This window comes from Phyllobates terribilis, unplaced genomic scaffold (assembly GCF_046119375.1).
Source record: "Phyllobates terribilis strain yellow unplaced genomic scaffold, ASM4611937v1 Scaffold_11__3_contigs__length_659146591, whole genome shotgun sequence".
Lineage (NCBI taxonomy): Eukaryota > Metazoa > Chordata > Amphibia > Anura > Dendrobatidae > Phyllobates > Phyllobates terribilis.
In genome coordinates this window covers 258,263,686-258,335,774 of record NW_027362771.1, presented here as the reverse complement: position 1 = coordinate 258,335,774, position 72,089 = coordinate 258,263,686, and the positions used below count along the sequence as shown (strand labels likewise).

The 72,089-nt window shown below is 41.5% G+C and overlaps 1 protein-coding gene across 1 annotated transcript; it reads right to left on the bottom strand.

Annotated features, from left to right (window-relative positions):
* Positions 1-22,799: 22,799 nt before the first annotated feature.
* On the bottom strand, positions 22,800-67,670 carry NAMPT (nicotinamide phosphoribosyltransferase). Its single transcript, XM_073652225.1, has 11 exons — positions 67,476-67,670; positions 49,798-49,954; positions 47,123-47,226; positions 45,258-45,386; positions 39,329-39,487; positions 36,702-36,838; positions 29,797-30,022; positions 29,109-29,228; positions 28,805-28,945; positions 28,552-28,686; positions 22,800-26,771 (listed from the first exon to the last, which is right to left on the bottom strand). The coding sequence occupies exons 1-11, from the start codon at positions 67,527-67,529 to the stop codon at positions 26,658-26,660; spliced, it is 1,476 nt and encodes a 491-aa protein (XP_073508326.1). The 5' UTR covers positions 67,530-67,670; the 3' UTR covers positions 22,800-26,657.
* Positions 67,671-72,089: the final 4,419 nt, after the last annotated feature.

Here is a 72,089-nt window from a genome sequence, read left to right as displayed (position 1 = left end):
GAAGCCATCAAGGCCAGGGTCCTCTCCCCTCTGTACCTGTCTGTCACTATTAGTTTGTTCATTGTAATTTCTATTTGTGCTTTGTATGTCACCCCTCCCCATATACAGTACCATGGAATCAATGATGCTCTAAAAATAAATAATAATAAATGGAGTGGTGGTCAATCATGCGCACTGCTACGCCATTCACATAGGGTCTTCAAATAACTCCTTTAAGAAAGTGTTAATGCGCATGGCCAAGTAAAGCAAAATTCAGGGGGTGTGGAGTGTTATAGCATGTCAGCTTGTGGAATTGTGTGTCAGGGCTGCTTTATTGTCCCAATCCGGCCCTGCCTGAGTGAAACTTTTAAAAAACCCTATTCTGAGTAGTTCTGCAATTAACAGTTCACTATTCGCTCTAATGTTTTCTAATGTTTGGAACAACAAGGTTATGCAGGGCTATAATTAGACATCCTTGCCAGGCTTGCTGCAGAAGTATGCTGACCTTTTCTATTACTGGAAAGGGCATTTTGCAGAATCAGTCTAGGGCACAACATATCATAACTTAGGTCATAACCTTTAGAGGTCAAATATATAAAATTAAATGGCAATGCTATCACAGCTTTGTTTCGTAATGTATCATGTACACTAGACTTGAATTGCGGAGTACTATCACTAAAGTGGCTAAATTGCTTTATACTTTATAAGAAAGTGACATCCATATTTTTGTGACACAGGAGAGGAGTTTGTTGTGGAGTCTGTTCAGCAGCCACTAAATGTAAATATAACTACTGACAATAAAGGAACCGAGAAAGAACACAAGTAAGATGCTTTAAAATGTACAATACGTGCTTGCCAAAATGCATACATTTCTTAAAGGGTGTGTCCATTACCTGGACAACCCCTTTTTAAATCAACTGGTCCTACTTGTAAAATAAAAATAATATTCTCACTGCACACATTGGTGCCATTCCATTAATGTCAGCGGCAGGTTTCCTGTGACATTTTTATGGCGTGTGAGTTCTGCAGCCAATTAGCAGCCGATTTTAGGCTGCTGTGCTCGTACTTCATTGGGACAGAAGTAGCCCCCCCCCCTTCATTTATATTTTACTACTTCAATTAAAAAGCGGTTGTCTAGGTAGTGCATAGCACCTTTAAAACCCCTGCACAACCATAGACTTATCCATACGTCCTCGTTGGGAAGGACTTCTCGTCCTAGAACGTATGGATACATCCTGGTGATTTTGGCACACAGGTTCTGTGCACTCTCTAACCTACCAATTCATGGAGGGGGTGGCTGTGGGGTGCGCTTATATAATGCTGGCTAGCCGGCCTGATCTAATAGTATGGGCGTCATCAATAGGCTGTAATCCAGGCACTGTGCATCACACGTATCTGTGTGACTGGCGTCCTATGCAAGCTCCATCTGTGTGCATCTATAATATTAAACAGCCACCCCCTCCATGAATTAGGTTAGTGAGTAGCTGTCGCATCAGTATTTTGCACATGTGCTGCCCCCACTTTTATCATGGAGGCTTGCCACATCCTGCTAGTGCATTGGTAATCTGACCTGGTGTTGGTAATCTGACCTGGTGTTGATAAGGCTTTATCTTTTTTTGTGATGTTTTTTGAAAGTTTGTCCCATGGTCACCATTTTTAAGTTTGTGTTAGGACTCGCAAATGTGAGGACCCTTGACGCGGGTTGCAAGCTTGAGTATTTTGGCCAAAATATTGACCAATACCTAATTGGTATGTTTATTTTATGCACTATTTTTCATCTTTTTTGCACATTTTTATGCTGGATGAGGTCAGACCCCTGAGTGTTGACTGGGTGAATTTTGGGCATCTGTTCTGTGGGGTGCTCTTATATAGTGCTGGCCAGCCCGCCTGATCTAATAGTATGGGCATCATCAATAGGCTGTAAGCCAGACACTGTATATCACACGTATCTGTGTGACTGGCGTCCTATGCAAGCTCCATCTGTGTGCGTGTATAATACTACACAGCCACCCCCTCCATGAATTGGTAGGTTAGTGAGTGGCTGTCGCATCAGTATTTTGCACATGTGCTGTCCCCGCCTTTATCATGGAAGCTTGCCGCATCCTGCTAGTGCATTGGTAATCTGACATAGTGTTGGTAAGGCCTTATATTTTTTCATGATGCTTTTTATCGGTGTACTCAGGTGAAATTTCACAACAAATTGTATGGTCCATTTTGCTCCTGTTACCCTTGTGAAAATGAAAAATGTGGGGCAAAACCAACATTTTTGTGGGAAAATTTTTTTTTTTTCATTTTCACAGTTCAACTTTATAAACGTCTGTGAAGCTCCTTGGGGTTTAAGGTGCTCACCACACTTCTAGATAAATTCCTTGAGGTGTCTAGTTTCCAAAATGGGGTCACTTGTTGGGGGTTTCCACTATTTAGGCACATCAGGAGCTCTCCAAACCCGACATGGCATCCACTAACGATTCCAGCCAATTTTGCATTCAAAAAGTCAAATGCCGCTAATTCCCAGTAGGAAAGACTACGTGCAACACGAAGGGAAGGGGGAAAAGGAGGCCCAGACTCTAGGGGAAGGGGGTAGTGGAGATCTCCTAGGCTGACCTATATCATCCTGTCTCCCCTAATGTCCCTATATTGGTCCCGCACCAATTGCCGCACAGGAACCTTGCCCTGTCTTTCCCAGGCTAGGGAAGGGAGGGGATGAGTGCTAGTCAATCCCCACTGACAACTAAAGACAACAAGGAACTTTCAATCTTATATTCTTGGTAGACAACCACACAAATTAATTCACATTCAGGTCCGGACCTGGAAAGCGTTTTCTGTTAGCCATACGTTTATATCTGTCTCCCATGATCTTTAAATGACTCAGAACACCCTGCCATACCGAGGAGAGCGATGAAGCAAATCGTTCCTCCTAAGGAACTCCCGAAGCTCCTCCCCCACTAAAGGTACCAAATTGTGGGTGGTAACTGTATGCACCGAAGAACGGTGACCTGCCAGTGGATTCTTGTCAATGATTATTAATGGCAAATTCTGCCAGCGGTAAGTAGGATGCCCAATCCTCCTAATTTTTGGAGACAAAACACCTGAGGTAGGTCTCCAAATTCTGATTGACACGCTCGGTCTGTCCATTTGACTGACGGTGGAAGGCCGAGGAAAAGGACAGCTGCACCCCCAGTGAAGAACAGAATGCCTCCCAGAATTTGGAAACAAATTGGGTCCCCCGATCTGATACCACATCGGAGGGAACCTCGTGAAGCTTCACAATCTCATTTATGAACACCTGAGCAAGTGTCTTGGCATTTGGAAGTGCAGGTAATGCGTCGAAGTGAACCATTTTACTGAACCTATCTACAACTACCAAAACCACAGTTTTGCCTGCAGAAACCGGTAGGTCAGTAATAAAATCCATGGACAAGTGTGTCCATGGCCTACTAGGGATAGGTAGTGGAAGAAGAGTACTAGACGGATGGGCATGTGAAACTTTAGAAGGCGCGCAAATACTACAAGCAGATACATGTTGAATCACATCCTTATGCAATTCTGGCCACCAAAAATGACGAGAGAGGAGGTCCGCGGATGACCAGCAAGAACAGAGTTATGATGTTCTTTAATAACTTACGGCGCAGATTGGATGGTACAAATAACCTTCCTGGAGGGCAGGAAGCAGGGGAATCCCCCTGAGCCTCCAACACCTCACCCTCCAGTTAAGGATATAATGCCAAAATGACTACCCCATTCTGTGATATCGGGGCAGGGTTCTCATGGTCACCGCCACCAGGGAAGCTTCGGGACAAAGCATCAGCCTTGACATTTTTGACCCCTGGACGAAAAGCAACAATAAAATTGAACCTAGTAAAAAGCAGGGACCATCTGCCTTGCTTAGGGTTGAGACATTTAGCAGACTGGAGATGTGACAGGTTCTTATGGTCAGTAATAACAGTAAAGTAATAGGATGGACAGCCCCCTCCAACCAATGTCGCCATTCTACGAGTGCCAATTTGATCGCCAAGCGTTCCCTATTACCCACGTCATCATTTCTCTCAGCCGAAGACAATCTTTCAGAAAAGAAGGCGCATGAACACCATTTACCATGGGACGGACCCCGAGACAACACAGCCCCAACCCCCACATCTGACAAATAAACTTCCACAATAAAGGGCTGGGAAACATCGGGTTGACTGAGTATAGGTGCAGTGGAAAAATAATTCTTTAAGGAAAAAAAAGCCTGGAGAGAGGCCTCCAACCATTTGGAAAAATTTTCAGTAATAATTAGCAAAGCCCAGAAAACGCTGTAGAGCCTTCAGTTTCTCGGGATGGTCCCAATCAAGGACTGCACGGATCTTCTCTGGATCCATACGAAAACCCGAAGATGACAAGTACCCCAAAAACTGCACCTCCTGAACAGCGAAAGCACATTTTTCCAGTTTGGCATAGAGTTTATTATCCCTTAATATCTGGAGCACCTGTTTAACATGCCCCTGATGTGTCTCAAAATCAGGTGAGTAAACCAAAATATCGTTGTGATAGACTACCACAAACCTCCCCACCAAATGATGGAAAATGTCATTAATGAAATGCTGGAATACCGCAGGTGCGTTGGTCAAACCAGAAGGCATAACCAGACTCTCAAAAAGCCCTTCAGGGGTATTGAACGCTGTTTTCCATTCGTCCCCTTCTCTGATTCTAACCAGATTGTAGGCTCCCCTTAAATGCAACTTGGAGAATACCTTAGCTCCTACAACCTGGCTGAACAAATCAGGAATCAGAGGAAGAGGGTATGGATCTCAGATGGTAATTTGACTTCAGTCACGGAAATCTAAACAGGGACCACCATCTTTTTTCTTCACAAAGAAGAACCCTGCCACAACAGGCGAAGATGAGGGCCTAATGTGTCCCTTCTCCAGACTTTCTGCAATGAAATCTTTCATGGTTTGTCTCTCAGGGCAAGAAAGATTATACAGTCTGGACTTCGGTAGTTTAGCTCCGGGGGTCAGGTTAATAGGACAGTCATATGCACGATGAGGAGGCAAATCCTGACACCCCCTCTCAGAAAAAACTACCTCAAAACCTGACAGAAAAGCAAGTAATATTTCCATAGAGACAGTAGCAAGGGAAATATCTAAACAGTTCTCATGACAGTAATCTCCCCATTCAATGATCTCCATGGCTTGCCAATCCACGAACGAATTATGTTTCACCAGCCAGGGAAGACCCAAAACGAATGGGGTGAGAAGACTGCCCAGGACATAGCAAGGGATTATTTCACAATGAATCAACCCCACCCTCAGTTTTACATTACGTACAATCTGAGTAAATGCTTCCTGTGCAAGTGGCGCCGAGTCAATGGCGAAGATGGAAATACGTTTAGCTAAAGTACAGCAAGACCATGAGTTTTCACAAACTCAGCATCAACCATGCTGACTTCGACTCCATAGTCAACAAACACAGAAATTTTCTCGGTTTTGCTCTCTAGCACCACCTCTGCTGTCAGGACAAACCGGGAACTGCAGGTTGGCAACAAATGCACCCCTTGCTTATCCAACTACAGACTACCAAGAGTTAATCGAGTTTCCTTTTGTTTAGGAATTGAAGGACAGGTCCCAACAAAATGTCCCTTTCTCCCCACAAAAAAACACCTTTTTTCTTGCCAATCTCCGGGGAAATGTATGTTGTAAAGACCGCCAGACCGCTCCCCCCGGCAGAGGTACATAACCCCGTCAAGAAAGCCCCAGAGAAGGTGATCTCACCCATCTATCCCGAAGGCGTCTATCAAGACGTATGGCCAATGACATGGCTGCCTCCAAGGACTGAGGGGTTTCATATACTGCCAAGGCATCTTTCAACCTTTCAGTAAGACCTTCACAAAATTGGCTTCTAAGAGCTGAGTCATTCCATTTAGAATCTGTTGCCCATCTACGGAATTCAGAAATTTATATCTCCACTGACCGATTCCCCTGCTGAAGGCGACGTAGCTAACCTAGACTCAGCCAAGGCGACTCGGTCAGGATCATTATAGATGAGGGCCAGAGCCCCGAAAAAATCCCTCCTCAGACTGGAGACAAACCAAATCCTGCGATAAAGAAAACGCCCGCGACTGAGGATCTCCCTGCAGTAGAGAGATCACAATTCCAACCCGTTGCTCCTCATTTCTTGAGGAGTAAGGACAAAGTTTAAAATACAGTTTGCACGCCTCCTTGAATACAAAAAACTTGTCCCTACCTCCTGAAAACCTGTCCGAGAGGGCAACCTTGGGTTCAGGCTGGACAGGCCTACCTGCAGAGACCCCCACATTAACGACCTGTAGCTGCTGATACTGTTGCTGAACCTCACAGCAGAAGTCATTCACCTCGAGAGACAGACTGCACAGCTGCTCTGAAAGCTCTGCAACTGAAACCATACCAAGAGAGAAAAGGAAAAAAAATCCATGCCCAAAAAAATACACACAAAAACCCCCCAAAGTGTCAGTTTTTTTTTTTCTCTTTTCAAAATGTGCACGGCTGGCGATAATGTCATGCAAGGTGTAGGAAAGACTAAGTGCAACATGAAAGAAAGGGGGAAAAGAGGGCCCAGACTCTAGGGAAAGTGGGTAGTGGCTGACCTATATCACCCTGTCTCCCCTAATGTCCCTATATTGGTTCCGCACAAATCGCCGCACAGGAACCTCGTCCTGTTGGCCCTGGCTAGGGAATGGAGGGGATGAGCGCTAGTCGATCCCCACTGACAACTAAAGACAACAAGGGGGAACAAACAAGGAAAGATAGCTTAGCTTTAGCCGACTTCAGAGAGATGAACACACGTCCTCTTAGCACCAGAAAGAATTACTGCACTAGCTCCAAGCCATCACAAGTGGTCATGTGAGTATCGCCAGCACCTCCCTCTAGCAAACAGCAGGTATTTATACACCCAGGCCAGGGTGTTAATTAGCAAGAGGAAGGTAGCCACTGGGTCCTAGAAAGACAGCTTCTAATAAGGTGTCTGTAATGCCAAATGAAGAGATCTCCTGCAACCAGCTGCAGGGCTACTGTCTGTCTATATATCTTTACATACAGTTAGGTCCATATATATTTGGACAGAGACAACATTTTTCTAATTTTGGTTCTAGACATTACCACAATGAATTTTAAACAAAACAATTCAGATGCAGTTGAAGTTAAGACTTTCAGCTTTCATTTGAGGGTATCCACATTAAAATTGGATGAAGGGTTTAGGAGTTTCAGCTCATTAACATGTGCCACCCTGTTTTTAAAGGGACCAAAAGTAATTACCAAAAGTAATTGGACAGATTAAATAATTGTAAATAAAATGTTCATTTCTAGTACTTGGTTGAAAACCCTTTGTTGGCAATGACTGCCTGAAGTCGTGAACTCATGGGCATCACCAGACGCTGTGTTTCCTCCTCTTTGATGCTCTGCCAGGCCTTAACTGCGGTGGTTTTCAGTTGCTGTTTGTTTGTGGGCCTTTCTGTCTGAAGTTTAGTCTTTAACAAGTGAAATGCATGCTCAATTGGGTTGAGATCAGGTGACTGACTTGGCCATTCAAGAATATTCCACTTCTTTGCTTTAATAAACTCCTGGGTTACTTTGGCTTTATGTTTTGGGTCATTGTCCATCTGTAGTATGAAATGACGACCAATCAGTTTGGCTGCATTTGGCTGGATCTGAGCACACAGTATGGCTCTGAATACATCAGAATTCATTCGGCTGCTTCTGTCCTGTGTCACATCATCAATAAACACTAGTGACCCAGTGCCACTGGCAGCCATGCATGCCCAAGCCATCACACTGCCTCCGCCATGTTTTACAGATGATGTGGTATGCTTTGGATCATGAGCTGTACCACGCCTTCGCCATACTTTTCTCTTTCCATCATTCTGGTAGAGGTTGATCTTGGTTTCATCTGTCCAAAGAATGTTCTTCCAGAACTGTGCTGGCTTTTTTAGATGTTTTTTAGCAAAATCCAGTCTAGCCTTTTTATTCTTGATGCTTATGAGTGGCTTGCACCGTGCAGTGAACCCTCTGTATTTACTTTCATGCAGTCTTCTCTTTATGGTAGATTTGGATATTAATACGCCTACCTCCTGGAGAGTGTTGTTCACTTGGTTGGCTGTTGTGAAGGAGTTTCTCTTCACCATGGAGATTATTCTACGATCATCCACCACTGTTGTCTTCCGTGGGCGCCCAGGTCTTTTTGCATTGATGAGTTCACCAGTGCTTTCTTTCTTTCTCAGGATGTACCAAACTGTAGATTTTGCCACTCCTAATATTGTAGCAATTTCTCGGATGTTTTTTTTTCTGTTTTTGCAGCTTAAGGATGGCTTGTTTCACCTGCATGGAGAGCTCCTTTGACGGCATGTTTACTTCACAGCAAAACCTTCCAAATGCAAGCACCACACCTCAAATCAACTCCAGGCCTTTTATCTGCTTAACTGAGAATGACATAACGAAGGGATTGCACACACCTGTCCATGAAATAGCCTTGGAGTCAATTGTCCAATTACTTTTGGTCCCTTTAAAAACAGGGTGGCACATGTTAAGGAGCTGAAACTCCTAAACCCTTCATCCGATTTTAATGTTGATACCCTCAAATGAAAGCTGAGAGTCTGAATTTCAACTGCATCTGAATTGTTTTGTTTAAAATTCATTGTGGTAATGTTAGGAACGAAAATTAGAAAAATGTTGTCTCTGTCCAAATATATATGGACCTAACTGTATAGCTATCTCTCTCACTCTATCTATCTATCTATCGTTCTATATCTATCTATCTATACAGTGCTGGCCAAAAGTATTGGCACCCCTGCAATTCTGTCAGATAATACTCAGTTTCTTCCTGAAAATGATTGCAATCACAAATTCTTTGGTAATATTCTCTTCATTTTATTTGCGTGCAAGGAAAAAACACAAAAGAGAATGAAGCAAAAATCAAATCATTGATTATTTCACACAAAACACCAAAAAAGGGCCGGACAAAAGTATTGGCACCCTCAGCCTAATACTTGGTTGCACAACCTTTAGCCAAAATAACTGCGAACAACCGCTTCCGGTAACCGTCAATTAGTTTCTTACAATGCTCTGCTGGAATTGTAGACCATTCTTCTTTGGCAAACTGCTCCAGGTCCCTGATATTTGAAGGGTGCCTTCTCCAAACTGCCATTTTGAGATCTCTCCACAGGTGTTCTATGGGATTCAGGTCTGGACTCATTGCTGGCCACCTTAGAAGTCTCCAGTGCTTTCTCTAAAACCATTTTATAGTGCTTTTGGAAGTGTGTTTTGGGTCATTGTCCTGCTGGAAGACCCATGACCTCTGAGGGAGACCCAGCTTTCTCACACTGGGCCCTACATTATGCTGCAAAATTTGTTGGTAGTCTTCAGACTTCATAATGCCATGCACACGGTCAAGCAGTCCAGTGCCAGAGGCAGCAAAGCAACCCCAAAACATCAGGGAACCTCCGCCATGTTTGACTGTAGGGACCGTGTTCTTTTCTTTGAATGCCTCTTTTTTTTTCCTGTACACTCTATGTTGATGCTTTTTCCCAAAAAGCTCTACTTTTGTCTCATCTGACCAGAGAACATTCTTCCAAAACGTTTTAAGCTTTCTCAGGTAAGTTTTGGCAAACTCCAGCCTGGCTTTTTTATGTCTCGGGGTAAGAAGTGGGGTCTTCCTGGGTATCCTACCATACAGTCCCTTTTCATTCAGACGTCGACGGATAGTACGGGTTGACACTGCTGTACCCTCGGACTGCAGGGCAGCTTGAACTTGTTTGGATGTTAGTCGAGGTTCTTTATCCACCATCCGCACAATCTTGCGTTGAAATCTCTCGTCAATTTTTCTTTTCCGTCCACATCTAGGGAGGTTAGCCACAGTGCCATGGGCTTTAAACTTCTTGATGACACTGCGCACGGAATACACAGGAACATTCAGGTCTTTGGAGATGGACTTGCAGCCTTGAGATTGCTCTTGCGTCCTCATAATTTGGTTTCTCAAGTCCTCAGACAGTTCTTTGGTCTTCTTTCTTTTCTCCATGCTCAATGTGGTACACACAAGGACACAGGACAGAGGTTGAGTTAACTTTAATCCATGTTAACTGGCTGCAAGTGTGATTTAGTTATTGGCCACAGGTAAGTTACAGGTGCTGTTAATTACATGAATTAGAGAAGCATCACATGATTTTTCAAAGGGTGCCAATACTTTTGTCCACCCCCTTTTTTTAGGTTTGGTGTGGAATTATATCCAATTTGGCTTTAGGACAATTCTTTTTGTGTTTTTTTCATTGAAGACAAATTAAATGAAGAGAATAAGACCAAAGAATTTGTGATTGCAATCATTTTCAGGAAGAAACTGAGTATTATCTGACAGAATTGCAGGGGTGCCAATACTTTTGGCCAGCACTGTATATATTATATATATCTATATAAATCTATATACACTTGCGTTTATTTTTTATTTAAGTGATGAAAACAACATTTTGAGATTCATAAAATAAAATAAAATAAAAATCTACAAATTTTGCATGGGCCGCCATTTTCCGAGACCCAAAACATTTTAGATTTTTGATAGATGGAGCTGTTTTTTATTGATACCATTTTGGTGTAGACATGACAAACTGCAATTCTGGTATTTCAATGTTTTTTTCTCATTATGACAATTACTGATTGGGTTAATTAATCCATTTTATATTTTGATACGCCATACTTTTATGGAAGCAGCAATGCCAAATATTTTTTATTTCTTTATTTTTTAATTTCTCCTCTCTGTTACATAGATATTAGCTTGTAAAGTTTAGATTATAATTTATGTTCTGTCCAAGGTGGCATTCCCAAATATTTTTTACTGGGGGAAGTTTACTTCCTCCCCTGCATGAGGTTGCCACAACCTCACAAAAGCGAAGAGCAGGTTTCTCAGTGTTAAACATGGAAAAACAGACAGCCTGATTTCCTCGCTGACCTCAATGCACAGCTGTGATTCCAAAAAGCAGAGATTACTCATACCCTCAGCTTTCATCTAACAGCATTCAGTGTGGAGGGAAGGGAGTACAGCTGAGCTGACATCACTGTGAGAAGAGGTGCAGCTGCAAACTTGTTTTTAATAAGACAAAGCTCAGCTCTGCTGTACTGTTCCTATTGCACACTGACTGCCATGAGATAAAAGCAAAAAGGTGTTTGCAATGACGCTCATCTTTGCTTTACTCCTACTTTGTAATCTCACACAGTTCTGCAGTGAGAAAAAATTGTCAGTCATTACATGTCTCACTCTGAGAAACCTGCTATAAGATATCGTGGGTATATGGACTTTTTCCCCCAAAATGTTGTTCCTGCTTATACATGCAGGAGAAGAAGCAACATCCCAGTGAAGAAACTCTGGTAAAACCCAGTTGGATTGATCATAAATCATAACCTAAATTTTGCAATTGAATATCTCCACAACAGAGGAGAAAGTAAAGAATAAAAAGACGTTTTACTCAGCTTTACAGACAATTTTCCATGATGTGGCCAATTTAACATGACATGCTCAAACTGATGAAAGGTCCCCTATAATGTGTGTATACTGTGACAGAGTCACTGGTGTTATATGTGAGGGGAGATATGTTTCACTACGCTTATTAGCCTTAGTGAACTGAAACCTACAATTTCCTTCAGCATGTTATGTGTCGGGGGTTAATTCATTATATTCAAAGGGTGTGGTTTTTGTGAGTAGGTGAGAGATGGGATGGACGCCTACACACCATTTCTCTGCCTCGAGGGTGTGGCTGGGAGCAGTTAATACTCAGCCACTGTTTTTTTTTCTCTGTGTTCTGGTCTGGAGAAGGAAGTCTTCAGGCTGAGTGGAGGCCAGAGAGCTCCACTGAAGGACTTTGCTGGACTGTTTGTGATACCGAGAACGGGCAAAACCCGCTCACCTATCAACTGTGCTTTATTTTTTCTTTTTCTTTCCTGTTATCCCGGAGAGGACTTGTTTATTTTTGTGGAACCCTGCTGGAGTTTATGCCGCATATTAATAAACCCGCAGGAAGTTAACCCGAGAAGTGTGTCCTGTGTTTGCCTCTGTGAGAGCCGAGCAAGTTGCCTTACCACAGTTGGTGTGAGAGTGCTGGCAAGATTCCAGGAACACGTGTACCTGCCATAGAGAACGGTGGATGTCCTGAGTGAAGGCTGTCAGCCAGCCAGAGATGTCCGGCAACATGGAGGAGCTTATTAAGCATTTCGTCCAGATCGAAGCGCAACAACACCAGCAGCACCTGCAGCAATTACAGCAGCATTGGGAGCTACAGCAGCATCAGCAAGCTCAACAGGAAACGACCAAACTGTTGCTACAACAGATCCAGTTTCAGCAGAAAGCGCAGCAGCAACACCAGCAGGAGCAGCAGCAACAAATACAGCTTCGGGCAGACGCCTTCAAGGGCAAAGCGACCGCCCCACCCCCAGGGCCGACGGATGACTCACACATCAGGAAGGCGGTAAGACGGGTCATGCAGAAGATGACCCCGGGGGATGATATAGAAGCCTTTCTGACAGTCTTTGAGAGGGTGACTGATCGGGAGATACTGCCACCAGAACAGTGGGCAGAGGTTCTAGCACCATATTTGTTGGGTGAACCTCAAAAGGCATATTATGACTTAGCACTGAAGATGCCAAGGAATATGCCAAACTAAAGACAGATCTTGGCACGACTAGGAGTGAATATGGCGGTGAGAGCCCCACGAGTCCACCACTGGGTGTATGCCAGCGACAAACCCCCTCACTCGCAGATGTTTGACCTACTGCATCTCGTTCAGAAGTGGTTGCAGCCAGAGTCCTCCACTCCTGCCCAGATGGTCGAGCGGGTGGTGATTGATAGATTCAAACACTCTTTTCCCAGGTAGGTACAGACTTGGGTTGCTCAAGGCGATCCCCAGAATGCAGATGATCTCGTCGGCCCACAACTTGGTGGCGTCCCACTTCCACTGAAGGTGCCGCAAGGACCGTTGTTAAGGATATGGTCTGTTGGCGGTGTCACAATCCGGGACACGTATGTCATATGTCAGCTGAGCCAATGGACTGCAGCATAGGCAGACAGTGTTCCTATTATGCTTAGCCAGCCTGCGGACTGTCAACCCGGCGAGGGGCCACTGGCGTGTGCCATGTCCATTAATGGAGTAAAGGTGCTTGAACTGTTAGACCCTGGGAGTCTGGTGACCATAATCAGAGCTACTCTTCCCCACCAGTTGGTCCCTGCCAAAACCGTGGACGTTCGGTGCATCCATGAGGACGCCAAGGACTACCCCGTGGCCACAGGGACAGTGGGAACAGACTGTGGTGCCAAGTCCCACGAGGTCGGGGTGGTCAAGGACCTGATACATCCCATTATATAGGACATGATTTTTCTTTGTTTTGGGACTTGTGGGGAAAGGGAACCAAGCTTAGTAGTATGGAAAAAAGACTGGTCACAAGTGGATGAGTTCCCACCATGTGTCCTTGCCGGCAATGAGGGCGAGACGGTGACCGAGGAGGCTGACCTTCCTGAGTTAGATGTGTCCAGAGGGAACTCTGGGACTGCTCAAGTTCGGGACCTGAACTTAAAGGGGGCGTTTGACCAGGTTACTGTATGTAATGGGGTCACTCAAGATGCCGGGGGCGACACCATGTTCCCACACGTTGTAGTTCAGGGGTTGTTGCTATATCAGGTGGCAAAACTAACGGGTGGTGAGATAGTGGAACAGCTGCTAGTGCCAGGGCCATACCGACGGAGAGTACTAGATATGGCCCATTCACATGTTCTGGGGGGACAACACCTAGGGGTCGAGAAAACGGAGGAGAGGATATTAAGAAGGGTTTATTGGCCCGAGAGTTACCGAAAAATTCTAAACTATTGTAGGTCCTGCCCCACCTGACAAATAACAGCTCCCTCTTCCCACTTCCGTAGTCCACTAATCCCACTACCGGTGATAGAGATCACCTTTGAGAGGATAGCTATGGACCTAGTGAGGCCCTTAGTCAAATCATCCCAGGGCCACCAATACATTCTGGAGGCCATGGACTATGCGACCCGGTATCCAGAAGCTGTACCGCTAAGGAACTAATTGAGTAAGTGCATAGCCAGGGAATTTGTCCATATATTTGCCAGGACCGCTTTGCCGAAGGAAATGTTAACTGATCAAGGGACCCCATTCATGAGCAAGGTAATGAAGTAGCTGTGTAAGGTCCTCCAGATTACCCAGCTGCGAACTTCCATTTACCATCAGCAGACAGATGGCCTACTAGAGCGCTTTAACAAAACCCTAAAAGCGATGCTCAAGAAAGTCATAGAGAAGGATGGACGTGACTGGGACTATCTGCTACCGTTCCTGCTCTTCTCGATAAGGGAGGTTCCGCAAGCATCTACTGGTTTTTCCCCGTTTGAGCTATTGTATGGACGATATCCACAAGGGCTCCTGGATATCGCTAAAGAAACCTGGGAAGCCGAGGTTACGCCACACCGGAGCATCATTGAACATGTCGCCCAGATGCAGGAAAGAATGGCGAAAGTGATGCCTATCGTGAAGGCGCATCTCCTCCAGGCGCAGGAGGCTCAGGCAAGGGTCTATAACCGATCGGCGAGGCTGAGGCAGTTGCAGCCTGGGGACCGTGTTTTGGTGCTAATCCCTACAGTCGAGAACAAGTTCCTGGCCAAATGGCAAGGCCCATACGAGGTGGTGGAGAAAATCAGCAAAGTTAATTATAAAGTCCACCAACCTGGCCGAAGAAAGTCGCACCAAGTGTACCATGTGAACCTGCTCAAGCTGTGGCGAGATCGGGAACATGTGGAAGCTCCTTGCCTGGGGGCCGCTCCTGAAGGCAAGGTGGAAGAGGTCACGATAGCAGAGACTCTATCGCAATCCCAGAAGCAACAGTGTCGAGAACTGCAACAGCAGAATTGTGACCTGTTCTTGGAGTTGCGGGGCGTACTCAGGAGGTAGAGCATGGCGCGCTAACAGAGCCGCATATATGAGTGAACCTGAAGCCATACAGGATTCCTGAAGCACACCGAGAGCTTATCTCAACCGAGGTGAAAAGGATGTTAGACCTCGATGTGATAGAGGATTCGAAGAGTGGATGGTCAAGTCCCATCGTCCTCGTGCCAAAATCCAACGGGGAGTAGAGGTTTTATAATGACTACCACCAGCTGAATGAGGTGTGCAAGTGTGACGCATACCCAATGCCCCGCGTCGACGAACTCATCGAGAGGATTGGACCTGCAAGGTATATCACGACCCTTGATCTGACGAAGGGCTACTGGCAGATACCCATGTCTCAGAGGGCCAAGGAGAAGATGGCTCTCTCAACACCTGATGGGTGTTTCCAATACCCCCGAATGCCTTTCGCATTGCAGGGGGCCCCAGCCACCTTCCAGAGGGCCATGGATCGGATCCTAGCCCCACATAAGAAGTATGCCGCAGCCTACCTTGACGACATTGTAGTCTTCAGCCCAGACTGGGCTAGCCACCTGCCGAAGATACAGGTGATTCTGGATGCTCTGAGGAAGGCGGGATTTACTGTAAATCCAAAGAAATGTGCCATTGGGAAGGAGGAGGCCAAGTATTTGGGCTATGTCGTCGGGAGAGGCGAAATTAAGCCGCAAGTCAACAAAGTCGAGGCAATCCAAAAATGGCCGCATCCACTCTCCAAGAAGCAGGGAAGAGCGTTTCTTGGAATTGTGGGATATTATCAGCGGTTTATCCCAAATTTTGCCATGATGGCTGCGCCACTTATGGATCTCCTCAAAGGCACCAGATCAACGATGGTGAAAGATGGCTGTAGCTGGCACTGTGCAAGCAGCCGGTCCTGGCCACACCAGACTTCAATAAAGAATTTGTGGTCCAGACAGACGCTTCAGAAGTTGGTTTAGAAGCCGTGTCTCTCAAGAGATAAATGGGGAGGAACATCCCATTCTCTTGAGTTGGAAGCTCTCTCCCTGCTAGAAAAACTAAGCTATAGTAGAAAAAAAAGTACTTAGCCATAAATTGGGCCGTAGATACTCTGAGATATTACCTACTAAGCCGGAAGTTTAAGCTCGTGTCAAACCATGCCGCTTTGAGGTGGTTGAGGGAAAAGAAGGGTAAGAATGCCCAGGTAACTAGGTGTTTTTTTAGGTCTCCAGGACTTTTTCACGTGGAGCATAGGCCTGGGAAGTTACACGGGAACGCTGATGCCCTCTCTAGAATTCCCTGTCTGCTGTCTGAAGGTGCCCTAACCCCCGACTTTGGGCAGAGGGGGGGGAATATGTGACAGTCACTGGTGTTATATGTGAGGGGAGATATGTTTCATTACGCTTATTAGCCTTAGTGAACTAAAACTTACAATTTCCTCCGGCATGTTATGAGTCGGGGGTTAATTCATTATATTCAAAGGGTGTGGTATTTGTGAGTAGGTGAGAGATGGGCGGGAAGACTACTCACCATATTTCCGCCTCGAGGGTGTGGCTGGGAGCAGTTAATACTCAGCCACTGTTTTTTTTTCTCTGTGTTCTGGTCTGGAGAAGGAAGTCTCCAGGCTGTGAGTGGAGGCCAAAGAGCTCCACTGAAGGACTTTGCTGAACTGTTTGTGATACCAAAAGCGGGCGAAACCTGCTCACCTATGAGCTGTGCTTTACTTTATTTTTCTGTTTTCCCGGAGAGGAATTGTTTATTTTTGTGGAACCCTACTTGAGTTTATGCCACATATTAATAAACCCGCAGGAAGTTAACCCGAGACGTGTGTCCTGTGTCTGCCTCTATGAGAGCTAAGCAAGTTGCCTTACCACAATACATACAGTGTGTGCATATACAGGTGCATCTCACTAAATTAGAATATCATCAAAAAGTTAATTTATTTCAGTTCTTCCAATACAAAAATTGAAACTCATGTTATATAGAGTCATTACAAACAGAGTAATCTATTTCAAGTGTTTATTTCTGTTAATGTTGATTATCGCTTTCAGCCAATGAAAACACAAAAATCATTATCTCAGTAAATTAGAATACTGTATAACAACAGCTTGAAAAATGTTTTTAAAATCAGAAATGTTGGCCAACTGAAATGTATGTTCAGTAAATGCACTCAATACTTGGTTGGGGCTCCCTTTGCATCAATTACTGCATCAATGCGGCGTGGCATGGAGGCAATCAGCCTGTGGCACTGCTGAGGTGTTATGGAAGCCCAGGCTGCTTTGATAGCAGCCTTCAGCTTGTCTGCATTGTTGGGTCTGGTGTCTTCTCTTCCTCTTGACAATACCCCATATATTCTCTATGGGGTTAGGGTCATGCGAGTTTGCCAGCCAATCAAGCACAGTGATACCAATACCTGGTTTAAAAACAACAGTACTTTTGGCAGTGTGGACAGGTGCCAAGTCCTGCTGGAGAATGAAATTTCTTATGACAGCTCACAGTGCCTTCACTGACCTGCCTCATATTTTAACTAGCCCCGCACTACTAGATACATTATGTAAAATAGGAGGCAGGTCAGTGAACGATCAGTGAGCTGTCATAAGAGCATACAGATGAATATGTAAGCAGAGCACCAGATAGAGCCCACCCCACAGGCCGCCCCGAAGCATGAGCATATCATTATCTCCAAACTGAAAGTAAAGATTACACAATTACCACAGGACGAATTTCATCAACTAAGGTATCATTTTAATCAGTGTAATGTCGCCCACCTGAGAGTGTATGTAGTTTACTGAGCACAATCCTGCTGACAGGTGCACTTTAAATATGTACTTATGAAGGTAACTTGTTTTTTAACATATTGGAGTGCTGCCGTTTTTGGATATTATCTATTGTGGGCCTGGGTGAGGTCTGATGGATTTTCACCCAATACTGTGACTCTGCTGCTTCTACTACAGATGCATCTCACTAAATTAGAATATCAAAAAGTTAATTATTTCGGTTCAATACAAAAAGTGAAACTCATATTATATAGAGACATTACAAACAGAGTGATCTATTTCAAGTGTTTATTTCTGTTAATGTTTTTTTTTTTTTTTTTTTAAAAAAACAAAAAAAACGACATGTACTGAATTGGATACATTTTGAAAAAGAACACATCAACTGGCCTAAAGAGAAATGGAGAAACATTTTGTGGACTGATGAAAGTAAAATTGTTTATGTTGGGTTCAAGGGCCGTAGACAGTTCGTCAGACGACCCACAAGCACTACATTCAAGCCACAGTACACTCTGTGAAACATGGTGGTGCAAGCATCATGATATGGGCATGTTTCTCTTACTATCGTGCCGCATCTATTTACCACATACCAGGGATCATACACCAGTTTGCATATGTTAAAATACTTGAAGAGGATATGCCCTTCAAATAGGTGTTTCAATAAGACAACGACCCTAAACACACCAGTAAACGAGCAAAATCTTGGTTCCAGTCCAACAAAATTGAGGTTATGGAGTAGCCAGCTCAATACCTGGACATTAATCCGATAAAACACTTGTGGGGTGACATCAAAAATGTCGTTTCTGAGGCAAAGCCAACAAATGCCAAGAAATTGTGGGATGTAATGAAAGCATCCTGGGCTGGAATAACAGTTGACAGGTGCCAGAAGTTGGTTGACTCTATGCAACATAGATGTGAAGCAGTTCTAAAAAACTGTGGGTATACAACTAAATATTAGGTTAGTGATTCACAGGAATGCTAAATCATCAAAAAAAGTACATATTGTGAGTTTGTAAAGATAAATGCAGTCACTGCTATTTTCTTTTTTGGAACAGTCCAATGTTTTTTGTCTTTCTGTAAAGTAGTTAAAAATTATATACATTTCTCTTCACGTTTTGAATGAGAAAACTGCGCAATGTTTCCAATGCATGAAAATAAAAACTAGTATAAAGATTTTGTGCTTAACTCATGTTTTTGAACACACTGCTACTATTTTGAACACTACTATACAAGCATGAATAAAGTATGGTAACTATATGGTGCAAAGTAATTTTCTGGCCTAATGTCAATGTGAGGGAGAGTTTTAGGCTACGGCCCCACTGTCAGTATTCGGTCAATATTTTTCCTCAGTATTTGTAAGCCAAAACAAGGAGTGGGTCAAAAATGTAAAAGTGGAGCATTTGTTTCTATTATACCTTTTCTCTGATTGTTCCTCACCTGGTTTTGGCTTACAAATACTGAGGAAAAATACTGACCAAATACTGATAGTGGGGCCGTAGCCATAAACTGAATGACTTATGTTGTATAGGCATTGCCTTGCCCTATTATCTCTTTGGGTGTCATAAAATGAATTGACAAAATTTGGCATTTAAAAGGGAACCTGCCATGTGGTACATACAGCCCAATCTGTGGACATTCTAGTATAGAGAAAGAGAAGCGGAGCTGAATTAGATATTTTTGTGGGAATTGATTCAGTATAAGGGCAGGTGCAGATGAGCGTATTTTTGGTTCAAGTGTGATCCGACAAAACATGAGATCGCACTCAAACTAAACTAATGTTGTTCTATGGGTCTGTGCATGTCAGATTTTTTCCGAGGGGGGGGGGAAATCGCTGCATGCCTTTGTGAGATCGGATATTCAGATCGCACTCGGACCTTGCTAGCCAATGAGTGTGTGGAAAATATTGGACTGCATTCAGATGACATCTGAGAATTCAAGTGGAATGGATATTTAGGTGATATAGCAAAGTATTTTTTTGTGGTGATTAAGTATTTGTTTTCATTCAGATCACAATACTTAAACTTTATTCTACCCATCAATTGCTTTTTAGACTTGTTTGACTAATAACTAGTATGTGCCCAGAGAATCTGGGCTCTTATCACTATTCAGTATAGTTACTATGATGCATTTTTCACATCACCAATTGCGCCAGTTTTGTATAAAAAGGTCCTTTACCTCCTTATGAAGTTGACAGAATTTATCACACGGGAGGGGGTTGCACCTCTGCTTGCTCATTTTTCATGTGTATGTATCTTGTTAGATGCCAGTGAGCCACCCTTGGCTCTGTATATTGGCACACTACTTGATTTTTTAAAGCACCACTCAAGCATTTTTTTTCCAACGCTGGAATTGTACTTCAAATTTAAGGTCTCTGCCTCGACACTCAAACTTTTGCGCAAGTGTCTTCACCTTTCATCTGTGCTACTTCAGTCCCGCAGCGCCATCTTTTGACCACAACTTCTGACTGGTCAGAAGTAACGGTCACATACTCTAAATCAGTGTTTCCCAAACCCCATCCTCACGGCCCCCCACAGGTCATGTTTTCAGGATCGCCTTAGTATTACACAGGTGATTGAAGTATCATCAAAGCATCAGGAATTCTCTCACCTGTGCAATACCAAGGAGATCCTGAAAACATGACTTGTGAGGGGCCGTGAGGATGGGTTTTGGGAAACACTGCTCTAAATGAAAGTCTATGGGAGCCAGAACAAAGCTCTGACTAGCATTGAAACGTGACCTCCAGCTCACTCCAGCAAATGGTCACAAACTGCTGAAGACGTTTGTGATAGGTAGGTAGGTGAAAACGGCGGAGGATAAGTATGATATTTGGTGCCGGGACCTTAGATAAGAAATCACCACTCCAGGATTGCAATAAAAAACAAAACACTGGAGTATATTGCCTCACCTTCTTAGGCAACAATACCCACACTATTCAACACTGCACTTTCATCTTTACAGTTTACTCAATCCCTTTGCATCTCATTTCACTTCTCCCTATGTCCTTCACATTTATTCGTTCATTCACCATTTGTGCATTCCGCATGTCACTCATCACTTTCACATATGCTTTGCAGGCATCACACAGTTATCTGAGTAAAACTCCTAAATAATCTTTGATGGCATATCTGAACAATTTTGTACATGCATTATATTTGCTACATATAAGTACATATTAATTCAATAATTTCTATCACAATTGTCAGGATTTTAAATTGAGGTTTTACTAAAAAAAATGTCTGATAGAAGCGTATGCTATAATTCTATTTTTCCAGCGATTTGATACATCATATTCAATTAAATGCTAAATGCTTACTATATATTTATTTTTCCTCATTGTTATATACAATCCTCAACATTGAAATTGAAACACCAAGAAGGAAAAATTGTGCAATAATGGGAATCACAGGATCAATAAACCTGTTAATGATATGCAAATGGTAAAAAAATGAAAACTACGTTTTCAAAACATCTCGATTTATTCAGTATGGTGTATGAGTGCCATACACATATGCCATCATCAATAAAGTTACTAATGGTTGAAGGAGGAATGTTCTGCCATGCTTAAAACACTTGTGCACACAAATCAGCAAGATCCGCTGCTGGCAGTTCCCTTTGTAATTACTAACTTGTGATAAACCAGATGGTAGGACAAGTGTGGAGATGCTGCAGGTTATGCAAGCAGCTCATAGTGGTGTAAATAACATGTGGAGAAATTACAAAATCAATGTAATGTAGAGCGATTAGTGTAAATGGAACGAAGGCTAGTGTCAAGACTCAAAACTAGTGACTCCTTTGCACCATGCAAAAGCTCTTCCCTTTGAGCTATTCAGCTCTCTGGACAGTTCCTTACTAGCTCAGATACCAGTACGTGTGTTGTCCCCGATTGCCTCAACCATGTGATTTCCTGATTAAACACCCTATTTAAACCAGGACTTACACTTCCTTCCTTGCAAGATTATTGAGCTCTCAGCCATCAGTCTAGCTCTCTCAGCAGCTGCTTCTGGCGATTCACTGACTATACTACCCGCTCATCCTCCATACCTTACACTTTCCTGTGTACCGAACCCTGGAAATCCACTGACCAAGCTACCTGCCTGTGCTTCCCCTAGTGGTTACAATAATAAAGACTCCAATCCAGACCAGGATCATAACAGCTAGAGGGGTCAGACTACCGTACATTATGTCACACCAAATCCCAAGAGAAGAACCAGGATGCCTTTCCCTAATAAACGCATCTTCATGGTGTTGCCTATGTGCTCTCTAGCTAAATCTCCGGCTATCATTGCACCCAAGACAAAGGCAGGACTCATCCACCAAAGAGGATAGAGCTCAATTTCAACTTTCATTGCAGTCTTGCTCTGCACCATGTTAGGTCTTTGAAGGCGGTGGCATGAGTTTAATTGAACACCTACAGCTGCATATCTGGCTCGTAGCCTAAAGTCATGCAAACACCTTCTGATGGTTTGTGTAGACACTATAGGATAGTTATGAGAAGTCTCATTTCACTTGAAGTACAGAATGGATCAAATGTGGTACAGCCATTTCTCCAAATTGTCCCTGTAGCCATTTAAACACAGCTCCAGGCTGCATGTTGCTCATGCTAATCTGAGTAGTCTGTATCGTCTGTTTTACTATGGCCTGCAGTTTCTCCAGACTTGCCTCCCATCAAGCTCATCACTGCTTGACAATTGCAAGGGGGGCTGCCCAAATGCATACAGCATGGCAGAATATTCTTCAGACAACCATTAAGAATATCATTAATATCATGCCAAGGCGTGTAAGGCATATTTCTGCTAGTTGCGCTCATACTCCATACTGAATAATTTGACATGCAATGCAGATAAAAAAAAAATGTAAACAATTTTCAAATAATTATCCTGTCCATCGACCCTGTAATTTCCATAAGTTTCCCTTCTTGGTTTTGCACCTTCATTATTGAGGAGTGTATATGATGAATGGCCAATTAAGTGATATGCAATTTTTTTTTCTAAATATTGATGAAGGTACTTGCTATAGGGTTTTCTGAAGTGCAAACCAGACAGTTAGATGTCAACATGCTCAACTTTCAATGATTAGAACAAGTAACGCTTTACAGTAAGTGTCAGTAAAGACTATGAAATCCCTTCTATATTTATAAAGAAGAAAATAAAAAGTGCATTCAGTTACAATGGGAAGGTAGAGTTTTATTGTCTTTCATATTCAATACAGGGCACTGTATAGCCTTATTACAATATAGTAAATTTGACAAAGGATAGAAATTTTAAAACCTCACATTCCACATAAGAGTTTTAGGAATGTAAAATCCGGCAATCATCTTGTAAAGAAATATCAGTGCACTTAGCTTTCCAATTCCTTGAGACACGGGTCTCTACAAAATACAATTACAGTGCAGAGAAGGAAATATATATACAGAAAATTTGAACACTACATCATGACCAAATAAATTATATGAACATACATAAACAGCTTGCAGTCCATTTTTATTTAGTGGAAATCTACTGCTAAAATGTATGAATGGTATATAGAATCAAAGGGGCAACCACATAAGCTTTCTGAAGATGAAGGCCTGCTTCTATATGGAAGAGATTAAACACTGTGCAAATAGCCTTCTCATTTCATACGACAGGGAAGAAACCTGTGGCAGAACTTCTTGGTAGCCTGAATGCACAGGTTGCCCAAGTCTTGCTTAAATGATAGACATTAATAAATATTCTTTGTATTGTTTACATTGCTAAGTGAAAGGAAAAAAAAATATTTATATATTTCCCGGGCGTGGTACTAAGATGGTAAGGTGCCATTGACTGGAAAATGAAATCAAAAATAAAAAAAGGAGGTGTTATGTAGATGGCCTTCAGTGCATGCCCATAGCTATGCCTATCAATCACCTAAAATATGATAAAATACAATAAAAGCAGCAGTTCTCACTCAATTTCTTTTCACTTACAAAAATAGCAAGAAGGGAACTTTAGATGTACTTATTAAAATAGTTTATTATTATTTTTACAGAATGACAAAAGCCACAATTAAAAAAAAAAAAAAATCAATCAACACAAGTAGCAAAACAACCTTAAAAGGAATGAAATGTATATTTAGGCATTTCATCTCAAGACCAAGAGGCCATGCCCTACAATTAACCAACACCGCATGGGATGAGAGCATACCGACACAAGGCTGCAGATCCTGTCTGCAGGAAAAAGGTATTACATGAGATTCAAATACATTTATCTAAACATAACCTATCCACTAAAGTGGCTATCCTCCTCTCTGAGAGGATATGCTGGCCACGGCTATGTGATGATAGTGCATACTTTAAGAATATATATATATATATATATATATATATATATTTTTTTAATATTTGCGGTGACTGCTGATGTATGTTCTGATGGCAATAATGGGACTGTACAATACTTGAATCACGCCTATGATTATACATAGACACGAGCAGCAAATATCACCCAACTGTAGCCACCTAGACAGAATCTCAATGCACACAAGGGACCCAATTCATTAAAGCCGTTTACACAAGAATTCTGGCTTAAAACATTAAGTCGTTGCAGATTTTGCTATAAAATATTGCAATTTGACATTTTCCAATCTCTGCTAGCTATGCCTATATGGACGTGGCTACGCCCACCCGACAAATTTTTAAAAGTTCTATCGTGTCAGAAACTGGAGGACACTTCTGGCGGGGCCGCACGACAATTACAAGGTGCGCCTAATTCACTAAGCCTCTTAATGATTTGGACACATTGGCATTGCGCACACCAGTCTCAATGAGCGGGCTCGATGGAGCAGTTTCAATGAATCGGCCTTAAAACGTTTTGCATCTTGATCAGACAATACACCTTGTCCTAAAAACTACTAAATTATTAGAAAATTATCCAGTGCAGAGTAATGTGCCAGTGTAAGTGGGCATGGTTAAAGTTATGGTAGAAAACTACTAGTCTGTCCATCAAGTTAGGGATCTCTCCTCCCAATGTGACTCTTGTGGCCTTTACGAAGTCAACACAACAACTCGTTTTTAGCAAATACAAAACCCAAAGAAGGCAAGCCAGGTGAAAATAAAAGTTAAAATAACGAAAATAGACTCTTCAATAGAAAAATACATCAAAATGCTACAGCATGTGGAAAATACATTAAAACATACAGAAGGAAGTCACTGCAGAAATTCGATAGGTCCATGGTAGACTAAAGAATGGTTTCTATAAAAATTAGTTTCCAGTACATGTCATTCTGCATAAACTCTCAATATCCTAGTGTTCACCTGTTCTTTTTAGAAAGGATTTCATTATTGCTGCAAACTTATTTATAATCTGATGTTCATTTTGGACAAAAAAAAAAAAGAAATCTGTTACCTGAAGCAAAGTGGGTTTGGTTCTGAGTGCAGACGATCTGCTGCTCCACACTGTCACTAGTACTTGATAGTAAAACAGACAGGTTTCTAATAAAGCCTGCTAATTTTAGGAACGCGTATATCATCCAAAATTAGGCCTTTATCAGAAGCTTGGAACTATTAACCCTGCGATATAGCAGCGACACCTAGGGAACCTTGGTCGTGTGGCCCGTGTCATGGCCAAAGTCACAGTGTAGCCCTAGCCTTGGTGTCCAAATTCCAACACAATTTTATTTTTGCCAATAAAAACAAAACAAAAAACACAGGACTGGCTCCAAACAGTCAGAAGAAAACAAAATGCGTAATGTGAGTTAATGGAGCATCCTGATGTGCTGTAAAAGTGTACTGGAGGGGCAGTCATTTCTATCCAACATTGCAATATGGTAACAATGGTAGATGGTACATAATTTATTACACATTTTGCACAACTTTATGAATTACTTACATCCTACCAAAAAAGAAACAGAATGTTAATTTCTGGAGATCGAGAAACTTTGCCCATGCTAGCCGTACTGCAGGCTCCACTACGTGGTTAAATGAAGACCACAATATACCAGACTGAACTGGTGCATTTTAAAACAAGGCATATACTCAAGCCTTAAGACCACCATAGGAAGTATTCAAAAAAAATGTCCAAAAATAGTCTTGGCATCTGTCGGGTGAATGGGGACCAATGGATAAATTTGACATATGTATCAGGAGCCTGGACGATGCATATGGCAAACAAAAGTCCACCGTAACTGGTAAATTGTGAGGTTATGCTTCATTAATCAATCTAGTTCCTGTGAGGTGCATGTAATTCTGCAGCCAGCAATAAAAACTGTCCAAACGTTGAGTGAAATATTGGATTACATTTTGGGAGATTTATTATGACTGGACATAACAACTGTATTGACAGTTAGTCTTTGGCTTTTCTGGTATGATCGCCTGTTATGTAGATGAGTGATTCTTGTAAAGCTTCATAAAGTCAATGATTATTAGGATACCAAGCTTCCAGAATCATGTTCCATGGATTAGTGTGCAGTATACACATTATATAAAGGGTACACTATACTAATACAGTATATATGACGCAGTGTGTTAGTACACACACCATCTACAGAATGTAATCACAGATGCCACACAAAGGCCGATGTTTTCTTTCTTAAGACACAAAGATTAGTGCTAGCTATATAAGGCAAATAAAAAAGTGATCTTGTAGCCGGGTACAATTTCATTACTTGAATGTATATAAAATATATCTAACTGAGATGATAGAAACCGATAATTTTCCACTGATTTAAGAGTCAAAATCTTTAACTAAAAACACAATATACTGGCTTTGTAAATTTGTGCTCGTAAAATAAAAAATGTACAAGCACAGACAGGGAACCACGTAAGATTAAATATATTTTACAGTTTTCTGCTGTACAAAATTAAAGGAGAAGGTTGTATTATCTGGAGGAAAGGGTTTCATTTCAGGTCCTCAGGAGATAGTGGCCAAGAGAGACAGTAATTCAGATAAAAGTATTGACAAACCGGCATATAAAATAAAAAATGGCAACACAAAAGGTAAATTGACACAGGTTTGTACAGTGAAAATTATCTAAGATTTACATATAAAATGATATACATAGGTCTGCATCTAATGAATCTCTTCTTCTAGTTCTCTGTTCTTCAGTCCTGCGTTGCTCCTTATGTCATCAAAAGAGTAACAGGCAATTATCTTGCCATTCTTAAACACTGTGCGGAGAAGATCCTAGAAAAAAAAAAAAAGAAGAGCAGCATAACAAGTCCATTATTTTATAAAAGCAAAATATCCCCATTTTATCTCTAATCTGACTTTTCCTTGACCGTGCGTGCACACCCCCCTGCCCCCCACCATCCATACAAACCATTCAAAAAAGAAATTCAAGTCTTAAATGTTGCTATCCAGAAAAAAAAATTATATCTATATAATTGGAAAATTACGACACAAACCAAATTTTTCTATCAATCAATCGAGCTGTGTGGGAGCTTTACGTGACAAAATTGGTTTTAGGCTATGTGCCCACGATGCAGAAATGCTGCATATTTTTTACGCTTCTCCCTGGCAGGAAAAACGCATGCGGTTTTTACATGCGTTTTTCCTGCCAGGTAGAAGCGTTTGTCGAGCGTTTTTGCATGCATTTCTGCATGCGGGTTGGGTTATCAAGTGATTTTAGCATCACTTGGAAAGTGTTTGACAACTTGTTCACACTATATAAATCCATGCAACCAGCATGGATTTATAGCAGTGTGACCAAGTTAGTTAAAAAAAAATAAATAAAATTATACTTGCCTTCCGATGTCCTCCCGGTGTTTTGTCCGGTTTCTTGCATTGCTCGCGGTGGTGTGAAGGACCTGCGGTGACGTCATTCAGTCATGTGTCAGGTCACATGACTCAATGACGTCATGGCAGGTCCTTCACAACAGCGCGAGCAGTGCAAGAAACCGGACAAAACACCGGGAGGACATCGGAAGGCAAGTATAATCTTTATTTTCTATTTTAAATTCTTTTTTTTTTTTTTTTTTTACAGTTTCTATGGTACCCAGGTCTGGTACCCAGGTCTGGATGAGAGTCTCCTCTTCTCCCGACCTGGGTACCATCCACACATTGAACAGTGTGATATATGCATGCAGTGATGCGGATGTCATGCGGTCCAATGCAAGTCAATGGCGGCGATTATGCTGCGTGTCCACAAAATTAGTGGACATGCTGCGGATTTTTGAGCGCAGCATGGGCATTGACATTGCGGCTTGTCATTGGGGACGGATTACCAAGCGTTTCCCAAGCATTTACGCTGCGTAAATTCCACAGCATAAACGCTTGGAAAATGCTTTGTGGGCACGCAGCCTTTATCACACAATTTTGTGGTACATAAAATGTAATTAATTAATCAAAACATAGTATTTTTTGCATTATTGCAGCAATCGCAAAAAAACCTGCAATCCAGATTGTTTTTCGTTTTAAAGCGTTTACTGATCATGCTAATTTTATTTTAGATCAGACTTTTCTGGATGCATCAAAACCAAATGTATAATTTTTTACATTTCTTTTATTGTTAAATGGGGAATTGAGGGGGGTGGGAATGGGTGGCTTGAATTTTTAGGAACCTTTTTTTCTCTGCTTTTTACGTTATTTGTTTGTCCCCTTAAAGGACTTAAACCCGCGATCACCGTTTTAATCACTTGAAAAAAAATAAAGTCTCCTATAAAACCCAGCCACAGGCTGGAAGTGACAGAAGAGATCACATAACAGGATGTCATAGCGGCATTTTAAGTGCCCCAATATGTTGCTGTCAGTGATTGACAACAGCATTTTGATTAACAGAAATGATTGGCGGGCACACCTTTCACTGTTAGAGGCAGAAGCCAGCAATGTAATATACCAAGCACCTGCCCTGCGTGAGGCTCTCTCTGCTTTTGAGCCCACTCCAACATGTATAGATCAGTCGTGAGGGGGTTAAGCAGCAATCTGTACATCCTGTATGGAGGATACAAATTATTGCTTCACTTACTGGTCCATATTCCTCCAGATCACCCTTGCCTTCTTCCAGGGTCACAAACTCATTTGAGGGGGTTCTGTGAAGAGACAGACGCCCTTTCTTTGATCTTTTATTTGGATCAGCCACAGGATCTTTAAACACATTTACCTGCAAAAAAAAAGGTATAGTATACATAGGTTTAGATTATTAAAAAATAAAATAAACACCACACAAAGCCTCCTAAACTGGATAATCTAATACGATTAACATAAATTTGTTTGCTTACCCCGAGGCCGTTGGTCACCACATAGCTGCATTTAAATGAGCAGTTTAATAGGTCTCTGGTGAGTTTCTGCAGAAGAGCCCCGCCAGATCCAAACGCAATATTCTCAATACTCCACTTATGTTTCTTCATTCCCTCTACAATCTGAAAACATTTAGCATTAAATAAAATATTCAGAACAGTTAGTAGATAAGTAATCAAAAAAATAAAACAAAAACTCCCCCTACAAAAAAAACCCCTTTATATAAATCCTAGCGATACAGCATTTTGTTAACGCATGGTCCAGAATCTGTAATATAGCCTTTACCTCTTGCAGGGTATTTATATCCACGCCATCACCCTGTATTACACGAATGTAAGGTGGTAAAACTTTGTAACCTCTTGAATTTTCTTGCAGAGGAAATTTCTTTCCTAAAATCTCTAGCACCTAGAAATCAAAAATACAGCTTTAAAAAACACAAAATAAAGTCATAAATATGGATAAAAAAAAATATATAAAGCCCCACAAAATTAAAAGGGAATCTGTCAGCAGGTTTTTGCTATGTAATCTGAGGACAGCCTGAGGTAGAGGTTAAAACACAGAATTTAACGATGTTTCACATACCAGGCTGTGTGTTGTTTACTTACACTGAAGGTTTTATCACCGGGACATTATCATTGTTGTGACTAGCTGGCGCACGGGCACTGGTCTGACTCCACCCCTTCTGTGATAAGCAGCTCACTGTCTACACACTGAATGTACATACAGATCCTAGTATGGGTGGGGTTAGATTTCTCAGCTCTGTTGCATATCTAAAAACGTGCGTCATAACTGCAGCAACCAGTAATCTAAGTGATACCCTGAATCCAACAATGTATCTTTCTCTATATCATGCTGTTCTCAGATGAAATAGCAAAACCCTGCTGAGAAGATTCCCTTTAAAAAGGTGAACAAAAATTATACATGAAAAAACATAGGCTATAGTGAAATATATTCTACTTCTGCTAAATCTTACCTTTAAGACTGTATCAAGGGGATTTCCGGAGTCTGGTCGAACTATCAAAGGAGCATCTGCACTCCTTGATTCTATTAAACTCCGTAAATCTTCTCCCCAAATTTGCTCGCAGGCATTGTAAATATCATAGCTATCGCTGACCACAGAGACTGGTACTGAAGAAAACTGTGTTACAATGTGTTCAAAAGCATCTTTCTCATGGTCTTTTCCCCAGGCGGTAATTGTACTGTAACATATGAATATAAGATAAATGTAAGAACATTTGGGCATTATCTTTAAAAGGGAAGCCATCATAAGAAATTACCTATTGCTTAAATTTGTGTTAAGTATATTTCAATTTTTAGGTTTTTTTTTCCTGATCACAATCAGAAAAAAAAAATAATAATATCTTGCAGTTTTCACACTGGGGCTAATTTTTATTTAACTAACCTTCATTAGCAGCAATGAATAGATTGACCTATGTTTTGTATTGGAGAATCTCATGAACGTTTAAAAAGAAAAAAAAAAAGAGGTCATTGTAAAAAGTTGGGATATAGGGTCAGCTGTGTCATTGCCTTTTGTGAAGGGGGTGGGGCCTTATCAACTGTTTTTGGAGGTGATACTGGTCATTGTGATAAGGCCTTCAAATCATAATACCACTGAAAGTGTAATTGTAATTATATATAACACATATCACGATTCATGATGCACAGATACGGCAGATAGATATATACATATACAGCTGTGACTAGCTGGCGCACGGGCACTTGTTTGACTCTGCCCTGTGATAAGCAGCTCACTGCCTATAGTGAATGTACATACAGAGCCTGGTATGGGTGAGCTTAGCTTTTTCAGCTCTGCTGCATATCTAAATCTAAAAACCTTGATCGTGTCACAACGGCTGCACTCAGTAAACACACTGAAAACTGTAAATATAATTTATTTTATATATAATATCTCTCTCTAGATTTTATTTTTATTTTTTTTTTAATTCATTCAAAAATTCAAAATTTTTTACTATCATATGAACACTGGCACATCGTTATAAGCAGCACTGATGACTGTGCGCCAGTCGGAGAGTTGAAATGATGGCAGCATACAGAGTTGTTCTATGCAACCGTCTGCACTACAGGGGGGCAGTCATTGCTTCTTCAGTTTTTGTGAGTATAAGCCAGGAGTTAGATATCGCTGCATAAACCAACATTGTGTGCCTGTATCATATGCACTCTGGCTGGCAGAGTCATTAGCGCTGCTTACAACATTCACTAGCCTGCTCGGCCCCAGTCTTCTGGCCGGCTATGAGAATTCAGGATGCGTGTACCTCCATCTGACTACTAAAGATAATACACCAAGACATAGTTAATATGTCATTAATCTAGATGGGTATTCACACTAGGGAGAAAGGGAATAACTGTGTTGTGTAATCTGATTTGTGTGTGATGCATCAGCACTAAATCGTCTAAATTGGTGAAGTGAGAAAAATTTATAGGCAAAAATTAAATTTATGGGATAAAATAAATAAAAATTGGCATGTGCATATGTATTCGCCCCTTTTGCTAGGAAGCCCCTAAAAAATTCTGGTGCAAGCAATTACCTGCATAAGGCACATGCTTAGTGAAAGGAAGTCCACTTGTGTGCAATGTAAGTGTCATGGTCTGTCAGTATATACACACCTTTTCTGAAAGGCCACAGAGGCTGCAACACCATTAAGCAAGAGGCACCACTAACCAAAAACCACCATGTAAACCAAGGAGATCTCCAAACAAGTCAGGGACAAAATTGTTGAGAAGTACAAGTCAGGGTTAGGTTTTTTTTAAAAAAAAAAAAAAAAAAACACACACACAAGAAAATCTCCCAGTCTCTGATGATCCCCTGAAGTACCATCAAATCCATGATCATCAAATGGAAAGAGCATGGTACCACAATAAACATGCCAAGAAAGGGCCGCCCACCAAACACGCTCAGCCTGAGCAAGGAGGGCATTAATCAGAGAGGCAGCACAAGGACCAAAGTTAGCCCTGAAGGAGCTGCAGAGATCCCAAGCAGAGACTGGAGTATCAGTCCATAAAACCACAATAAGTCAGTCATACACTCCAAAGAATGTAAAGCGCATTTTAAGTTTGCTAAAAGACATGTGGGAGACTCCCCAAACGTATGGAGGAAGGTGCTTTGGTCAAATGAGACCAACATTGAACTTTTTGGCCACCAAAGTAAACAACTCATCACCCCAAAAACACCATTCCCACAGTGAAACATGGTGGTGGCAGCATCATGCTGTGGGGATGTTTTTCGGCAGCAGGGACAGGTAAAATGATCCAAGTCGAGGATAAGATGGATGGTGCTAAATACAGGGATATTCTTGAGCAACACCTGTTTCAGTCTGTCGGGTGATTTGAGACTGGGACGGAGGTTCACCTTCCAACAAGACAATGACCCAAAGCATACTGTTAAAATAACACTCGAGTGGTTTAAGGGGAAACATGTACAGTTGAAACCAGAAGTTTACATACACTATAAAAAGACATTGTCAGATATTGAGAAAAACATGCATATCATTTTAGATAGTGTATGTAAACTTCTGGTTTCAACTGTAAATGTTTTGGAGTGGCCTATTGAGAATCTGTGGCCCAGACTTGAAGATTGGTGAACAGCAAAGGAAACCATCTGCCCTGAAGAATGGGCAAAAATCCCAGTGGCAAGATGTGGAAAGCTAATAGAGACTTATCCAAAGCAACTTGCAGCAGTAATTGCCGCAAAAGGAGGCTCTACAAAATACTGACTTTAGGGGGGTGAATAGTTAGGACAAAATAACTGAAAACTTCAGTGTGTTTCTATTTGTTGTCCATGGTATGTTTGTTGCTTGATGTATGCTGTGTATTCATTTTGGATTGCTCATTTATAATATTTCATTTTATACATTATTTTTTTATGTATATAAAATATAGCAGAAAAATGTATAGTCTATGGAGAACAACACTTATTTATACAATACCCTACCTGATAAGTTTGTCAACTTTTCTTTGCGTATTGCCCTCACAATTTTAATATATAATTTTATCTTCATGTACTAAATAAATGCATGTTTTTTTGCTGTATCCATTTCCTTTTGTGATTATTCACTTCCTTCCTCTGTGTGTAGAATACTACAGATGATATCTGAAGCCTGCTGGTGGACAAACTATGCGATTTTGGGCAAATTAGAAAACCAGTGTATCGGGTTGCCTGAAGTAGATTAAGGCTATGTGCCCACGATGCAGAAATGAAGCAGAAAATTTCTGCAGCATTTCTGCATCTCCCTGGCAGAAAAAACGCATGCAGATTGTGCATGCGTTTTTCCTGCAGAATACATGCGGATTCACATGCGTTAACACATGTGTTTCCGCATGCGGACTGACAAGCACTTTCCAGGCGATAGCATCACTTGGAAAGTGCTTGACAACTAGGTCACACTGTATAAATCCATGCAAACAGCATGGATTTATACAGTGTGACCGTAAAAATAAAAAAAATAAAGCTATACTCACCCCCGATGCCCCGGCGTGTGCTGCAGCACTCGCCCTGGCTTCTTCCGGGTTACCGACACATCGCGAGACAGCCTGCGGTCACATGACCGCGACGTCATCTCAGGTCCTGGAAGGAGAAGCGCTGCAGGGGCCGCCGGACAGGTGAATATAAACTTTCTTTATTATTTTATTCTTTTTTTCACAGGTACAATGGTACCCAGGTCTGGATGAGAGTCTTCTCTCCTCCAGAACTGGGTACCATCCGCACATTGAAACGCATATAATCCGCGTGTACAAATGTACAGACACGGATTATATGCGTCTCAATGCAAGTCAATGGCGGCGCTTCCGCAAAATTAATGAACATGCTGCGGATTTATGAGCGCTGCAGAAAAATCCGTAGCATGTGCATTGACATTGCGGAATGCTATTGGGGACCATGGGGTGCGGATTACCATGCGTTTTTGATGCGTTTCCGCTGCGGAAACGCATGAAAAACGCATCGTGTGCACGCAGCCTTAGGGTGTTATTTCTTTAGTTGAATTCTCTTTAACAAGTGTATCACTTTCCATGTTTTAGATAAGATCCTCCCCCCCCTCCCCCTCTTTTAAAAATTGTGGTAAAACCCCTTCAAAAGAGCAAAACAGATTTTATCCTGGCAATAACTGAAATACTTGTAACAGGTTATGAGAAGACCTATGATATTCCCTGAAATGTAACATTTCATAAATACTAAAATTTATTATAGCTCAACTGATGCTCATTGTATAAGAGGTTAGTGTATGACACTGGGATTCAAAAGCGCACCATCACCCTCTTCCCCAGGTACCGCACCAAGGGTTCATTCATATGTCAGTGTTTGCTCTGATTTGCAGACCCAAAACAGATGAAAGAGCACGTGTGTGCGCGCGTGTGTTTTTTGCAGACATGAAAAATCACTGACGTGCGAATAAGGCTTTAGGGTGTAACACAGTATGTCAGTTTTGCCTGCAGTATTTCTTTGATCTGACCATCTCGGTGCATAGAAGTTATTTATACATTTGGTGGAGGGTGAACAGATAAGCAAATTGTTAAATACATTTAGCTCATGCAATAAAACCTTTGATCAACCATCTCCTTTATTTAAAAAAAAAAAAAAAAAGTCAAATTGTATTCTTTTTACAACTTCTGATATCTTTCATTCTCTCAACTGTCTCTTTGCGTTATTCCATCATTAACAAACTGTCTAAATATCTCATCAATTAACACCAGTGCTACCACCAATCACTGACAGCAGCAGGGCTGTTAGCATACATGAAAAAAGACACTAGTATATAATAGCATATATCTACTTGGCTTTATGTCTCAACATGAAAAACCAGCCGCAACGTGTAAGCAAATAACCCTAATCTACCATCCCAATGAAACGCTGACTGTGGATAAATGTGCAAAATACAGCAATGAGTAATCACTAACCTGTACTGTTCTAACTATAGTGTGTCAAGGATTACTACTTGGTAGTTTCCTGGGTTCACTGTCCTTGGCAAACAGATCTCCCGATCCTGCTGAGAGGTCAATGTACTTCAACCACAAAAGGACAGAAGCCGGGAAACTACTATTCTAGCATAACTGACTGAAATATGAGGAAATCTAGAACACACTAAGAACAGTGCAGGTTAGTGATTACTCACTGCTAGAATTTACATATTTATGCAGAGTTTCATTCAGATTGTGAATTAGGGTTATTTGCCAACAATGTGGCTGGCTCTTCAGGTCAACATAGCACATATCTTCTACGCTTATGGCTATTAGAAACTGTGTAAATATAGTTGAATAAACTTACAGCAGGATCGAACAGATACAAATGTGTCCAGGGACATGACTAGAGGTGACAATAGGCCATCACTATAACAAGCCGCCTCTGAAGTTACTATAGTAACGAGTGACTTGCTTTGCCCATTGTTCACACACACACACACACACACACACACTTTAATCTAGATTTAAGAAAGGACATACCAGCCAATTTTTTTTTTTTTTTTTTTTTTTTTTTTTATGAAATTAAGCACAGACTACATGATTTTGCAATTTGGCTATTGAACACAATGTAATTTAAGATTTCAATGTGAATATTTAAATGGTTATTCCCAAGTTTATAAATGGATAATGTCAGATTAGGGTTATTAAAAACAAGCACATTTGTAATTTATTAAAGCACCACTCCAGCGTTTGTTTTTTCAGTGCTGGAATGGTGCCACTAATGCAAGTTGCCTGCCCCTGGTCTTATACTCACCCTCCAGAGTAGTCACCTTTTTCTGGAGCCATCTTGTGACCGCAACTACTGACTGGCTGGAAGTCAGAAATTATGTCACAAGCTCTCAATGCAAGTCTATGAGAGCCAGAACAGGGGCAGAACAAGGTGCTCACAGACTTGCATTGAAGAGTGACCTCAGGATCACTCCATAAAACACTGGAGCGATTCGGCAGGTCACAAACTACCAGAGACAGATGGGAGCGACAGCGATAGAAGGGGAAGACGGTAGCAGGTGAGTATAAGACTAAGTGCAGGGACCTTAGATTTAAAGCATCACTAAAGTGGTAAAATTAAAAAAGAAAACAAAACGCTGGGAGTGGTGCTTTAAAACACGCAGCCACTCGACACTTCTTTTATTTACAGCTTATTGATCAACCACTGCTGCCATCTAGTTTGTAAACTCTGTGCTTAAGATGGTTGGGATTAAGAGGTAACCGCATGCTCCAGTAATCCTGGCCAGCATCAAGACAGTGCTTACATGCTCGATAAACAAACAAACCACATTTAAGCACTATATGTTCTGTTTAGCAGCAGTGGCCAGTCTCCAACACAACAAGCTGTAAAACACAATATAAAAAGTGGTAATATGTAGAGAAAGGCTGAAAATTTTAATGGCCATTAAATTACAATATGGTTTGAATTTACAAGCACTATCCAACAATACCCCTTAATGGGAATAAAACTTTAACTGTGACTCCCCGGCACCTGCACACTAGACCACTGCAGGGAAAAATGGGGCCGGGAGCAAAAAAAAAAAAAAAAAAGCGCACCTGAAAGAGGCACTTTGCACATGCGCGGGATGTGAACAAGAGTGCACGCCACTGGGCCCTGTGACGTGCAGGGGAGGGGAGAAATATGGAAATTAAGCAGATAGGTGGGGATTTCTTGGCATCCCCCGGGCACCAAGCATATGAAAATGTATTTTATAAAAAGACATTTCTCTGCAATCAGACCTCTACTATAGGCCATACAGGTAGGTATAGATTTACATTTCTATAACCTGTATGCCCATATTAGGAGGTCTGATAACTCCCAGAGGGTGACATATTCCCTTTAAGTCTTTATGATATATGAAGTCATTTCATTTAAAATGGTACAACTTAAGCAGAACTGTCAATTGTAAAACCTACCTATGTTCCGCAGCTGGTACAGAAAATCCAGGTACTGGGTCTTTTGTTCCATAATATCTCTTTATCAAGCCAATCCCTGCTACAGTATCTGTTCCTTTGAAGTTCACAAGATGAGCTGATGCCCCAATTCCTGCAGTCTTAATGTGGAGGAAAACATTTAGTTCATAGATGTTGGTTAGAACAGCAACACAATGGGAATATTGATACAAACACTAATCTAGTATTTCATATCTTGTAAGACGTAAAAATCTTTTAAATTACTGGATCTGTAAAAGTTTTCCAATACATCTTAAATCAAATACATAAACCATAAACAGTCACCAGCTTTCAAACCCAGTCTTGGTCATGAAGCATGGTACAATAGAAAATTACATGGATACACTTGCAGCTTTCCAGAGTGGCTTACTGTTCTAAATCAAACTTTGTAGAAGCCAGGGAACATGCTCAGGTCAGTAATAGTTATTTCATTATGTTAAACACATTTCCATCTCCTGAAAAGTTATTACAATTCATTTAATCTTTTATATAGTGGATAACATTTTTGGGCATACACTTACAATCTTTTTTTCTGCACATGCTAATGTAAACTAGTGATTAATATGACCCATATGTGATTAAGCAAATAAAATGGATTACAACTGGACAATGGTTTACTTTTGTGATTTATTTTATAACACTAATACACAAAATAAAAAAAAGGTAGGTCACACAACTTTGCGTTAAAAGGGTTGTCTGGTATTTAAATTTAAAGGATGTAACTTTAAAGTTTATGATTTTGGGAATAACCGTTAAAAGAAAAAAAAAAAAAAAAAACACAAAACCACAATATATGTTCTCAGTTTTCTGTATGTAAAAACTAAACGTGTGTAAAGAATTTTTAAATCTGCACAGATTTGTAGCCATTACCCCCTAATGATCAGGGCATTACTGCCCTTCCAGCTCTATGGGGCCTGGTGAACAGCAGTAAAGAGCAGGGCCCCCCTCGCTTGTGCTTCTGCTCACCGGGCCCCGGGGTATCGCGAGCTGGCATGCCGCCTGTATGCTTCTCTGCGCAGGGAGCTTCTGCCTTGGAGCGCTCTCGGGCATGCAACTCCAAGGGTGTCCCTCCACCTCTTCTGTGAAGCGCTGTAGTCGGTGCGTACGCGATGACGTCATCGTGTACTCGCCGGCATCGAGCACCAGGATACCAATCTGGTAGTGGAGCTGCGCCTGCAGGGATCGTATTAAAAGGCAAGTTTGAAAAACTTTTTTTTTTTTTTTAATAGAATTAAGTGGTCTTGGGGGTGGGGAGAGCACATGATGAACTGGGATCTGGGGGTGGGGAGGGCAAATAATGAATTGAGGGTGGGGTAGCGCAAATCATGATGAATTGAGCGTGGGGGTGGGGAGAACAAATGATAATGAATTGAGGGTGGGGGGACAACAAATGATGCCTGTGAAACAGGCAATCCCTGCATGTGTCAGAGGTGTATGACAGATGCGACACATGCAGCCGCAGATACACCTTCATCGATGCCAAGCACGCCGCAAAATGCTTGGCGAGTACCAGAGTGTGCTCGTTTAAAGGGTTAAACGAGCACGCTCGCTCATCAGTAGTCACTATGCTACGGTAATATGTGGTCTGGTCATGGTGTGGTGGTATTCGTTCCTTGTACGTAGTATTATTCGGTCGATATGTGGTCTGGTTATGGTGTGATGGTATTCCTTGTATGTGGTATTATTCGGTCACTATGTGTTGGTAATGTGTGATCTGGCTATGGTGTGACGATATTTGTCTCTTGTATGTGATATTATTGGTCATTTAAAAAAAATGTATGTGACACATTCCCTTAACGAAAAATAAAAATATACCTAGAAAGAGTACTAGATATTAAACATTTCTTAAACTAGGTTAGAGTAGAGTAGGGCCCTACCAGAAGAGTCTGCCTTGTCGTGGTGGCAGCATAAAAAAATCTTTTGGCCAAAACAAAAGCTGATGGCCATGTATGTGATATGGTGTTCGATGGGAACTGTTAATGTGTGATTGGTGAGGACATGGTGCAGAAGTGGAGTTTTTCCAAGAGTGGGTGGTGTGACTTCGGAAGGTTCATGGAAAGTTTGTGGGATTGTGGCGGAGCTAGGATGGAGTCTCAAGGGGGCCCCGAAAATTTCGCCAGTATGGGTCCCTGAAATTTCTGGTGGCAGCCTTGCTAACGATACCCCAGTCCTCTCTCTATTCGATGGAATGGACCTCCAGTATTTCTAGTGCTGTTTGTTGAGCATATTCTGATGTAAAGAGATGTCAGATGCACGTATTGACCCGGTCTAACTTATTATCGATCAGGAAGTAAGAACAGGGGGAAGGGTCTGCAGCACTGATGAAAAGCAGTGTGCTGCTGGGAAATGTAGTTTTAGCACTATAAGAATAGGATTGCCCATTTACTATATTAAGCTAGATGCAAAGGGGGACAAGGAGATGAAAAAAGACAAAGTAATGAGGAAAAAAAAAAGTAATGTAGGGCTTGTACTGATTATTAACAATAGTTATATTGTAAAAAATATTGCCATTGGGGAAATAACCCTTTAAAAGTTTTCTGTATACACTTAAGGGTCAAATAACTAAACATAACTGTACAGTAACATCTTACCTCTTGTGAAGAAACCCCTCTGTAGCCAAAGTCATGTAATTTATACTCCAGACCTGTTAAACTACCAGATGTTTCCAATAAATATTTGGCAAGAATCTTCTTCTGCTCTCTGGAGTTTGTTGCAACTGTGATCGGGTACCATGTTTGTACAAGGATGGTCTACATAAAAAAATAAAATAAAATAAAAAATGAAAAAAAACAAACCAAACAAGTAAGGACAGGTAGAGTTGAAATTGGAAATTAAAGTACCTGAAAACAAAGAAACGGAATATACTAAGCTGCCAGTAGAAATAAAACAGATGGGGTCAAAATACTGGAATTATGGCATGTTTTCATTCTTAAAAAGGGATCTGTCAAGATCAACCCTCCTAAGCCATCTATATACGCACATAGGTCACAGGAAGATGAACAAAATGATATCTGCGATCCAATATCTTATTCCAGAGAAGAGTTTTACTTATGTGTAAAAAAGCTGTTCCAGACTATGGGCCGGACACTGATCTACACAAGAATCTGCCTCTAGAGTTTATTTTATTTTTTTTTTTTTACATGAAAAAGGTGGGAGTTACCAGGATGAGACATTAAACTAACACAGGACAATAGGACTGAACTTTGTCTCAAAACATACTTGCTGCAGCTAGGTAACAAGGTATCATTTTATTCTGCTTCCCATTACCTGCATGCCCATATAGACGGCTTAGGAGGTTTAATCTTACTGACAGATTCCCTTTAAATTACGTTCCCTCACCATAACTTAAAGTGAACCTTCAACATGTTAGCATTCTTCCCTTTACCACTGGGAATTACTTTGTGGTCCTGACAAGATTCAAAGAGTTAAAAACTTTGGATATTTAGATGGTGTTTGCCAAGATTTTACTTTGTAGCAAAAGCACAATGGCTTAAAAGGGGCTGTCCTTCGAACAAAGTACATGTTAAAATCTTGGAATAATAATAGGTTCCATAGCTGGATGTGTTAAGAAAATGTTCCTGTGCGGAGATAATCTTATAAAAGAACCGCTGATCTGTACAGTGTAATGGCAGTGTCTGGCCGTACAGGGACATGATCTGATCTTTCCACATCTCCTGGGCAGGAGAGTAAAACAGAAAAGTATACAGCGGGAACAACATGGGATCGCAGCTGCTGCTTTTTGTGAGATAAAACATTTTCCTGGTTGTTTAAAAACATTCAGGGAGGTTAGACACACAACCTCCATCTATGGGAGAACTACAAGAAGGATAAATAATATAAATGGCTTGGAAAGAGGAGTCTATCATAAACGTAACTATTTGCAAATTCGAAAAGATATGGGAGTCCTTGGTTGGCTACTCCAGGGCTGCCCACAAATCTTCTAACTAGGGCTAGCACTAACTATTCTGTCACTTTTTTTTTTCCTCTCTTTTCTTCCACCTTCTAAGAATTTTTATACTCAGTCATTCTAGAACTGCCCTGAAAATGAAAAAATTGTCCTCTCTGGAGTGTTGGGATTTGGGGTTAGGGTGTGTTTGGGAATTGAATTTTAGATACTTTGCTTATGTTTTATACTTTAGAATTACTATGTCATTTGTTATTTGAAAGATGGAAAATTTGCATTTGGAGCTTTTCAATAAAAATTTCAGAAAAAAAAAAAAAAAAATTCCCTGAATATTTTTTTTTCATTGAGTTAAAAACACACACAACAGCTGCAATCCCATACTGTCCTATCTGTACACTCCAGCTCTGTATTGATGCACTGCGCGGAGCCAACTGCCAGTAAGCGCAGGGCGTGGTTGCAGTCGCTGCTCACCATTAGCTTAGCAGTGACTGCTGAAGCATGTCTATGACTGAAAATCGGAGGCTGCTAGGAGGAAAACTTTATTTCCCATGGCAGCCATGCTTGCAGTGTGGTGGAGGCACAGCTTTAGAATGAGATCAACTTGCAGATATGGGGTTAATCTGCAGGTGAACAGTATTTTTTTTTCCAACATGTTAAGTGTAAAATAAGTGTATAAAATCTTAGACTTCTGAAGCATACCACAAATAAGTTATATAGCTTATGGTTTTCCAGATTAAAAGGAGGAAAATAAAAAAAAATTGAATCAATGGGGAAAAAAATAATTCCAATTGCCATTTTGTTGGTCTTTCTTGGGCTTTTAAGACATGGACTTCACTAATGTAAAAATCCATACCATGCTAGTTCCAGTATTCTTGAGGAGAGGTTGATAGATCAGCTTTGCTGGACAGAGGCGTGTCATGGACCACATTTTTTAAACCGCTACCACAAATTTTCAATCAGAGAAATCTGGACCATTTGATAGACATGTCATTGAGTAGATGTCTTTCCTAAATAAAAGCTTTAAAAAGGAGTTATCCTATTAATTGGTTTTAAACCAAAAAGCTCTGAAATGCTGGTAAAAGGGGTTCTCCGACAATGCGATCAAAATGGGCACTGTCGCATTTAAAACTGTAACTGATACTAATAAATTGATGACTGAATAATGCATGTCCATCTACCCTCAGTTCAGTAACTGGACATATATATTGCTATACACTTAGAACACCAAGTGGTGCAATACAAAATTAAAGCAGCACTCCCGTAAATATGTTTCTTCATTAAATGTGTGTATGGTGCGTTGAATGAGCAATAATATACTCCCCTAACATCGATCTCTCCGGGTTCCAGCGCTGTTCTGCTCTGTTAATAAGTGACATCACCGCTCTGCCGACTCTTCAGGTCACACTATGCTCTGCGAGACCCAGAAGTGGCTTTTACATAGCAAGTCTATGAAGCATTAGAACAAGGCTCAATGGGCTTACATTGTAAAAGACTTCCAGCTGACAGAGTGAGCTGGCTAGTCTGAGTTGCGGTGACGTCACCAAGAAGTGGAGCAGAACGGCACTGGATCCCGGAGAAAGTGGTGGTAGTGGGAGTATATTAGTACACTCACATGACACATGCCATATTTATTTACTTATTGAAAAAAAATATACATTCATGGGAGTGCTTCTTAAAGAACAAGTTGTACAAGTTCAACCCCAACTTCAAAACAGTTGGAACACTGTAAAAAAAAATAGTAAAATAAATACACTGTTCAAAAAGAATAAAGGGAACACTCAAATAACACATCCTAGATCTGAATGAATGAAATTTTCTCATTGAATACTTTGTTCTGTATAAAGTTGAATGTGCTGACAACAAAACCACACAAAAATCAATGGAAATAAAATTTATTGACCAATGGAGGCCTAGATTTGGAGTCACCCCCAAAATTAAAGTGGAAAAACACACTACAGGCTGATCCAACTTTGATGTAATGTCCTTAAAACAAGTCCAAAAGAGGCGCAGTATTGTGTGTGGCCTCCACGTGCCTGTATGACCTCCCTACAACGCCTGGGCATGGTCCTGATGAGGCTGCAGATGGTCTCCTGTGGGATCTCCTCCCAGACCAGGACTAAAGCATCCACCAACTCCTGGATAGTCTGTGGTGCAACGTGACGTTGGTGGATGGAGCGAGACATGATGTCCCAGATGTGCTCAAATCGGATTCAGGTCTGGGGAACGGACGGGCCAGTCCATAGCTTCAATGCCTTCATCTTGCAGGAACTGCTGACACCCTCAATTAAAGGAGTGGTTTTGCAGGTGGGGACCACAGACCACATCTCAATACCAATGCTTTCTGGCTGATGTTTTGGTCACTTTTGAATGTTGGTTGTGCTTTCACACTCATGGTAGCATGAGAAGGACTCTACAACCCACAGAATTTGCTCAGGTAGTGCAGCTCATCCAGGATGGTGCATCAATGCAAGCTGTGGCAAGACAGCTTGCTGTGTCTGTCAGGGTAGTGTCCAGAGGCGGGAGGCGCTACCAGGAGACAGGCCAGTACACCAGGAGACATGGAAAGGGCCGTAGGAGGGCAACAACTCAGCAGCAGGACCGCTACCTCCACCTTTGTGCAAGGAGGAACAGGAGGAGCACTGCCAGAGCCCTGCAAAATGACCTCCAGCCGGTCTCAAATGTGTATGTGTCTGCACAAACGGTTAGAAACAGACTCCATGAGGGTGGTATGAGGGCCCGACATCCACAGATGGATGTTGTGCTCACAGCCCAACACTGTGCAGGACGCATGGCATTTGCCACTGAACACCAGGATTGGCAAAGTTGCTACTGGCGCCCTGTGCAGATGAAAGCAGGTTCACACTGAGCACATGTGACAGACTGAGAGTCTGGAGACGCCGTGTAGAGCGATCTGCTGCCTTCAACATGACCGGTTTGGCAGTGTATATATAATTAAAAACACAGAACTGCAATGATTTGGAAATCTAAGCAATTTTTTTTCACAACAGAACAAAGATGAAAAACTGGAAGTTTTTTCCAAATGAAAACTGTAATACATTTAGAAATTGATGCCAGCAACAAAGTTTGGGACAGGATTAACAAAAAGATAGAAAAGTAAGCGGCACAAATTAAACAGCTGAACGGTCAATTAACTACGTATAAAAAAAGAGCATGTTAGGGAGGCAGAGTCTCTCAGAAGCAAAGCTGGTCAGTGGTTCACTAAAATTATGAACAACTGTCTGAACATTTTTCTAAATTTGAGCCACAATTTCTAAAGTAAAACTGCAAAGACTTTGAAGTGTTTTTTTTTGAAGCTTTTGATGACATCATGTATTGTAGATATTGGGATATTCAAGCCGGCTTCAGAAAAACTTCAGCAAATGTCTCTGGCTATGTGTACACAAGAGTTTTTCAAGCAGGAACCTAGCGGAACCTCTTAATCCGCCTCAATCTCAAAATCCCTCAAAAATATTGAGTTTACACTAAAAAACTATGCAAAAAAAAGTGAAAAATGCATCGTTTTTAACGCCTCAAAAAAATCTCCATGTTCAATGGGGCCAAATTTGACTTCATGTAGCCAATCCAACAAAGCAAGGTCTAAGAACTTCCTTTTACCTATAGACCAATTTGTGTTTTTAGACTTGTGCCAGCATTTGTTTTAGAAATGAAAACTACAAAAGTCATGCTCTTATTTTCCTCATCGAGTAATTAAAAAAATGTTATTTTCTCTTGTTGATCTGCAAAAACATATGCTATTAAAATAATTGTCTTTCATGTGTTTCAGATGTTTTACAAAGCCAGAATGTTCAGAAGTTAAATAAACCACCATTGACTTGTGCCATATCTTATTTCTGTAGTGCTTATGAAGTAAAATAAATCTGAGTGAATATTCGGGACTTTTTTTCTCTCATGGGGCAAAGTACTTGTCGGCAACCACCTGCTTGCTCTGCCCTGCAACGATCTCTACCGGCTATGAGCGGCCACGGCTAACTGCGTAGAGCTAGCCATCAATCAACATGACATCAGCAGGGGCGCCTCGCTGACAAAAGCAGAGTGGAACTCTCTGTCTCTAAGAGGAAGATAGCCCTGTAGGGGGGGCGGGAGGGGGACAAAAAAAGTCGAGGATAAACCTTTATAAAAAAAAAAAAAAAAAAAAGTGTGGCAATTCCATAATTTTCGTGCCCGTCTAATGTGTCTGCCTCCCTGCGACTGCATGTTTTCCGAAGGTAGACAGACGCAACCACATGCGGGGATTGCCTGTTTGTTAGCCAATCCTCACATGTGTTGCATCTGTCTACCGCCGGAAAACATGCAGCCGCGGAGACTCAAACATATTAGACGAAGATACTCAGATAACACATTATCAGGGCACGTTCGCTCAACACTACTATTTCCGTGTTTTAAAGGGTCTGGGGAAACACTGAGACCATATAAACTCTTTGTAGATGTTGCGCATGGTTGGATTGAAAGTCAGGACCTGCTAGACACTGTTCGACAGTCTTATAAATCATAAGATGGTCAAAAGAAAAAAAAAGGGGGAAAGGAAACAAAACAACCATATAAACAATATAAACATTCAATAGAAAGGGTGTATTAACTACATCACTAAAACAAACCTCTATCCAGTTTGTAAGCCAGAAGCATTCAGGATCTGTATTTTCTACTGTGAACAGCACATTTCCTCGGGGAATGACACTACCTTCAGGCACAGCCTTAACTTCAATTGGCAGATGGCCATCATATTTCTATAAAGCATAAAAATATATATATATGGTTTACATCTGGAAAAAAGGTACAGATTCAATAATCTACACACAGCAATAGCCCAGGGAAATAAAACACAATCATCCATCTGTCCTTCACATTGTGTTCTTGCTCTAGAATGCTGAAAAATTCCAATCCCACAGATAGCCCTGGGTGCCAGAGTTTACATGCCAGTTTCCTAACAGTGATCAGACTTGCATGGTCCATATAGTAAGGATTCCTTTTTACACGCAGTGCTGCAGAACAGGTCCCAATGACATTTATTCTCCTAGCCAGGAAAATAATCTATCATCCACTTGTACTTGTTTTCCTACTAATTTATATCTATAACCCTTCATTATTGTCCTAGGATCTATAAATATTATATTAAAGATAATACACTAATAGCTCTTGGACTAGCTTACAAAATGAAAGAATTATAAATATTAAAAAAGGGACCCAGAATAACCAAACAACCTAAAGGGGTCATCCCACTTATTTTAAACAGCTGCCAACATTTCTAAAAAGCAGCAATACTCACCTAATCTTTTTTTCCCCAGTGATCTAGTGGTGATGCACCAAAAATGCTCCCAACTTTATGTGCAGTAGCAACATGAAAGCGGAGCACCCCTGGAGAGGCGCAACATGGAGAAGTCATTGCCAATCAGCAAGCATAATTGCTTCCTGATTGTCACATGCAGGGTCTTCCATCTCCCCTCCCACCCAAAAGAAAAAAAAAAAAAAAAAAAAAAAAAAAAGAAAAAAAAAGAAGAAGAAGTAGTATGGAGATACCTATATAATCATCTAATCACTTCTCTGTACAAGTCCTCTAATAGATTTGCAGTTACCATCTTACAATAAAGGTTTTTAGTCTCTCCAGTCAAACTTTCTGTGGGAGAGTTACTGTTTAAAAATAAACAAAAAAATAAAGACGGAGCTTTAAAAGGGGTATTCCCATCTCCAAGATCCTATCTTAATATGTAGTAAGAATAATATTTATTATTATTAATAACTCCAATTAGAAATGTAGTATACTTTTTCTGATTTGCTAGGTCTCTTTCCTCATGTGCGGGCATCGCAGGACCGTAGGTATCCATGGTTACGACCACTGATATAGTGACAGTTAGCTAGCAGCTAGCGAACGTAACCATGGATACCTAAGGTCTTGCAATGCCAGCACATGAGGAAAGAGACCTAGTGAATCAGAAAAACTATATTACATTTCTAATTGGAGGGATTTGCTAAAATGATCATCATTACACCTAGTACATGTTGGGATAGGATCTTGAAGATGGGAATACCCCTTTAACTACAAGTCTTTCCTAATGAAAATAAGGATTCCAGTGATTGTATAATCCCATGCTACCAGAAAATGGCAGTCAGGTACAAGGGAGGTATTCACATAAGATGGAGAGATCTAAATAGTTTGAGACCAAGTTTGGACCAAGAATGTCAGATATATAAAACTGGCCTGACTACGAACCGCAATGTCGTGACAGGTAGCTGGTCTCCTCAAAGGAAATCAGCCTTATCGGCATACTTGAGGCTGTTGAGTTTGGGTCTGCGGCCAGTGCCTGGACCGCTCATCACGTTCTGATCAGAAAATATTAGACGTAACAAAATCGGTATTATTTTGCAACTGGTTTATGGTAATTAAATCAAGTTGTCAGAGGAGTCCTGTGAAGCTAGCATCTCATAACTTTTCTAATTAAACTAGAAGGATATTACCATGTCTTACCTCAAGGATGTAATTCCACCCAGTCTCATTAAAAACATCATCCTGAAAGTGCTCTCTATATACCTCTTTGGCTTCCTGAATTTTTTCTTTGGTGACCACTTTTCCTGTTGCAAAGAGAAATGGAAATCTGGTAAGAAGAAAATTACAAGTAACTCTTCCAATATTAGGCTCACTTTTCTATCCATTTGATTGACTGTTTTTATGTATCGGTCTGAAAATAAAATAACTATTGTCTGTCAGAAGTAATTTTATGATGTAGTGAGATAGATAACCTATAGTAGGCGTACTACCACAAAAGTCAAAGAAATTATTCAATCGTTAGTCGTAAGAATGCATCTTCAAGGAGATATATATATATATATAAAATTTTCTTTTTCTTAATAAAGTATATAAAAATATAAAAGTATAAGGGGATCAATATAAAAGGGATATATTGTATTTCTATTTTTTGATAGTTATCAAACTCTCCACAATTGGTTCAGTGAAGCTGGAAATACAATGTACTAAAGAGAGTCATGTGGCCCCCCATACACATTAAAAGGGGTCCTCTGATGAAAGTAATGTGACCAGAAATAGACGATTTGCAAAGTTTCAGTCACATACTGACTAGACGTGCTCAGTCTCATTCAATTTACTGGTATTGAGCAAGGCCATACACAACTAGTTGGCACACAACTGCATTTATGGAAATTGCATACTGGTGATCACGTGACTGCCAGCTCTCACTGGTAACATCGGAGAATCCCAACAGCGTGGGTGCACATGCTATATTCGTTCAGAAGTCTGTAGTCACAGAATGACTGAGGACTTTCATCATAAGACTGGACAACCCCTTTAAATTATCAGCAGAGTCAGGTGGCTTTAATCTAAGGTGTATGGGGACCTTTAGCCTCAAAGCTGTCAAGCTGAAACCTAATATTTATCTGCATTTAGTCGCTGCTGTGTGTAGTAGGTATGGCCAGTATTCACATACTTTATAGAGAACTTCTTCCCATTCACTGAATCAGTAGCTCTATGATCGTAGCACTGAATCCTTGTCTTTCCATAATTTAGGAAAGTGAATATGCACTCCAGCTGATTGATTCACCAAGTAGGTGCAATATATCCCCCTCATCGCTTCCAGATGAGCAAAGTGTACATCTGTTTTTACAGTCTGCAATATCTGCTGCACTTCTCATACCAAGGTCTGTTTTGTAAGTATTGGCTAATATTCCCATACTATGGGTGTGGTAAGCCTTCTCTATTTCTTGGCAATGATGTTTTACTGTAGAAATAGATATTTGTTTAAATCAGTCATTTGTTTGTGAAGAATAGGAGGCCAATTACAATATTAAGCAATCCTGGCAGCACTTGTTAGGGCGGGTGTTTGTCCATATCTTAATTCCAGGCTGGCCATCATTTATTAAGCAACACTAGTCTTCAGTGGCACGTAGAAGTCTGGTCAAAATTACTGTTATTGTGAACAGTTAAGCAAGTTGAAAGTGAAATGATCTCTAAAAGGCCTATAGTTAAAGATGACACATTTCCTTTGTATTTTAGGCAAAAAATATATATTTTTACCTTTTACATTTTAAAAATTACAAAAAGGAAAACTTTTGCATGCCAATGTATAGCCTGTCCCAGGATGGTAAACGTAACAGCAAATGCATCCACTTAAGGGCAGAGTTCTTAATGCTTCAATATGTACAGTGAATGCAACAGGGCAAAGTGGAGTGAGTATGGATGAGATGGCTTCCTTCTCCCTCTCACCCCCTCCCCCCCACGCACTTGGTGCCTCGTCACAACAGCGCTTCTATGTGGGCGCCGAATGTGTAGCAGGAGACGCTCTGTTACACCGAGGAGTGGGTGGCGCAGCGTTATTCTTCATCAACCCTTCCACCCTTCCTGGCTGGTGAGTGTCAGCCAAAGAGTCCTCTACAGCAGACCTGGGAAGAGTCTGGCTATTCCAGTCCGGCTCGCAGACCAAGACAGACAAAGGGCTGAAACAGTGGCCCTCGGAACGCATGATACCCACCCACCCGCTGTCACCACTGCCTGACCCTGTCACCTTCTGCACTGTGCCGCTGACTGCATTGGTACGGGAGAGGCCTCTGGCCCTTCCTCCGCCAATCAGCGTGTGAAGCAGCTGACACGATGACGTAATTTCATCACGTCAGTGCACTGGAGACAGCCAGGAGCAGAGGCCCAGCGCCGGGGGAACGAGAGCGAGGTGAATCTGGTGTTTGTTTTTTCTCATGTGTATGGGATGTCTGGCTGGACATGGGGAGGCTGTGGGGCACTGTTGCTGGACATGGGGAGGCTGTGTCTTCATTGGCTGTAAGCCATAATCATTAACATTAACAGAAATAAACACTTGAAATAGATCACTCTGTTTGTAATGACTCTATATAATATACGAGTTTCACTTTTTGTATTGAAGAACTGAAATGAATTCACTTTTTGATGATATTCTAATTTAGTGAGATGCACTTGTACAAATGCCTTAGCGTGTCACGTGGTGGCAATATTCCGTTTACCAATAGATATAATATATATGCCTTAGTGTGTACTGTAAGACAATGAACAGACCACACACACACGTTAAAGACTTTAAATGATGCTTAGCGGAATTCTATGTTTCATAGCATTTAAAAAATAAAATGTTGCAGGATAAAATTTTTAATCAGCATCTGTACCTTTTAGATACTTCTTTAAAATGTACTGCAATCCGTAAAATACTGTTTCTTCATATTTCACCTTCCTAAACTTGGAGTTTTCGGTCTTCTTTTCGCGACACTCAAAGTATGAATATACCTTGCTCGTGTTTGGTGGATATTGTCTATAATGTGTAACCTTAAAAAATAATAAAATAATAAGTAAATGCAAAGAAACAATTTTAATAAAGATTATATTTTGCTCAGGATACTATTTTTATTTTTAGTCATTCTGTCGCTTTTTGCTTTGGACAGCACTTAGACTCATCGCATGTCCTATTCACATCCGTTTTGTAGTTTCCGACTTGGCCATTAAAGTCTATGGGGATCCAACGTAAAACGAACGACAATCTGAAGAACAAACTAGGTCTTCACAGTTCCATCTGAGTTTTAGCTGTTTTTAACTGATACTTTGTTAAGAATGAATGGTTAAGAAAAACAAAAACACCGAAGCAGGTAGACTGACACCTGAAGGAAGAGTGGGGCGGGGTGAGGGAAAGAGGTCCCTTACTCTTGTATGGTAACACTCACACAGATGTGTGAAGGCGAGCGAGTTATATGGATGTGCTGTCCGAGTACACACTAGTCTATGTAATGCAATAGGGCTGTTCAAAGTTATAATCTGTACACATACGGTATATTAGATCCTATATGGTATGGCATCCTATTTTTATCAATACATTGCCATTAAAACAAGAAATTTTTGATCATGATGTTTATGTATAAATACGGATGTCACACAAGCCTAAAATACTGACAGACTGATGACAATATGGATGAAAATCGCCAGAGTTTTCAAGCAATTTGCATTGCAATGATACAGAATGCTTGAAGAGGACCTGATAGCCCATACATGCTACTCACAGGTCTGGCAGCATGCATCAGGCACTGGCTGTACGATCTCAGCCTGGTAGTTGACTCTGGAACCAGGGCTGCGGAGTCTTGAGTCGGTGTAAAACGAACAGACTCAGACTCCTAAAATATAGAATACATTGGATACAGTAGTACAATGCAGTATATGCCGTAAAAGTTTTCAGAATAATTTGGCAAAGTTATGAAATGTCCTATAAATGTCTGTTCTATTCCTGATCTAAGGATCTTTGCTTTTAGTTGAGATGAATCTGTGCTGCACTTTATGTAGACGCTCAGTTGTGAGGCAGAGCTGTGGAGTCGGAAGTCAGGGAAATTGAGGAGTAGGAGGTTTGGCTTACTAACTCCACAGCCTTGTCTGAAATGCTGCTGCGTTTCAGAAATAAACATACAGACTGTCCCGTCCCCGGCAGCTTCTCGCCGCCTTGGATTGAGCCTATGTGCACGTATAGGCAGAGGCTTATCAGTCACCATCAGCAGGCAGGGAGAAGCTGCCGGGGACTCTTCTGTCTGACAAGACTCCATTGCGGTTCAGACCTTGGCGGCTGCAGCGTTTCAGAGTCGAACATGCCTGGCTGAGATCGTACAGCCATTGCCTGATACATATTGCCCGTGACTGAGAACTCCACCTCTAGGCCACAGGCGGTTTTAATTACAGCAGGATCTTACCTTTACATACACATGCAGAATTTAGTCTCAAGAGAATACACATTGGTAGGTTCCTGGTATCGAGAAACGCCTTACCGTGGCTACCAGGTACACATGAATTGGCCAATTTATGCGCTAAGATTTCTCAGTTATTTCTATTTTCTACAGCAGCAATGCAATTTAAAATTTCATCTCTTTCATGTTTGCATAATTGGCGTTGCAGAGTGCTACTTTGTTAGTTACATGGATTGGGCAGCGTGAATCAGCTGTCAGGTTCCTTTTAAAAGGGGCTTTCAATGAGCAAGTTTGTTTTCCCTGTCAGATGGAACTGAAGTCAATATCAATAAATGTCAGTAAATATTAGCGTGCAGCAGGCGTGCAAGTAGCCCAACTCCAGATCCTGAACTTGAGGCCATCACTACAGTCCAGCAGACTTACTTAGCAAGACTTGACAAAACATACTGCATTAACCAGTTAAATGGCAAATTAATAAGTAACAGATTGATATACTTCATTACATCCATCTTTATTCCACCATAAAGACTAACTATACACTAGGATACCAACTGTGCTTTGATATATCACAAGGATATGCAGTTACCATAAACAGCATTACACCAATGTATTACTGGTGGGTAGAAGCTGGCAGCTTTATCGGTTGTGGAATACTCTCAACACTACCCAGCTACAAAGCAGATCAACATTTACAACTAATGTACTGAAAAAACACACATGCACGTTCAGCCACTTCACGTAATGACTAGATAGAAGTTTCATTCATGCAAAACGTATGGAAGTTTAAGTCAGCAATTTCCAATAGTATGTTGGTTTAAAAGCTTAAGTTGTCAGAAAGTTCTCATGCCTACCCATTCATGAGCGAGGTGAAAAACATCCACAAGGGTGGAGCTGCAAAGGAAGTTTGGCCTTGTCCTGTCCTGTCTAATATATTAATCCCAAGGAAAAAAGCAATTCAAGAAGAATGTAAAATATGGATGTCCATCTCCTTCCAGACAGAATGCCAGTGACCGACCACCACTGTCACTTCATAAATCAACTGCATGATGGCCTGCAACGCAGTAACAAGCTTGTGAACAAGGGTGTACTAACCCGAAACGCCCACATGTTTGGTTGGGATGAAAGTCAAATTTTTACAAAAGGTAATGGATTTTACTTTAGTTTAGGATTTTGTGCAGGAACAAAAGGGGGCAAATACACATCTTTCAAAGGATAAATTGGGCAGCAAACGAACACTCAGTTCTTAAAGTGAATGTTGTTTGTAAGCAATGAATCTGCGTAAGCATTTGAGGGACTTTGACAAGTACCAAATTTTGATGGCTAGATGACCAAAATCAGAACATCTCTAAAATGGCAGGTCTTGTGGGGCGATCCCAGTATGCAGTGGTTAGTAGGCAAAATAAAACAAAAATTGGATATGGTCTTAGTCTCCCAAGGCTCACTGATGGAGTCAATGAACAAAGGATAGCAAGTTTGGTCTGATCCTACAGCAAAGTTACTGTGCTTAAAAAAACAAACAAACAAACAAAAAAACCCTGTTAAGGGTTTGTCCAGTGAAAACGAGTTATCGCCTATCCTGTCTCCAACCGCCCAGACCTGCACAACAGGGATCTTTTATCCCCATTAGAAAGGAGTGACAGTGCGCATGCTCAACCGCTGCTCATTCATTCTCTGACACTCACTGATCAGCAAGTTATCACCTATCCTAAAGATTGGTAATAACTTTAATTTGACAACCCCTTTAATATTTGCTGTATATGTGGCTGCACAGGTGCAGATAGATACTCTGATCAATATTGACCCTGTTCATTGCTGAAAGCGCCTACAATGCTTACTTGATCGTTAGAACTGGACGAAGACGCAATGGAAGAAGGTGGTCTGGTCTAATGAATCACATTTTCTTTGACTGGCAACATAGTTTTAAGGTTGAAGGAAGACTAAGTCCATCTAGTTCAACCCATAGCCTAACATGTTGATCCAGAGGAAGGCAAAAAAAAACCATGTGGCAAACACTAAGCTCCACATTGGGAAAAAAAATTCCTTCCCGACTCCATACGACAATCAGACTAGTTCCCTGGATCAACGCTCTATCAAGGAATTTAGTATTTATAACCTGTAATATTATACTTTTCAAGAAAGGCACCCATGCCCTTCTTCAATTGGTTGACGATCGGCTGCTGATCAGTCTATATTTCGAATTGAGATAGTTTTAGGATTGTCAACACAGATGAATAACCCATGAATTATCAAGTCTGGGGCACCTATTAAATAATTGACAACTGAGTGTTATCAGTTGGAGCTGTATCCATATGTACGTTGCCAGTATCAGACCGCTTAAAAGGGGAATGGTAACACCCAGCTGTCAATTCATTTATAAAAGGTTTAAAAAGGGAATCTCACCAGGTTTATGCCACCTAATCTGAGATCAACATGATGTAGAAACAGCGACCCAGATTCCAGTGATGTGTCACTTACTGGGCTACTTAGTGATAATCTCCTGCTATTGAAAGGGATTTTATTTAAACTACCCAATGGACTAGTAAGCCTGCTGCCATGTAGTCCTCCATTTTAAATTAATTCTGTACAACTACGCCCCCCACCACTGATTGGCAGCTTTCTATGTACACTGTAGCAGAAAGCTGTCTGATGTGGGCGGGGTTATACAGAACTCAACAGCCAGATAACTGCTAGATCTGCAGCAGAGAAAATGTCAAAATTAGTGTTGAGCGAGTATGTTTCATTAACTCTTTTGGCGAGCACGCTCGGGTGCTTGTTGAGTATTTTGGCGTGCTTGGCTTTTTTTTTTTTACTGTCGCCGCGGCTGGAAGGGTCACAGCTGTTAGACAGCTGTGACACGCAGAGTTAGCCTGTCGAAAAAGCAATCTCTGCATGTGTCACAGCTTCCTAACGGCCATGACACTTGCAGCCGCGGCGACAGTATAAAAAAAAAAAAAAAAAAAAAAGCCAAGCACACCAAAATACTAAAGAGTTAATGAAACATACGCGCTCAACACTAGTCAAAATGACAGCAAGCAGCTCAGCAAGTGACACATCGCTGTAATCAGGGTCTCTGCCCCTACATTATTCTGCTCTCATATGGGATAGCAAAAACCTGGTTAGAGATTCCCTTTAAGAGTAATTAAAAGGGTATTCCCATCTCCAAGATCCTATCCAAATATGTAGTAGGTGTAATAAATAATATTAGCAAATACCTCCAATTAGAAATATAGTATAGTTTCTGATTCGCTATGTCTCTTTGCTCATGTGCAGGCATTGCAGGACCTTAGGTATCCATGGTTACGACCACTAGCAACTAGCTAACTGTCACTATATCAATGGTCGTAACCATGGATAATTAAGGTCCTGCAATGCCTGCACATGATGAAAGACAAATGTATAGTTTTTTCTGATTCGCTAATTGTAAGCATTTGCTGCTAACAATAATAATATTATTATTATTATTATTAATTACTCCTACTACATATTGCGATTGGATATAGAAGATGGGAATACCCCTCTAAAGGAATGGCAAAATGTAGACTTGTAAGAACACGGGTCCCAAAATTGTTATTTTATTGGTAAGTGTTCACACCGAACAAAGTTTATTCCCAAAATGAATCCGTTTGCTAACTGATGCAAAGAGAAGCAGAAGAATGATTTATGGAGTCCTTACGGATTCCGTTACACATCAGTTTTTAGAACAGAATAAAAAGTGCAGCACACAGAAATTTTCCAAACAAAGACACCAAATGAAAACCAGACAGACCCAATCAATCAACGGGGCTCTCTATATCAATTTGCATCAGTACTAAATAGGTTTAGGCAAACAGAGTTTATGCCCAAAATGGTCCTAAGACAAACAGAGTATATGATCATATATTGATGTCTGAAGTCCATCTTCAAGATAACCCATCACGAGGTTTTCCCAATATAAACTACAATCAACACCTTTAATGCCTCTTTTACAGCAGTGTAGCAAGCTGTATATAGTTCCCACACGCCCTCCACATAGCCCCATAAAATACATTTTATTACCCCTCCCATACGGAACGGTCCGGTCCAATGGGTGTCGCTGTTCTTTCTCTCCTCGCAGTTGCTGTCCTCCAGCCCCATGTGGATGACACATCCTACGCCATTCACAGAGAGTCCCCATTCGTGCTCTTGTGCAGAGGGCAGAGCATGTCATGCACATGTACAGGAAGAGGCAAAAAAAGAGTGGGGAGGAACCCAAAGTAAAGTGGATGCATGCACATTACAGTACTTTGCTCTGCCCTTGGCAGGAGTGCAATTGGGTACACTTTGTAGATGACGTAGGACACATCAACATGAAGCAAGCAAGAGGATGGCGATTGCAAGAAAAGGTGCTGAAGTATGACCAGGAACACCAATCAGACCAGACAGTGCGGATAAGAGGTATTTTTTTGGGATATGCAAAGAGGGTGTGGAACTTATCTACATCTTGCTAGACTACTGTAAAAGTCATTAAAAAGGTGGTGGCAGTAGTTTATTGGTAAAATCTGGAGACAGGTTCTCCAATCATGGTCAAACAGGTCTAGACTTCAGGATTCACCATGGACTTCTTATCACAACTCTACAGCCGCATAGATCCCAGGATGCTGTGGAGTGCAGGTCTGGAAATCACAGTCCGTTCTCATAATCAAATACAGACTTCAATTTGGCCTGTCAAATCTTCTTTATATGTTTAGTTATTTAATATATTAAACAGTGATAGGGAAGAATAATAGTCAGTTTTCCAAGTTTGCAACCTTTTACAGAAAAGTTATCAGTCTGTGGAAACACGAAATTTGGTGCCAAATTAAAAAAAAAAAAAAAAAAAAAAAATTCTACTTGTCATTTCAGTTAATTTGCTGACAAATTTATTGATAATTTATTAAGAGTTTAAAGTACTGGTATATTTGTGGTTCCCATTTTACAGCCACTACAAATAGCAATTCTTTAAAGTGAGCAGTAGAGGTCACAAAAGGTCAAAAGCACTCACTAAAAAGTGTTCTGTAGAAAATGTTCTGCACACTGGAACATGTTATTTGGAAATGTGTTAAGGCACATAGCCATTGTCTGAGTTTTTCCCATGAGTCAGCAGAAAAACTACTATAAGCATTAAATCAGGTAGGAATGATCACTATGTGCAATGCTAAAAATGGAAACTGTTCTCAGGAATGAAGAAGTCTTGCACACGCCGTTCCCCGTTCTTCATGCACTTTCAGTTTCTGGTCTCTAAAATCACATGCTTTCACAGGAGACCTGTAAATCCCCCAGATCTGCAGCAGATTACAGGAAGGGTGCAGTATTGAGCCAATTATCACCAGGCTCTTGTGGTGGGTCTTATGAATATATATTTCATTTTCACTTTTTCATTGCATTCTGCCCATTTTCTGGAAAATCATTACAGTTTGAAGAGGTGCGGTCCAGTGTTCTGTACATACGTCATCAATACGAGATTGGAGGGGATCCAACACCCGACACCCCCAATTATCAGATGTTCTCCACTTTGGCAGCAGCCAAATCTAAGCGATGTAGAGGGAGGAACGGCACTTCTCCGAGCACGGTTTAGTGGCCGCTGCCACACACTGCCATTTATCTCCCATTGAAGTGAAGTGGAGAAAAAGCAGCCACTAATGTACAGAGCTTCAGCGTTTCCCTCCGTGCCTAGCTTCATTCTGACCACTGCCGGAGCAGATAATGGCCAGTCAGCGGGAGGTGCTGGGTGTTAGACCCCACTGATCTCATTAAAAGACCTATCCCGCAGATAGACCAGCAATATATCATTATTCCAGAGAACCCTTTAAGTCTAGTTTTAATTTCAATACATTAAAGATAATCACTGTTAGTGGTAGTCCTAGCCCCCTGAATTCAGCCGCTTTCACTCTGAAGTGGTCACGGAATAGAAACATCCTATCCCAAAATGTCACTTTTTAGCATTCATATGTATTGGTCTCACTTTTAATTGCACATTGATTAAAGAGGTTGGCGACTTTTTATTTTTTATTGATGACCTATGGGAGGTGCAATCACCCGACACCCCTGACAATCAGCTGTCAACAGAGCACAGTAGCGCCATCATTTCTATAGTGGCCGCAGCTGGATACTGTATGCAATTCCACCCCTTATTCAGCGAAGGAAAGAATCTGTAGTTGGCAGTCAGGACCACTACAGCCTTGACGGAGCTGCTGTGCTCCGGCAGCATCTGAGAACTTCCGGCTGCCGAATAGCAGAGGTGCAAGGTGTCGCACCCCCACGATCAGCCGATATTGATGGCCTGTCATAAAAGTCGGATCACATATGGGTGACCATCTGAATGGCACCCGTTTATTTTTTACAGATCCATTATAATCAGGAAAATTGTATTTGGCTTTTTATTCTTTATTAAAATTGTTGATTTAAAAAGACAAATGTCATGTAGATGCAAAAAGAAAAACAAACACACACAACAAAAGCCAGTCATACAGATAATGACGGACTATTTAGCATATGCTCAACTAAACGAGAGCTAGGGGAACCAGATCTCTTCATCTCTATGTCTGCTATACATTGGAATACATCTCTATGTTGGTCAGGAAAATGGTTATTTCTAATGTACACAAAACAGTTCATTCTAAAATTTAACAATACACTTTAAGGATATCTGAAGTTTAGGTATGCTTTTAAGTATCTTCCATTTCATTAGTTCAGGAGTCAGTGCCATTATTTTGACATAAATGGATAGCAATGATTCATAGGAAATGGTTATCAGATAGAACAAAAAATGTCCAAACCAGGGCTGTGGAGTCTGTAAGCCAAACCACCGACTCCTCAATTTCCCTGACTCCAACTCCACAGCTCTACCTCACTACTGAGCGTCTACATAAAGTGCAGCACAGATTCATCTCATCAAAAAGCCGAAATCCTTAGATCGGGAAGAGAACAGGCATTTATTAGGACATTTCATAACTTTCCCAAATCCTTATGACAAAATGTACAGCACATACTGCATTGTACTAATATTATATATATATATTTTTATTTCAGGACTCGGAGTCTGTCCATTTTATACCGACTCCACCGAAATGGACACCTGCTCTGACTCCACAGCCCTGGTCCAAACGAAGGTAAACTTGATAGCACCAATACAATTTTTGTGGTTAACCAGTAAAACATGACATTAAAAATCAGAAATAGTAAAAAGGAATAGTCGATTGATGCTGCCCAAACCAAGAGGTAGCAGGAATCAGAGCCTGGTTGTAGGATTGCAGCCAGGTAGTTATTTTTCTAAAACATTCAGGTTTTCACAGCTCCTCAAACTGTTTTTCTCTGATCACGGAGTCCAACTCAGATTTCGGCTGACCACGGTTTATGCACCATGAATCAGGTTCCCTTTAAGGCGACACTAAAGACAGGAACAGCAGAGAAAAAAGGGCAGCAATGAAAATGGGGTAATGATGTAAAAAGCAGAACCCAAAAAAAAAAAAAAAAAAAAAAAAAAAAAAAAGAGAAGGTGGTATCCGGGGCAGCCTGCCAATATGAATAGGATGCATATGTGGTAACAGTAATTTATTACACCAGGGCAACCCAAGAAAAACATGGGGGTGGTTTAGTAAGGTCAAGGTTGCAATTTTTAAGTAACTGTATATTTGTTTACTATGATGCTGGAGAGTTTATTAAAAACCCACCCATTCAAAGTTTGACTTCTTGTAGGTAGACTTGTATTCCTCCACCACCACACCCAAGAGTGGGCAATAGTTTAACAGTCCCAAGGCAGTCATGAAAGCTGCCTAAACCCCAGGGAAGGGAGGATAGCATTTTTTTTGTGGTTCTTGTACACAGCTGTTTTCCCATAGGCAAAGATCTGCACCAAAATCCCACAGCTAGCAATCACATCAGCTGGATCGTGCTTGACTCCTGCTTCCTTGATGAACCTCTGTGCACCCCAGACTTGATTATCTGGGAGAAATTGGCTGCTAAACTGAAATATCTAGGAATCTATTTTTTTTTTGTCAAACAGAAATATCTATATAATTAATGTTATAATGCAGGAGGCTTGTGTGCAGTGTCCTGCATCTTTCTCCGCACACGTCCTTTTCTTCCTACTATAAAGGATAAAAAGCAGAAAAGGAGACATGAGGGAATTGTTCATTAAGATGCCATATATGCATCACGGGCACGAACAGTGAAGAGAGGTATACTCTGCCCGGCTTAATACCTGGAAGTACACGGTGCATGCCCAGGAGAATTGGAGGAGACTGGTAGTGCGGAGCAGCCAGGGAGAAGTCAATGACACACAGAAGGGAGGGTCTGAAGAACAGACTCACCTTCAGCATTCACACAATGGCATCTTATTAACCCATTCCATTTGGTACAATGGCTTGGTGGTAATTTATGGTCATAAAATTTCTTTGTACTTTAATACAAGAACTACAATATTAGACTTTTTAACATCCCAATCATCCCCATTGCAAGCCAGCCAGCTACCAGCAATGCACCCAGTATGGCTCCAAACTGCTGGACAAATCTCTCCCTCCGACATTTTCCCATTAGCGGAGGATTAATAACACCTCTCCCAGGTAGAATGATATAAATGAGAGTAGGATCCAGCTCACCCATGAAGAAGCCAGCAAATCCTCGGCTCGGGTGAAAAAACAATATGAAAAGGTACAGTACCAGCAAAGTCTATGGGATTTCAAAAAATCTCATGCACACAGCTTGGTTTTTGTTTGATCAGCATTTTGTGCTTTGCATGGTTTTTTTCTCTTTCCAGAATATAGCATGTCACTTCTTTTAGCGTTTTCTCACCCACTGGAAGTAATGGGTGGTAAAAAAAAACGCCTAGTATGAACATAGCCATCAGGTTTTGCTGTGTTTTTAGTGGAGAAACAAAAAAAAAAAAAAAAAAAAAGGTAGCACAGAGTGTGAAACTCATTTATTTTTGTGACTTTACCATCTTGTCTTGGTCACCTGAGATAGTTTGGATTAGAACAGCGTAATTAAATTAGCAATGTGTGCAGTTTAAACATTGGCTGAGCCAGGTGTGAGATTGAACAATACCTGTGGCCCATATGGAGGTGTGAAATTGAACAATGCCTGAGCAATTCAATGGCAGACCATAGTGTGAAAATAAATAGTGTCCTACAAACTCAATGCACTGGCAGGGTCTTAGAAAAACTATTCCTGAACAATTCAACTCCCTCCACTGTTACATTTGAAATTCTGGTGAATATGGTTTCACATATGTCATGCATTAGTAACCTGTGTTCATGCTTCTGTGGTGGAAGCAAAGCTAAACTTTGGGATCCTGAAAAACGCACCAAAACCTGCGTTTTTGACACAGCTTCCCTGCAGAAAAAAAAAAACGCTAAAAAAAGCGCCTAGTGTGAACATAGCCTTACAGTGAGGTCTAATATAATAATTTCTCTTTCCTGAAATGTTGCCATTATGACTTAAAGGAAACCTGTAATCCGATTCATGCTGCCCAAGCATGAATCAGATCCTAGCTGTACGATTGCAGCCAGGTATATTTTTCCATAAACGGATATCATAGAAAATAAACTTTAAAAGATCGGTAGGGGAGAATCATGGCCAATAAACACGACCAGTTCAACTCCGGCTCTTCCCAGAGATGCTACAGGTTCTCCCTCTGTACACACGAGAGGAAGACCTGTCAGTCACCTGCAGCAGTGCTGGGAAGAGGTGACCGGGGCCAGCGCCCAATTAGTCTACCATCCAGGGTCACTGGATCCTTAAAGCATATTTTCTCTAGAACGCTGGAGCATTTCAGATAAAAATATATTTGGCTGTAATCGTGCAGCCGGGCTCTGATTCATGCTGCCCACAGTTTGTGCAGTAGGCAACAGATGACTAGATCCCTCTAATCTGCATTTACACCATCCAACTTAGTGCATTAACCCCTCAGTGACAGGCAATTTTTACAATTCTGACCACTGTTACTTTATGAAGTAATTAGTCTGGAACGCTTCAACAGATCCCACTGATTCGGAGAAAGTTTTTTCATTACATATTGTACGTCATGATAGTGGTAAAATTTGGTTGATATTTCCATAAATATCTGCAAATTATATAAAAAAAATTGACAAAAAAAAAAGTGAAAATTTTCAAGCTTAAAATATTTATGCCCTGAAATCAGATAGTTATATCACACAAAATAATAAATAGCATTTAACAAGTCTACTTTACATCTGCAGAATTTTTTAAACATTTTTTTTTTTCGTTAGGCAGTTTGAAGGGTTCAAAGTTGACCAGCGATTTCTCATTTTTCCAACAAAATTTGCAAAGCTTTTTTTTTCTAAATCACATTGACTGAGGGGCCCATGTGACAGAAAAAGCCCAAAAGTGACACCATTCTAAAAACTGCACCCCTCAAAACCACCTTCAAGAAGTTTATTAACCCTCCAGGTTCTTCACAGGAACCATCCACAACCTCATGAGGAGCATGCCCAGGCGTTGTAGGGAGGTCATACAGGCACGTGGAGGCCACAAACAATACTGAGCCTCATTTTGACTTGTTTTAAGGACATTACATCAAAGTTGGATCAGCCTGTAGTGTGTTTTTCCACTAATTTTGGGGATGACTAGAAATCCAGGCCTCCATTGGTTAATAAATTTGATTTCTATTGATGAATGTGCTGACAACAAAAGCACACAAAAATCAACTTTGTACAGAACAAAGTATTCAATGAGAATATTTCATTCATTCAGATCTAGGAGGTGTTATTTGAGTGTTCCCTTTATTTTTTTGAGCAGTGTACAAGCATGGCACAGTAACAACTAAGCACTTAGTAAGAGCTTGTGACACTTGTATCCAATAGCTTTGTGATTTGAAAGTGCTGCAGGTTTTATGAAGGGGGATTCCAATCTGAAAAGGAAATCTGTTAGCTGTGTAAACGGACAACAACTGATGTAAAGGCACAGAGCCAGCAATATAGCACTTACTGGGTGCAGTTTTGAGAAAATCCCCGTTTTTCGGTAGACGTAGCAGTGCCCAGAGTGCCGAGCTGTGCATTACCACACACACCACATTGGCAGCTTTCTGTGTACACTGTACATTGGCAGCAAGCTGCCAATCGGGGTAGGGTTACACAGATTAGCTGGACTGCTTGGCATGCAATACCTAGTCCTGCAGTGATAATCACCTGATGATAAAATACTGATTGTATTTAAGATTACAGCAAGCTGTTGAAAACGTGACATCACTGGAATCACACTCTCTGCCCTACATCATGCTGATCTCAGATTACATAGCAGAAACCAGCTGACAGATCCCTTTAGGACTGATGGGGTTCTATGAGCTACAGTACCAGAGAACAACTACTACACAGTGTATGGAGCTGCTGTGTCCTGGTTCTGTTCACAGTTTATATAGTTGGCGGCAGCAAGAGCTGATAACAGCTCATCGCTATGGGTTAAGGGTGTTGAACCCTCATCAATACGATGTTGATAAATATCTTAGTATTAGGTCTTTAATATAGTTGGCCTAGAAAACCCCTTGAAATGTTGTTCAGAAATGCTATGTACTTGAAGTACGCCCCTCAAAAATTTGATTGAAAACAGACTAGCTGAATACTTCAAAGCTCTATGTAGAAACAAGAAGTCTCTCCCTGCAGCAGTCATCATTAGAACTACAATTCTACTGTCTGCAAAGTCCCTGGCAGGGGGAGGTGCAGAGCAGCTGGGTCAGGAGTTGAAGAAGAAAAATGACTCAAATGGGGAAAAGTGACCTCCTGTTGCTATATGTAAGCTTAGAACAGGGTTCTCAAATATATGGCCCACAGGCCGCATGTGCCCCCTAAGGCTCCACTGTGCATCTCTTGTGCCCACCGAGCTGGAGACGCGCCGACATCAGCATTTCCTTTTCAACTGAATGTGCATCCTCAGACACACATTCAATTGAAATGTATTGTGGCGCAGAGACCAACTCTCCGAAACCGTAATACCAGCCACCGGCCAATCAGAGGCCAGCAGCTGACATCGGCGTCCTGGTGCGGCCGCGCATGAAGTCATTGCTTGGCGACCATGCTGTGGAAGAGGAGGAAAAAGGACGCTGTTCGACGAAGGAGTGAGGTCAGACGAAAATAATTTTTTTGTGTGTGCGCATGTAGAGAGCAACAGAATGGGGGGCATTGTTACAAGAAGGGGCATCACAGGACAGGGGACCCTGTTACAGGACAGGAATCATCATTACAGGATTTGGGACATTTTTACAGAATTATAGACATTGCGAGAGGATGAGGGTCAGAATTACTATGAGTGAGCTGAGGGAGGGGGTTGTAAAAAAAAAAAATTATATATATATATATATATATATATATATATATATATATATATATATATATATATATATATATATATATATATATATATATATATATATATATATATATATATATATATATATATAGAAAATAGAGAATGAAAAAAATAATGGAATAATATTTGGCCACTAAAAAGGCTGTTTATGTAAAAATTTAAGTGAAATACCTGTACCAGGTGAACACCATTACAAAAAAAAAATAAAAAAAATAAAAAATTGCTGCTCAAAGAGTCACATGGAAAAGTAATGGTATCACTGAAAAAGCTGTCTTCGCCCACAAAGAACGCAGCCCGTCATATTCAATTTTTTTTCTGTGCAGCCCATTTACCCTGGGTAGAAAGGCAAAGTGAGCAATTGTAAGTACACAGTGCTATATAATATGATGACTGCAATATATTAAGAGGATAAAAACTGATGGGAGGAGGAGTGCTTCTTTAACTCAGCTCAAATAGTATAGATTGGGGCACAAACCAAAAATCTATAGGATGAGTGCACCCTTGGAGCAGTCCTATATAGAGAAGTAAGCATGAGCTGATCAGAGGGGTCTGGCCACAGGAACCTGTGAGAATAGCAGACATGTCTTCCATACTTTCCCTGTGGCAGTAGCATTATGTGCTGCGCCATGTGCACGCTGCCTAGCCAACTCTAATGCAAAGTCACAGGGCCTTAATGTGCTGCCATACACTCGTGCCAGACCATAATACAGCTCTGGATGATTTGGAGGGTGTACAAAGCCATAGGTGAGGGAAAATGTGGTGTTAAAAAAAAAATAAAAATCATGTGTGCAATATACACAAACCAGAGCCAAGTCCAATAGATCACAATACAAGTGGCTGCATGCTGGCATCAGTGGCATACTCTGACCCAACTAACCCTCCCCCAGCTCAAATGAAAAATATACACATCAAGCGGGATCACATAAGGCAAACAGTCACCTGTTTATACAGCAGCGTACATGCCCAAGGACATGAAACTGTGAGAAAAAAAATCATTGTGACACTTCACAGGGAGGGGAGAAATACTATATTGGTACATAACACGGATGAGGGGACGGATTTAGCACATGAAGCATGTCCTGTGTGCAGGCAGCGCTGCTCCCTGGGAGCCATAACTGCTATTCTAACACTGACCTTGGGGAAGCACTTTGCCCTGTACTAGACTCCACAGACTACATGACATTGCACGGCTATAAACAGACAAGGGGAAAGCGGCTTCCTTGTGTATATGCTATTATTATACAGGGAAATATCCTCTGCAGCACTAGCTGCGGTGCTTCATCACACTGGGCACGGGATGGGGTTATGCCTTCTTACAAGAAGGCCACACTATAGACCATAATAGGCGGCTGGTGATAATTTTTCCTTCTCTTTTATAAATTGTAAGTATTTTAGAAACCAGGGCTGTGGAGTCGGTAAGCCAAACCTCCGACTCCTCAATTTCCATGACACCGACTTCACGACTCCACGACTCCCTCATACATGGCTCATGTTTAAGTGATAAATTTACTGTAGCACAGATTCATCTCAGCTAAAAGTCTAGACCCTTAGATCAGGAATAGGACATTTCATAACTTTACCAAATTCTTGTGAAAAAAATATTCCCTACAAACTACTGTACCCAATTTATTATATATTTTAGGAGTTGGAGTCGGTCTATTTTATACCGACTCCAACTCCACCAAAATGGACACCGACTCAAACTCCACAGCCCTGTTAGAAACCCACCCAATTCGGAAGGGCTATGGGACCCCATTAAGGGCCATTGTCTGCTCTCAGGATCAGTGAGCCATCCTCCTCCCATACCCACCACCTGAATACACCTATGACTACAGAGTGTGACACTGGATATTGTAACTGGACCCGTATGTTTCATAGTCCTGCATGGATGTGTTACACAGATCAGGCACTACACAACACAAAGTTTATTAGCCAGTCATCAACTAGCCCCCCAAAATGGTTCACTTACGTATCAGACTTGATTCTATGGTTCTGCAACGAAATTTGCATCAAATCCAGGTTACATGGTACAAAAAAAAAAAAAAAAAAAAAGGGTCTGACCCATTATAAGGCTGAATTTACACATGTATTATACAATCTATGCTTGGATCAGGATACTCATCCCAATCGCAGGGCTCCTGACTTACAGTACCATAGACATATATGATGCCATTAGTTCAAGTCCGATGACCCAGTGGTCAGGATGGGTATTGCGGTCTGTGCAGTCAGCATGATCAACACATCTGGCTAGTTTCACACTTCTGCAATTTACAATACATGTACAAACTGTTAATTCTGGATCAAACCCAAACTGAAAGCCTATCAGGCCACAGCAAATCTGGATATCACATGATGAGGACATGTAAAGATACCCTAAGAGCCCATTTATCCTGACCCATTGTGGCTGTTAAAGGGATATTCCCATCTCTAAGATCCCCTCCCACTATGCAGCAGGTGTAGTAATAATAATAATAATATTAGCAAATACCTCCAATTAGAAATGTAGTAGAGTTCTTCTGATTCGCGACATCACTCACCCCATGTGCAGGACACTGCAGTAGCTTAGGCATCCATGTTTACAAACACTGGCAACTAGCTAACTGTCACTATGAGTGGTAGTAATCATGGATACCTAAGCTACTGCAGTGTCCTGCATATGGAGTAAGTGATGTAGCGAATCAGAAGAACTATACTGCATTTCTAATTGGAGGCATTTGCTATTATTATTACTACTACACCTACTACATATTAGGATAGTATCTGGGAGATGGGAATACCCCTTTAAACGACCGCCCATTGGCAGTGGCTGAATGGTCCGTTTAGACTGGCCGATCACATTTCTGTGCACACAGTACAATGAATCAGTGCAGATAGAATATCATGTTCTCAGCAGCATGTTACGGTTTACACAGGATAATGTCCTGCAGAGAAAGATTATTTTTTTTAAAGTAAGCCTAAAATTAATTTCACCCAGCGAACAAGTGGTTTCCTTATTTTTGGGGTCATTAGGCTGATAACCAGGACCAAGCATTATAAGATGAACACTAGTTCCTGATTATTGGTCTCATTGGTCCCTACAGTCCAGCTCTAGTCCTTAGTCTCATATCTGGCTATCGGCTTCTTTTCCTCCACATCTCAGGCGTGAAGGTGAACAGGTAGAAGAAACAAGATTCCAGAAAGGGCCCCATAAATTTCTATGGGATCATTCCCGGCAGTTGTACGGGGCTGGTCCTGGAGTGAAAACAAAAAGCACAACGCCTGTCATCTGGTGTAAAAAAGAAGCCAGGACACAGGCAGGTGTGAACAGAACCTAAGGGCGTTCTGCAGGCAAGTGACAGCACTCATTGTATAAAGGGACAGCGGAATTTTACTGAGGACCTCACAATTGAGCGCCTGGGGCTTCCACCAAATGACTACTACTCCTACTGGGCAGGATCCGGACCACATGTAGTGGAGGCTGCAGACAGCCATCACAAGAGAAGCCCAGCAACTCCTGCATGATGGGCTGTTGTGCAATCTGCAGCCAGGGGCTTTACACAATGTCTGCCAGTCACTTCTAGGAGGGGAACTCCACCAGACACAGCAAGTGTCCACCACCCAGCCCTGCAGAACTACAAGTACCAGGGCACGGCCAGGGAGCACGCTGTGGCAGCCGAGCACTGCTGACCTTCACACCACATGCCCCTGCCTGCCACTGAGGAGCTGCACGCCGTCAGTACAGGATGCGAGGAGGCCATGAGCCCCCTGCACCCGCTACACTGGAGGTGAGTGCCCTGGCACGGCGCAGCATCCCCCCAGCCCACAGCTCTCACCTTATAGGAATCGGTGGCCAGCAGGATATTGAACTCCGGTTCCCCACACTCCATGGCCACACCGGTGACTGACAACGCGCTCCGCGACTGCTCGGTGAACAATACTGAACCGCGCCGCTCGCCGTTCTTCTATACCTTTCCCAGTGCCAGGCCAGGGGGCGTGGCCGGAGCAGTGACGTTACTGGGCGGGGCCGCCTCCCAAACCTTTTCACTCTCGGGGCAGCTCAGTGTGTGATGAACTACGACGTCATATCGGCAGCCGGGCTCTGCGCTCATTGGACAACTCTGGGCACCGGATCCGCCCCCAGCACGTGTGCCAGCCCCGCCCCCAGAGCGCTGCCTGCTGCTGTCAGTTTCGGTTTTGTGGAAAGGGCGAGTTATTCCGGCATGAGGAAGAGAAACCATAGTTAGATGCGCCCTTACCCACGTCCTGGTGTCTGAGGCACTGCGACCGGTTTCCTGGAAAGGGCGCTGGTTATAGGAATGTCTCCCAACCTATGCACTGACTCATAGAATCATAGAATGGTAGAGTTGGAAGGGACCTCCTGGGTCATCAGGTCCAACCCCCTGCTCAAAGCAGGATTCACTAGATCATCTCAGACAGATGTCTGTCCAGCCTCTGTTTGAAGACGTCCATTGAAGGGGAACTCACCACCTCTCGTGGCAGCCTGTTCCACTCATTAATCACCCTAACTGTCAAAAAGTTTTTTCTAATATCTAATCTGTGTCTCCTCCCATTTAGTTTCATCCCATTGCTTCTAGTCTTTCCTTGTGCAAATGAGAATAAAGATGATCCTTCTACAATGTGACAGCCCTTGACATATTTGTAGACAGCTATTAAGTCTCCTCTCAGTCTTCTTTTTTGCAAGCTAAACATTCCCAAATCCTGCAACCGTTCCTCATAGGAAATGGTTTGCAGACCAGTCACCATTCTGGTCGCTCTTCTCTGAACTTGCTCCAGTTTGTCTATGTCTTTTTTAAAATGTGGTGCCCAAAACTGTACACAGTATTCCAGATGAGGTCTGACCAAAGAGGAGTAAAGACCGATAATGACTTCACGTGATCTAGACTGTATGCTTCTGTTAATACATCCCAGAATTGTATTTGCCTTTTTTGCTGCTGCATCACACTGTTGACTCATGTTCAGTCTATGATCTATTAGTATACCTAAGTCTTTTTCACATGTACTGTTGCTTAGCTCTATTCCTCCCATTCTGTATATGCTTTTTTCATTTTTATTGCCCAGATGTAGTACTTTGCATTTTTCCCTGTTAAAAAAACATTCTGTTGGTTGCTGCCCACTGCTCCAGTTTATTTAGGTCTTTTTGAATCCTCTCTCTCTCTTCTCGACTCAGGGTAACTCCTGTCAGAATGGACTCTTCACCCATCATTCTGCTGTGTATAAGATGCAGGGTGAGGGCTGCTGCACAAATATGTGGTGTCACCTGTGGGAAAGCCTAGTATATAAGTGCCTGTAAGTATATAGCCGTGAGCCCCCTCTATCCGCATCCGCGCTCTCTCCGTACGCGCCCGCCTGCCCCCCTCCATACATGTGAGCGCCTGTCTGCCCCCCCCATACGCGTCCCCGCCCCCTCCGTACGCGTGAGCGCCCATACACGCGCCCTCCGTACGTGTCCGCACGCCCTCCGTACTCTTCTGCCCCCCCATGGATCTTGATGGTTTGCGTGCCCAAGTGCATTCAGTGTGGCAGAACATTCGTCAGACAATCATTAACCTCACTGATAACATGCCAAGATGTGTCAGTGCATGTATTTCTAGTGCTCATATCCAATACTGAATAAATCGAGAAAATTCTGTTTCCATTTTCTCATCATTTGCATATTTTTAACATGTTTATCAATCCTGTGTTATGGGAGCGTTTTGCATTGCCACATTCAGAGATTCTTTTTTTTTTTTTTGTCATTCGCATCATGCTGGTTTGTTTTTTTCCTGGAAGGAATTATATATTTTAATTTTGGCATTTTGGGGTTCGTGTAAGCTTTTTATTTGCTTTTCTCATCTTTAGAGGGGGGATAAATTGGGGGGAAAATATCACAGTTCCACCATTGTTTCTTAAGTTTTGAGAAGAATCAAACGTGAAGCGACCAGGAACCCATTATCCTCCAGTGCTGGCGTATTCCAGAACTGCAACCTCCCTGGAGTGCCCAGAAGTACAAGGTATTCAGTGCTCAAGGACATGGCCGAGGTGAGGAGGCTGAGTCCGACCACCACTGAACAAGACACAAAAGGCCATTGTAAAACCTTCAGGTTGCACCTTTTGAGGTAGTCTATTGTGGATTTTGACATGTGTTTAGGATCATTATCCATTTGTAGAAGCCATCCTCTTTTCAACGTCAGCTTGTTTTTACAGATGGTGTTATGTTTGCATCACAAATATGTTGAAATTTCTTTAAATCCATTCTTCCCTCTACCTATGAAATGTTCCCCATGCCATTGGGGGGCAACACAACCCCAAAGCATGATTGATCCACCCCCATGCTTAATGGTTGGCGAGATGTTTTTTTCCTGAAATTCTGTGCCCTTTTTTCTCCACACATACCTTTTGATCATTGTGGCCAAAGAATTCTATTTTAACCTCATCAGTCCACAGGACTTTTTTCCAAAATGCAACAGGCTTGTTCAGATGTTCTTTTGCATACTTCTGACACTGAATTTTATGGTGAGAACACAGGACAGGTTTTCTTCTGAGGACTCTTCCATGAATGCCATATTTGTGCAGGTGTCTCTGAACAGTAGAACAATGTACCACAACTTCAGAGTCTGCTAAGTTGTTCTGAAGGTCTTTTGTAGTCAAGCGGAGTTTCTAATTTGCCTCTCTAGTAATCCTACCTGCATCTGTCACTGAAATTTTGCTTGGTCTTCCAGACTTTATTTTGACCTCCACTGTTCCTGTTAACTGCCATTTCTTAATTACATTTTGAGCTGAGGGAAGGGCAGCTTGAAAACTCTTTGCTATCTTATAGCCTTTTCCTGCTTTGTGGGCCTCCACCATTTTCATTTTCAGAGTGCTAGGCTGCTGCTTAGAAGAACCCATGGCTGCTGCTTTTTTTACCATGGGATTAGAGGAGGCTGGGTTTTTATCTATTCACACCAATAAAGCTCAAGTGTGAGCTGGATTTTTTCCTTTTTGCACATAAATAGTAACTAAGCGCATCATAGTGACGATTTCACACAAAGTTCCCACTGCTATATTCAACAAGACTTACCAGGTAATAGGTATGGCCTGATATGCACTAGAAGTGAAACATAAATGAGATGTAAAATATACATTTTATTAACAAATTATTAAAAACACATAAAACAGGAAAGGTACTAATAGAGGAAAAAATGAAACTTTTAAAATATACATGATTAGCATAATAAATAAATAGCAAACAACTTGTATTGATTATTAGGCCTTGTGCAGATTACTGGTGCCTATAAGGTGTACCAATATTAAATCAACTATAATGGCCACAAATTCAATATACAAAATTTGGCCAGACAAAGGGCGTAAGCCAGCACACTTTGTTAAATTAGAAGTACCCCTACAATTTTGATCTGACCACTTGGTCTTGTATAATATATTTCTCCCAAATTCACGTAAAGTATGAATGGTAATAATACATAGTAGTCAATATTAATTAAAAATGTGAATAAGGATATAAAGCAAATTAGTGCTGGTAAGATTACTATATATCAAAGTTATCCAAAATTCTAACAATTTAATGCCAAATAACGTACTACTCCTTAAGAGTCAGGCACAATCAAATAGAAAAGTGCTTCTGTACTTGTGGGTTATAAACCAAGCATAGGCTCACCATATTTACAATAGTAGGTCCAAGTAGTGAAATATGGAACTATGAGGTGTTGCTTCTTTAGGGGCAGGACAAGATCAGTTTTGAAGATGCTTCTGTGCATTAAGGTTGTAAATTAAGCATGTGCTCATCATGTGAAATGGTAGCATGTGGTATGAATACCTTTATTTGTAATGACTACTACAAGAAGATAAGAGACAACATATGATAAGCTGTCCCAGGTTGGCAGACATCTGGCAACAATGTAATTGCTATTTACTGGTATGAAGGACCCTGTATGAGAAGTGTAATGGCTCCATTGTGCTGCCCCGCTCACATTTCGCTCAGCTTCTTCACTGGTAGTGTGTCGGAAGGGAGATATGTGTCGCTGAGACTCTTCGCCTCAGTGATGTAAAAACATGGAAGTTTCTCCTGCACATTCGGTGCAGAGAGAGTTAATAGGACCACATTTACAAGAGAATGTTTTTAGTGGATAATGAAGTGCAGGGCAGGACACTATCCACCCTATCTCCAATCCAAGGAATGCTTTTGGCTTTAAAAAGCCAGTCCTGACACTCAGGTGTGGTCAGTACCTGGGGAAACCTGCTCCAGAGTGGAGCTAGCACGTGGTGTGCTAAACCTGTGTGTGGCTAATCGTGAGTGGCCAGACCTTGGCCAAGATACGGACTCTGCTACAAGTTTTGTATTTAGTTTTTGTCTCTTTAGCCGAATGGACTGTGTTTGTTTGTTTTTCTTTATGGAGTACCAGGTTGTTTATGCTTGCTGAATAAACTAACCCAAAAATTTAAAGAAATAG

Coding starts and splice junctions, on each gene's coding strand:
- NAMPT (XM_073652225.1), bottom strand. CDS start 67,529: ATGGAGTGTGGGGAACCGGAGTTCAATATCCTGCTGGCCACCGATTCC. Junction 49,955..67,475: donor TGGCCACCGATTCCTATAAG/GTGAGAGCTGTG, acceptor TTATTTTTTAAG/GTTACACATTATAGACAATA. Junction 47,227..49,797: donor TTTAAAGAAGTATCTAAAAG/GTACAGATGCTG, acceptor TCTTTGCAACAG/GAAAAGTGGTCACCAAAGAA.